The sequence below is a fragment of the Meriones unguiculatus genome, chromosome 15, assembly GCF_030254825.1.
Source record: "Meriones unguiculatus strain TT.TT164.6M chromosome 15, Bangor_MerUng_6.1, whole genome shotgun sequence".
Taxonomy (NCBI): domain Eukaryota; kingdom Metazoa; phylum Chordata; class Mammalia; order Rodentia; family Muridae; genus Meriones; species Meriones unguiculatus.
In genome coordinates, this window is record NC_083362.1 from 75,332,689 (window position 1) to 75,403,763 (window position 71,075).

Here is a 71,075-nt window from a genome sequence, read left to right on the forward strand (position 1 = left end):
TTTTAAAGCTGAATTACTTTTCCCGTTTTGAAGCTAAAATCTATATATTGTAGATTTAAGGGTTTGAAAGCACAAGGCTTTAGAATATTGTCCAAGTTGGGAAAATGAGCCTCAGGTCTGACCCAAGGCACTCAGGACCTCATTAGTTTTCCCAAGCTTTGATACATTCTCATGGCAGAAGTTTCCCAGTCTCCTTGAAATCAGAAGACATTCTTTTGTGTCAAACTTCACAAGGAAGTGGAATCAGGGAAAAGGATGCTTCACTCCAAACTTTTAAGAACCCCCCCACCATCTGCTTAAAAACAGCCAAGAATGAAACACTCCAAACATAAGAATCAGTAAATGCTGAGAAATAAATGGTGTGTGTGCACCTGTGCACCTCTGCAAATGTCCAAATGTCCTCTTCCATCGCTGTCTTCCTCATTCTCTTAAGAAAGGGTCTTTCAATGAACTTGAGCTTGCCACGTTTTAGTTTTAGTTTTGGTTTTGGTTTGTTTTTAAATCAACCTTCCCTCTCCCCCCCCCCCCCCCCCGGGGCTGGCTGGTCTCTGAGTTTCTGGGATTAGCTCTTGTACACACACACCACCATCACTATCATCACCCCATGCCTAGGCACTAGGGTTAAAAGCTCAGGTGGCATCATTGGCTTTTCCGAGGTTACCAGAAATGCAAGCTCAAGTCCTCATATTTTACACAAGTGCTCTTAGCCACAAGCTGTCTTCCTCGCTCAAGTGAAACTTATTTTTAATTGACACCTGAAACACAAAAATGAGAGTCAGGGCAGTGACATGTGGCATTTTGATGCATGAACACTCTGTATTATCTTAGGTCTAGCTTCTAGCCTTGTTTGTCATTTCATAGTGAGACTCTTCAAATTCTCTTCTTCTAAAGGTGTGAATGCACAGCTCCTGTTGCTTCCTGCTGCTCACCACTGGTCAGTCTCCTCTCATCCCAGCTGACTCCCCCAGTACCTTGTAACCTCTGCTCTGCTCTCATCATTCTATGTGTGAGCGGATGTGTCTTAGTTCAGGTTTCCATTGCTGTGAAGAGACACCAGACACCATGACCAAGGCAACTCTTATAAAGGACAACATTGAATTGAGGCTGGCTTACACTTTCAGAGGTTTAGTCTATTACCATCATGGTGGGACACATGGCAGCTTGGAACTGAGAGTTCTACATCTTGATCCCCAGGGAGAAGAAGGGGAGTGTGTGCCACACTGCCTTGAGCATGTAAGGCCTCAAAAGTCCTCCCCACAGTGACACACCCCAATAAGCCCACACCTCCTACTAGTGCTACTCCCTGTGAGGCCAACATTCAAATACATGAGTCTATAGGGGATGTACTGTTCAAACTACCACAGGATGTGTGTGCATACATATATACATGTATAGTATACTATATATATTAATACTCTATGTAATATATTTACCTTTATAGTGAACTGTGTTTTGTTCATTTTGCTACAGATGACATGATTCCATGCTTTTATGGCTAAATAGTACTTTTGCTGCCTATTTTATGACCAACTGAACACAAGCTGGAGTCATTTTGGAAGAGGGAATCTCGATTAATAAATGCTGCCACCAGATCGGCCTGTAGGCAATGGTACATTTTTCTTGATTGGTGATCAATGTGGGAGGTCTCAGCCCACCTCGTGGTGCTGCCTCTAGGCAGGTGGGCATGGAGTATGTAAGAAAATAAGGTGAGCAAGCCATTGAGGGGAAGCTCAAAAGCAGCACTCCTCCATGGCCTCTGAATCAGCTCTCGTCCCCAGGTTTTGGCCCTGTTTGGGTGGCTGCCCTAACTCCCCTATGTGTTGGACTGTGTGTTGCTTTCGGTCATGGTGTTACATCACAGTGCTAGAAACCCTATGATAAGCCAGCACTCCATTTGCGTTTGTCACTCATTCATCAGTTGGTGGACACTTAGGCCATACCTGTGGCTCTATTATTGGGGGAGGGGTAGTATTTCAGTGAATACAGTCCCCCCTAGTGGTGGGACTTCTGGATATTTTTTAAAATGTTGAGCTCTGCTCCCATCCTGCTTTCTAGAGGGCTGTACCGGTTTTTAGGTCAGGTCCCATTATCACTTCACTGTCACCTCTGTTGAGTGAGGCAGCATCTCATTTCACACTGGTCTTGCATTGTCATGCTGAACACTTTTTCCTGTGCCTACAAGTCAGCTCTGGAGAAATGTGTGCTTAGGTCCACTGTCTGTTAGTTACTGGGCTATTTGCCGTTTCCCCAGGGCGAGTTTAGAGTTCTCTACATAGTCTGGGTATTGAATCTTCACCAGGTGTGTTGCTGCATGTGTTTTGCTGCACCGTAGCTTGCTCTTAGGTTGGGTTCTGCCGACCTGTTTCTTTGCTGTGTGAGTGCTTTGGAGGTTTATAGAATCTTGTTCATCTATTTTTGCTTCTGTTTCCTGTGCTTTGAGGACTGTGCCCCCAAATCCCTTATCGGTTCAGGGATAACCCTGAGCTGTTTCTTCTACATTCCCTGCTACTAGTTTCATAGTGTCAAGTCTTACGTTGAATTTTGTTACTGGAGAGAGATTGCTGAGGATGAATGCAACTGTCCTTAACTTCATTAATTACTGTGTGTTTCTGTTAACTGTCACTTCTGTGCACTTGGTTGTTGTTAATTATGGCGATGATGTCACACTAGGCAAGTATAATTACAGAGCTTCACGCCCAGCTCTCTCTAATATATCAGTGAGGGTCCGTTCACTACCACAAAGCCAGGTCAATTACATAGCTTCATGGTAAGTTGGGAACTGTGAACTGTGAGTGCCCAGCATCCTTTACCCTTTCATGAAGTTTAGTGTTTAGCATGCTAATTTTAGAAGAAACACTGGGGGTTTTAATCAGCACTACACTGAACCTATAGACAGATCTGGGGAGAGCTTATACCTTAACAATGGTGATTTTGAAATCTGAGTAAATACTCCAAAGTGAGATGACCAGGATGCACAGTACCTGTGGATTTACGTTTTGCAGACTGCATCCTATTTTCCACGTAGTTCAACCCCTTTCCATTCTTGCTGTGTGTAAATATTCTATTTCACATCCTCATTATTGATCTTTTAAGCTTCACTTCTTATTTTTCCTTCCATTCCCTCCTCTCCCCTTCCTTCCCCCTTTCTGCTCTCCTCTTTCACAAGGCCCTCTAGATAGAGAGCAGATGAAAGGTGCCATTTCACTGTGATGGTGGCTCCTGACATTGAAGCCTTATGTAGTGTTGACACACACACACACACACACACACTGTCTACTTGTTCATCTTCCATGAAGAAATGCTTGTTCAATTAATTCTTGAGTCTGTGTTGATACTAGGCTATTAGTTCTTTTGGTATTGTGGTTGTAGGAGTTTCTTTTACATTTTACAGGTTATCAGGCCTCTAGTCTGCAAATCTTTTGACTTCTGCTGGCTGCTGGTGGCTGGCTGCTCTGTAGCTGGAGCCTTTGCTGTGCAGAGCTTTATAGTCTGGCTCAGTCCCATCTGTCTATGTTAGCTTTTGTTGCCTGTGTATCTGGTGTTCTACTCCCCATAAGACCTTTGCCTTCCTACCCTCCACTACATTTCCACTTTAGATTTTTACAGCATCAGGTTTGGGTTCTTACTCAAAGGGAATTGTGGTGAGGACCTTGACACAATGCCCCCTCTATCAAGTTCGGCAGAACACTGCCATTGCTCAGTCGCCAATGTGTGGCGGTCATGTGACTGTCTTTTGGCAGATGAATAGGTGAAGAAAGAGTATGTGTTCATTTAGTGGAATATATGCAGCTTTAAAGATGAACTTTCTAGTGGGTGGGCCATTGGATGATCCTGTGACTTCATAACCAAGGAAGCTGCACACCTCCCCACATGTGTAAGATCTCCTGCTTGCCCGGAAGTCCATTGTAAGGATTGCCCACTATCGTAGCTTGGGCTTTATTGTTGTGAAGAGACATCATGATCATGACAACTCTTACAAAGGACAATGTTTAATTGGGCCTGGCTTATGCTTTCAGAGGTTGAGTACATTATCATCACGGTGGGAAGCATGGTGGCATGCAGGCAGACATGGTGCTGGAGACAGAGCTGAGGGGTCTACAGTGTAATCCAGAGGTAGCAGAAGGGGACTGTGTGTGATACTGGGTGTAGCCCCCAAATCCTGCCCCCACAGTAGAACACGTCCTCCAATAAGGCCACACCTACTCCAACAAGGCTACATCCCCTGAAAGTGCCACTCCCTACAGTCTATGGGGGCACACCTATTCAAACCACCACACCTGTGGAGCCTTTACTTGTTTTCAAGATGGAAGTGTTAGGTCTTCCAAAACCTTTAGCTCTACCCTTTCTTACCAGCTCCCTGTCTCCAACCTAGTTCATGATTCAGCCGGTGGTGAAACAGAGAGAGGGGAGGAAGACAGCTGATTCCTGACCAAGCTTTGTTGGTGTGATTCATATACATAGCATTGGTGAGCAGCCAGCACAGTTTCTATGTGTGTGCGTGTGTGTGTGTCTATGTGTGCATGTGTGTAAGAGATACACGGATGGATGGAGAGGCAGCATGGGAGGGACAGTGAGAAATTTCTCTGCAGAAAGAAGACAGCTAACTGGTGACACTGGACACGATACACATTTCATGAGGGAAGCAGAGCTGGGAGAGAGCCAGGCATGGGATGCTTTGACAATAGCCTTGATAGTATTTTCATATGAAACATTCCACACAGACTCTCATGCTTGAACACTTGGTCTCTGTCTGCTGGCCCTGTTTCAGAGGTTATGGGACATTTAGAAAGCAGGACCTGTATGGAAGAACCGGGTCACAGCCCAACCCCAGTTCCAGCTGGAGTTCCCTGCTGTTAGTTCTCTTAGGATGTGAGCATAGCACACCACACTCTCCTGTCGTGTCTAGCATGGCAGACTAATCCTGTCATGAGCCCAAACCAACCCTTCATCCCTTAAGTTGCTTTTGTTTGGTAATTTGTCATGGCAGTGATGGACATGAGCAAAACAAATGTCAAAGAGCCCCCACCCCACCTCCTGCAAGACATTGTGTTTAAGGTACCTCCGAATAATGAGGTGGAAGCCATGTAGTAGCAGTCTCTGGGAGAGGGTCAGGTACAAAGGCCTTGGGGCAGACACAGGTTAGTCTGAGGATTACAGGACAGTCCTATTCTGGGCAAAACTTATACCATCGATGCCATAGAAGTCCATGGTGCTCTCTGGTCACCATACCTCTCTTAGTTTCTCTGTAAGTTTTAATGTAGGCTTGCTGCCCAGGCAGGGAAAGACACTGACTACTGAGAATCTAATGGCAGGTAGCTACAGCCATCTTGGCTGCTACACAGTGGCTGGAGGATGTGGTACTAGGCATTGCTCCCTTGCCTGGGCTGCAGAAGGCCACATGGAGCAGGTGCTGTGCTTGGACTCATATGCCTGGGCATCTTTCCCTCTCTGCTTACTAGTTCCTTCTGGGAACCTTTCTTAATTAAGGAGTTGGTCCTCAGTTCTTAGCTTGCTGCTGTAGAGTGCCAGCCTAAGAAACTCACTACTTTACAATTATGGACTTGTTTTAATATGCATATTTTATTATTATTTATTTATTTTCAGTGCTGGGGATGGACCCCAGTCCTTGGCATGCTAACTGTTAGGCACTACCACTGAGCCACCTCCCAGCCCCCAATGCATGTTTCACACTTGTTTTCTTATCTTGTTTTGAAGATTTGCTTTTCTGTGGGTGTTGAGCAGAAAGATGCACCATGGAGTCACACAAAAACGGTTTAGCATGGCTCCTCTCTTCATTCGCAGCTCCCTGCTCTCTGGCCCTCAATCTCTTCATTACAGGAGTGAGATGAGACCTGCTGTGAAGATGCCATGGAAGAATGTGGGGTAGGGCCCTCAGAGGAATGAAAGCAGTGGGCGGGCTCACACCTAGCTTATGGCTGGGGTCATTTCTAAGTTTTTAAGTGTCAGTAGCATTGACTAATGAAGTATTCCTTAAAGAGTTCCATATCACAAGGTTTGGGCTGTTACAGAGGTGGGAGGAGGAGGGGAGCTTGTCTGGGTCTCTCTTGGGTATCCTGGACAGGCATCCTTGAATCTTGACTGGTACCCAGCAAAAATAGAAGGTCCGTTTACAAGAGGCAACCTGGCGCTCAGAGACTGAGTCATTCAACTGAGGAGAGTTGCCCCAAGAGTCAGTTCCAGGATGGAGCTGTCTGGACCATTTAGCTGGGATATCCTCTAGGGGTTAGGAACTGGCTGATCTTACCTCTAAGAAAGGGATCTGTAGTGCAGTAAATCGGAGGTTGTGGGAGCATGTCCTGTGCAGCAGGAAGCATCCCTGTCCCTTCTGGCCACGGGAGGTGATGGCAAGGCAAGGACACTGAAATGCTTTGTCCCTGGGCAGCTGCCTGAAGACCTCCGGATACATTCACAGCAACTCAACAGTTTGATCCTTCTGTGCAGGCTGAGAGTGTGGTCCAGCCTGCTACAGCCCTGGCCCTTCCAGGGGTGATCTGTTGCATTCAGGCAGGAGGAGTTGATGCTCGCAGAAGGGGTGCCTAAGGCCACAGCTGCTGTATGGGCTTCAGAGCCTAGGTGTGTGTGTGGGGAGGAAGCTGGGCGCAGCTCAGTGGGAACACTCCACACTTCCCACTCAGCACTCCAGGCCTGTCCATCAGAGAGGAGGGCTCTGGGCAGTTGGGACCGTGGCCTGAACCTGTCTTGTCCTGTTCTGAGTCACCAGATGGGCCCCTGACCAAAGGAGGGAGACGTTAAATAGGACCATATGTTTCACCTCGGCCCAGTATACCTACCTTTTCCAAGACAATCTTTTCTGGGGCTGGGGAACATCAATGCTTTCAAAGACATGGCCTATGTGCCATGTTCACCCTTTTTTTCTTACACACACACACACACACACACACACACACACACACACACACACACGTGTGAACACATGGAGGTCCAAGGACACTTTGGGAATTATTTCTCATCTTCCGTCATTTGGGTCCTGGGTATTCAACTCAGATCATCACTTATGGTTTTCAGCGACTCTACCGCTTGAGCCATCTTGTCTACCCTCACTGTCGTTTCTGAGAAAAGACAAGCTACCGGAGTTCAGAGTCAGGACCCTCCAGCAAGGGCCGGAGCCATCTGTAGTGGTTGGGCCGGGTCCATACGTTTTGCCTTTTTCAAGAATTACTTTCCTCCTTAGCAAGTGCATGGACTGATCAATACGGCTCAGCTGTAGCCAGGGCACTTCCTGCAGGGCGAATACAGTCCTCTGTGGTTGGCTCCTGGTCCCGTGCCTTGCGGTGAGAAGCTGAGAAGCGGAGCGGATCCCGGTTGTGGATATCCTGGGATGGCCGCACGAGGGCAGGTCTCTGCCTCGCTCCAAGGAAGCGCTGGGCTCTGGACAAAGGCAGCCAGGAACCTTCCCTGCGGAGGGTTTGGCCCCGGGCCTGGGCGTGCTTCGACGCGCAGGCGCTTTGGCGTCTCAAACTAGGGCGGTTTGCTATCCAGCAAGTCGCGCCCGGTCTTTAGTGAATGGAAGCTAGAAGACCTGGGGCAGGATGACTCGGCTGGTTCCCGAGGCCCCAAACCGTTTTCTGACCCTGAGGCCTCAGAGGTCCCCTGCCTTAAGCTGTAGGACTCTCCAACCCTCCCTATTGACTCAGACCTCTTTCCCCTTGGGGCCTCAGACCAGTCAGACAGAACTGAGCCCTCCCTAGCCAGACCCGGATCCACCCTTGAGACCACAGACCCCACCTCCGGCCCACAGACCCCGCCCACAGGCCTCAGGGCCACCCCCCTGCAACGAGGCCACAGCCACCCCAGGAGGCCGCAGGGCCCCCCCCCCCCCCCCATCTCACTCTCCTCGGCCAGACACAGACCCCACCCACAGCCCGGAAAGCAGGTGTGCTCTTCAGGAGCCCACTGAGCAGGATCTGCCCGCCAGGAGTAAAGTGCAAGGCTGTTTAAACAAACCATCTCTTTTGTTAGGGTTTTTCGCCAGATCGAAGCTCTCTAACCTAAGTGCGACCCTGACCCCAGAGGCCTCGCCTCGGGTTCTGCGTTCAGCACTCACTCCCGGGAGTCTTAGAAGAATAGACTCGGCAAGTCTTAGGGCAGGAGAAAGTGCGCACAGCCCACGCCTCCACTGCGTTCCCCAAGTCCAGGAGAACCGCAGAGCAGAGTGGCCGCCAGCACTCGGAGGAGGGTGGGGGCTCCGGGGCAGGCGTCTCAATTTTTTACTTTAAAAGTAAAAACAAAGTCATTTTATGCTTGCTTTTACTAAATGAAGCATTGCAAGGGACACATTTTCATTCGGAATCGTCACAATGAGCGTCTAGATAAAAATGTAGATTTTGATAACGACTAGGACGTTGGCGACAGAAGTTTGCTATCCTCACCATGGCGATCAAGGGTTGCTACCTCAATTGCAACAAGACCTTATCAGTGACTGGTACTGCTGTGCTCCAGAGAACGAGGTCTTGACAGAGTCTCAAGGACTTTGTTCCAGTGGAATCCAGCCTAAGGCACTTTCCCCTCACTTAAGGCTGATGGCGGTACGGGCGACTAATTGTTCCCTTCCCAAAGTGTGATTTCTGTTCCAGAGCCATCGACAAAGAAAGAGCAAGCTTGACAAATCAACAGCGAAGTTCAGAAGTTCAGAGTAATTTGTCTTGGGAACAAAGTCTTCCCTGAAGCTACAGGCATTCAAAGGAACTCCGGGTGCTCATGAGATTATTAAAGATCCACCTGAGACAGGATCAATATTTGATAATTTTGCAGAGCACTAGGACTTCTGGTTTTTCTTCTGCTGCCATCTCCCCCCATGGGGTCTAGACTTTGCAGAGGAAGGGCTCACAGGAGTGTGTTTGCGCAGGAAACAATAACCTGGAGAGGGTTAGGGGAGGGCGTGTGCGTGTGTACAAGTCTGCACGGCCGCGCTGCTGTGAGCGGGAGGAGGGGAGAGAGAGGGTTGCAAAACTGCCACCTAGAGGCGCTTTCCTGCAGCGTATATAAAAGGCAAGTCCGGAGCCTGGGAGATCTCAGTTGCTACTAACTGCTCAGCACCGGAGGACTGCGCAGCGCTCTCGCCAGGAAGGCACACCACAGTCCCCGCCGTCCTGAGGTGAGAAAGCGGTGCTTCGGGCACAGCTCTGCTGAGCCACGGCAGAAAAGGGCAGGGCTCCTGTTCTTACCGGAAATGTTTTTTTTTTTCTTTTCTTTTTCTCGGAGAACTCTTGGATCTCTGAGCTTTAGAACCTGCAGGTCTGTTTTGGAAAGCTCAGGCTGACTGCATGCTTAATGCCAGCATTGCAAACTACTGACTGCTCCTGATTTGGAGGAATTGAGTTTAGTCATTTGTGGAGGGAAATCTCGGTGTGTGTGTGTTTGCTACTGGACTCTGATTTGATGCTGGGAGTACTTAAGTTCCAGGAAGCAGAGGAACTTTTCAGAGAACGTGGAATGCCCCCTTGAGCTTGCCCAAAGCTGGCTTAGGGGTGAGTTTGGTACCACTGTTAACCCTCTCTACTTCTGGTCATCAGAAAGGAGTAGATAGAATTGGCTGTAAAACATGAAGCATGCTTCAAGAAGGGCATGTGATTATTCAAAGGTGTCCTCCAGTGGACTGCATCCAGACGGAGCGTTTCAGAGTCCAGGATGGGTTTAAACTCAGTGCTCTGGCTGTGTGTGTGGGTGGTAATTCTCGGTGCCTGAATTCTGGAAGTTGTAAATGTGAATGTTAGCAACTGCTTATCTTAATCTCTTCGTTGCATCTCTGCTAAGCTAATTTTGAGTATTGTTCTAGAAAAGTAGTGTCTAACTTTAATTGGGGGGGTGTCTAGTATTTTGTAGTTTAACTCTACTCTCCAAGTAAACTGTGAGTGTTGCCCAGTACTGCTAGGGTGCATAAAGGTTCACCGGGTCGCTGGGAGCGAGGACTGCAGTGAGGTCAGGGGTGGGTGGGCAGCCAAGCCTCCTGGCTGCTAGCTGCTAGCTGCTAGGAGAACGAGGCACTGTGAAAGGCAGACTGGCTGTCTCTTCTCTTTCTCTCTTTCTCTCTCTGTCTCTCCCCATTCATTTGCTCACAAACAAGATTAATTAATGTTTTCAAAGTGGAGTGGGAGCGAGCATCTTTTAAAGGTGTCTGGGGGCAGTAGCATCCCCGAGACCTCAGTCTGTGGTGTGCCAGTGCGGAAACTTTGCTTTTCTTCGAAAGAGCAGATGCTGGCTTTGTGTGTCTTTATTTACTTCAGGAGAATGTGAAGCTCAAATGGGTAGGACCCCAGAAAAGGGGGGGGCTGCTTTTTGTGCTTGGCTCGCTGTAGATTTTAAATGGGTAAAGCCCTGATCTTTCTCCCATCTGAATAGGAGCTCCCCCCCAAACACACACACACACACACACACACACACACACACACACACACACGGAAAACTCTGCTCCTCCCGGGAGGGAGTTGCGCACAAGCTCCAGCTTGGAAACATTTTGCTCTAATTTCCCCTAGTCTGAGCTGTAAACCCTGAATGTTACTATCCTCTGAGCTCCTCGCTGCCTCCTGGAGGCAGCAGGGGCAGGAGGGAGCTGTCTGCAAGGAGAGGTGTAAAAGTTGGGGGAGCAGAGTGCCTGCTCGCTGCCTGTTGCGCTCCTCCAGTTTGTTTTTTAAAGGGGTATGCACAGTGCAGTCACACACATATTTTTAAAGCTCCAGAAAGTTACATGGCAGCGTGCTTGGGCTTAACTGAGTCAAGACTTTGGAGGTGAGCTTATCCAGTATTAATAGGAAGTCCTTAGGGAGCTAAGAAGGTATTATGATTTCTAATCAGGCCCAGAGCGGGCCAAGGGTAGGCTTTCTAGATTTAAAAGAAAAGAAAAGAAAAGAAAGGAAAGGAAGAAAGAAAGAAAGAAAGAAAGAGAAAGAGAGAAAGGAAGAAAGAAAGAAAGAGAAAGGAAGAAAAAAACCACAAAACACCCTGGTTAATCAGAACAGTGGCTTTTTGTGTGAGGATTTGAATCAGAGAGCTCTTATTTTCAAATCTGCACAGGGAAGTTGGTTGAAGTTTCACAGAGCAGAGGCTGAAGGGCTGCTCCTTTATAAACTTAAGAGTCACTGAGGGAGGAGGGAAGGGCCTCAATGATTTTAGAACTTTTATTGGGCCTCAATGATTTCAGAATTTTTATTTTTTTTTCTCAGCGATTTTGTAGCAAACAGAATGGAATTTAGGCCCAAAGGCTTTTGTAGTTTTAACTTAAGCAACCAGGGATTCTTACAGACTGACAGCGCATTAAAATGTTTCTTGTTGCTTGTTAGGTTGTTTGGTGCCTGTGATTCCAGAACTCCAGAGGCTGAGGCAGGAGGATTGCTGTGAGTTTGAGGCCAGCAATTTGGGTTATGTTGCATACATACCATGTCTCAAAATAACTATATAATAAACAAATAAAAAGTCTTGTAGCTGAGATCTAATGTGTTTAGATAAACTTTATAATCAAGAATTATGAGTGTTCTCAGAATCCCCAGGCACCGGGACACCTATCTTCTAGTACAATGGAAACAGCCTGAAGAAAGAAACAGATGGGACCTGGTGGCAGGCAAGGGCATTTTCTGCAGGGGCTAGCTGATGCCTTCCTTGTTAAAAATCTACTCATGTAGAATTGTTTTAAAAAGGGATGGGTTGCCTGCGTTCCTCCAAACTCCACTTTAAAAAAAAAAAAAAGTTGTTTCTTATAAACACACACCAGGGATTGTGGGAGTTTTGTGGTGACAGTTTTGCAAAGGACACATAGGTTGGAAGTGGATGGTTTCTTGTACTCTAGCCCACAGATGGGCCAGATGGAGAAGACTATGTCAGGTGGCCTTGAAGTGCTGTGGGTAGATCCCTGGGCAGCATGGGATGCTGATTTGAGGGCTGTGTCCGCTACATAGCTGGCATCTTCCAGATTTCCTCTTGTCTCTGATACCCGGGGAGGGTGGTATACAGGAAGAGCCTAAGCTTCCGTAGCATGGACTTGGGAACCCTGGACCTTTCATTGTCTTGCCCAGGTCCTAAGCTGGTGGGAGTGCAGGCCCTGGCTATATCCTGCCAGCTGGCAGCCTTTGTGTGGCACAGGGACGTCTAGATCTCAACACTAGATGCAGCTCTGCTCCCTTGGGTTACTGAACACAATGGCTCTGATCCGGTTTCTGGATGGGACATTCATTATGTCAGTGAGTGCTCACAGTACAAGAGGCTTATGTGTTGGTGGGAAGTTCAGCCAAGAGCCCTGGGGATAGGTAGCCTGTATCGGAATCAGGGTGTGGGGGTTTCTCTCTCTGTATTTATTATTTTTTGAGTTCTCAAATAATTCAAAGCAGTTCCTTACTTATATGAAGTAAGGTCACTCAGGGCCACAGTGAATGTGTGGTCAAGACAGCATTGTTTCCCATTGACTGAGGGGAAACAAGGGGATAGACTGAGCCCCTTTCTGCGCTCAGAACTAGCGTTTGGCCATGGAGAGCTGCCTGGGTGGATGTCACCTAGTTTAGGTGTGGCTTTAAAGTAGACTAAATAGGGGAGATGATTAATCAGCAATATTGTAGCCATCATTTCTGCCATGGACAGTTGCCTCACAGCTGTGGGTTGTGTAGTGGCCAGACTCCCGCTGCAGTGGCACTCTGTGCCAAATGAAACCACCGTGCCTGCAGCACAGGACCCAAGTGGAAGCTGCTGAGCCTGGATCTTTTTAGCCAGAGTGTGGACAAGCTTTGTAGATACTTCTGTTTTCATCCCTCTTGTCTCATCACCTGCCCTGACCTGTTTCCAGAGGTGAAGATAGTGAACAGGCTGGACAAATGTCACCCCTGACTTGAGTCCACACTTAATCTCTCCAGAAGTGCCTGGGGCTGGGGCCACATTCCCCTACTTGACTTCTGTGGGCCAGGCCTTCCCAACAATGTGACAACTTTTGTCTTTAAACCCTCTCTGTTCCAAAGTCTTGACCTTTCTCCAAACCTGCACTTTCATAGATGGGCTAAGGCCAAATCTCCTTGCTCAAGGCCCACTTCTGGTCTCTATTCCCCTTCATAGAAACCGTCTCTCACCTCTCAGCAACACCTCTGTGACATCGCTGACTTGCCGCCATTCTCAAGACACCCCACCTTACCACTGAAGGATGTACCCATGCCTGGGAGGCTGCCAAGACTTTGTGCCTTCCTGATGGCCTTGTTTATGATGGTGGGTGCTTGGGGGAGGTGGTCCTGGTTTGACATGCTCACCTGCCCCAGCACAGTGCTTTCGAGAAGAGACGGACTGAAACCAGTTGGGAAAGGGTTGCAGCTGAGTGTCTCTGGATGTGCAGGGCTGCTCAGGCTGTCGGCCTCCCTGGAGCATGCCTGACTGCGTTAGCAAGTCACGGTGCTCCATTGCTTGAACAAAGGTGAACGAAGGTTGGACGGAGGTGGGGAGGAGGTTTAGAGGGTAGCAGTGTAGACAGCTTTGTGGTGCAGTGGAATATGCAGGCTGTGGAAGGAGGGGTGAGACAGGCAGGCTGGGGAGGGTCTGCAGGTCTCCGATGGGATGTGGCGAACATGTTGAGGCAGTTTGCTGAACCTTAGCCAGACACCTGAACACACTTGGCAGTCTCTCGAAGGGTCTATCTGTGGATAAGGACATATGGATTGCAGCCCAAACCACCACCCCATGGAGACTCTAAATGTGGAGACTCTAATTCTGGTGCTGTCCCAGCATGCTAGGGAGCTTAGGCGCGCCATTGGGAAAGAGCTGGATGCCACAGGCTGCTCCCAGCTGCTGGCTGTTATTATCCAGGACATTTCATGGAGAGTAGTCAACCTTAGAAGCGAGACAAACTTCTGAGGAAAGTCTTCCTCTTCACAAAGAGGAATCTTGGGCCATTGGCACTGAGAGGCATGCCTGAACCACTTGCTAGGCTGTGGACCTGTGGGAGAGCTGGACAGATGTGGGTGCTGTTTGTGTGCAGGTGATGGGTAAAGTTACTGACAGACAAGAGTGACGGAGCTAAGAGTCAGCCTCTGCAGAAGGAGCCCAATCAGACACTCGTGCTCTCGGTTTTAGTGGTGTCTGCTGTCCAGAAAAGCTGAACACAAACCTTTGATGTCAGTGGCCCATTGCCTCCTCTGTTAAAATTCACGTAATTTTGATGTAAACTTCTGAATTTGGGGGGGGGGTTCTGGAATAAAAATAACAAGGCTGTCTCTGCAGTTGCCCTCTATTTACTTTCCCCGCCCAAAGTCTTATTCTCATTGCACATCTTTGTCTGGGTCTCAATATGCATGCATTTGCATATAAAAGATGCATGATTTTGCCTTTTCTCCAGCATCAGTGGGATTGGCCTACAGCAGCAGAGCATCTGCTTTTTGCCTTTTGCGTCATAGTTTGCCATTCACTGCCCTTCCCTCTCATCACGGCTGTGCTGCAGTCATAGATTAGATGTACCACGTGTTACTGAACTAGCACTGTTGTTGCCAGCAGGTTTTTGCTGGCAAACGAATGTCACGTTACTAGATACCTATGCTTGAGAACATGAGGGTATATCAGGGGGAGGTTCTCAGACGTGTAAAATCACATCCTGAGGCTCTGCTCATCCCGCCCCCAGCATCCTTTACCCAGATGCAGTACACTGGAAGTGTCTGCAGTGGGTTTCATTCTGGCCTTCCCAGGGGTGGACTTTGAATGCTCAAAAGTGAGACCGCATGCTGGGGCACCCCACAAATCGCTCTTCACCTCTGGCCTGAAGACAACAGGGAAGGAACCAGGGCTGATTGCAGCAGTGGGCAGGGTGAAGAAACCTCTTTGTGGTCTCCTTGGTTGTCAGCCCTCCTCGTTGCCAACACAGACCGCCCTGTCATGATGGCCAAGAGACTTTAATTCTGGACTCCAAGAGCAGGGGCCTGCCCATCCAGATTTGTATGGAATGTAACTGGTTCCTCATGAACTGCCCGGGAATCCCCTATGTCTACTGGAGGGCGTCCAGGTTCCCATGCGGGAGGTCCCTGGAGTCTCCTTTCCCTCCACTGGCCTTCACATTCAGGTGTCTCTGGGAGCTTTGTTCAGGATGATTGGAGCCCAAGGAACATGGGTGGATTTCCTTTGGTTAACTGGGTCATGATTCTGTTTCCATCAGAAAAAAAAGGTTGCAGGTCATTTGCTGAGGGATAAGCAAGAAATGGCGTCGGTGATGGGCAGGTGTTACTAGCGTTAGGAGGGCACATACCTGATGTCTTGCATGGGCTCTGTGACTGCAGACCACACCCAGGTGACATGCAGCTTCTGTTGTCCCCAAGAAGATGGATTGTCCTGCCATTGGCTCTTTTTCTGGAATCTGTCTATTTGTTTCTAAAACCTAATGCATGAAAGATGTCCAAATGACAAAGGTCAGGCGGCGGGTGGCCCTTTGACATCTTTGCTTTTGTTTTCTTTTAGTCGCCTGTTTGAAGCAGAGAATGTCTGGTTGCTGCCTTCTTCCTGGTCTCCAGCAGCTTTCTACAGTAGGGAGGGGACATCCGATCAGGGGGAAGGTGGGTGGTCAGGGTGAGTTTGTCACCTGGCTGAGGTGTGTGATGCCCACTGTAGGTGACTGGTAGTCACAGTGCCCGGTGGAGTCGCCAGCTTTAGCTCTGTCCTTCAGAATAGGACCATAACAGCTTCTCCCCTGCCTGAGACTTTCCACAGTGCCAAGGAGCCTCAGAAGTGGGGACAGATGTGGGGCTGGGGCTCTGTGCCTACCCCTGAAACACTGCTGTGATTCTGGGACCCAGTGATCACAAAACCAAGGTTCCTTTCCCAAAGATAAAAGCCAGAAGCCAAAGGGCTGGATGGGGGTCCCCAAGCCCCTGCTACCATCCACTGCTGCTCTAGAACCCAAGAAAAGCCAAGACTGGCAGGTGAACATGAGAATCAGAGAGTTGATTCTGCAGGAACAGTGGAGGGATGCACTTCTGTCCCCTGCACTGCATGGTACCTTCCTGGATCGTTGCCAGCACTACGCATGCCTGGGCACTGAAGGCAAGGGAGGTGGGAGCAAGGAGCTGCCTCCTGACGTGCGGAGAGCAAGAGAACAGGTTCAGGACCCAAGGTCAAGCAGTCTAGGCTTGGAGCCAGTTCTTTCTTTTCACTCCCCACGACTGTGGCTACTGAAGCCATAGGCTGGACCAGTAGGTCAAGGAAGGGCTCAAACAAGTGCCAGTCAAGCACTCTCTGGTCCCCATTGCCATCCCTCCTTTTACGTGGTTGTGGGCCTTGGATTGTCTTTTAGCCAATCTCTGATCCTCTCAAGAGACTCTGGGTCAGAGGAGACTGACACAGACTCTAAACCAAGTCTCTTGTAATCCATGCAGGATGACCTGTCCATACTGGATGAGGATGATCTTGAACTCTTGACCTTTTTGCTTCCACCTCCTGAGTGCTGGGGTTTATAGGTTTGTGCCACCATGTGCCTTTTTGTTTGTTTGTTTGTTTTGAGACAGGTTTCTCTGTGTAACAGTCCTGGCTGTCCTGGAACTCTGTAGAATAAAAGAGAATCTTTGCCCCGGAGTTATACAGGACAGAATTCTTACTTCGTTCCTTCCAAGTCATGAGTTCAGAGTGGAGAGTTAGTGCCTCTCTCTCTCTCTCTCTCTCTCTCTCTCTCTCTCTGTGTGTGTGTGTGTGTGTGTAGCAGTTCTAGGTAACCTGGGGTTGGCACTCTTCCCAGAGGCCAGTCTGTAAGTCACTGAGGCCCCATCTTTTGGAAGGCCCTCTCTGTAGTCCTGACAGCGTGTTTTGTAGTTCTCAGGGCTACAAAACCAGCACCTTCTAACCTGCACAGGCTTGGATCCACCTGCCAGTACATCTCTGAGAGCCATCGTCCTCTCCGACCATGGGAGACCCTCTGAATGGGGCCTCTCAGAGCCGGGAGCAGTTTGCTTTAACTGGGTTATCTGCTCTGGGTTGGGGGAGGGGCATAGGTGGCCTCAGAAGTCATCTCTTTTCAAGATCTCAGTGCTGTTGTCTTAAAGAAGAAAGCCCTCTGAGTAACTGTCATCTCCCAGCTCCTGACTCCCCCGCGGCTGGGTACTTAACACTACTAAGAGCACATTGCCGGCATTCAGGTTAGTGAGGTTGGGCTTTGCTAAGGGAGGGGGGTAATTGGCCACTTTTAGCTGGAGAGTCCTGTGACCCTCCACTTCTGGCAGGTGTCCTGGAGGTGAAGTTTTGAGGAGTTGTGTCCTTCTACCTTGGGGCAGCAGACACAGTGGTTAAATCTTAGCTTAGATGTGACTGAGAAGCTATAATTCTAACCCAGAAAGGTCCAATCCTGGATTCTGTGGCTTTTCATACCTTGGGGGTCGGCCACCTGGGCACTGACCCACTGACTGCTGTCCCCGTGAGAGTTCTCATGCGTAACCTGGGGTCCATTGTCAGTGAACCTGAAAGACAAGCTTGGCTCTATTTCAGCCATCACCGGTGATAGGTGCCATCATGTGACCGGATGCCTGTCCACTCTAGTCATTCAGTGTGGTTTGGCTGGGATGACATGGATGATTGTCCCAGAACCATGGACAGATGGGTGATTGAAGACAGCTCCCTGCAGTTCCCACAGTGTCTGTGGAGAAATCACCCCAGGCACAGTGCTACACTGGGGCCAAACTCCCACTAGGTGTGACACGATGACAGCTAAGAGTGTTGGCCTCAGGTCAGGCAGGTCAGCAGGGACATCAATCAACAGGGCTCATCAGCCCTGCAGAGATGCAGCAGGTGGCTGGTGGCTTATGTGCCTTGAGTCTTGGCACACAGTGCTCCTGAGTCAATTGAGCGAGAAAGACATAGAAACCCAGGCGGAGGCTGAAAGCTTGAGGCAGCTGGCTGGCTGCCCTCAGTTGAAAATTCCCAGCAAGCTCAGAGTCTGTGAGTTCGGGGTACAATCCTGTGGCAGAGCATTCCACACAAGCTAGCACTTGAGGGCAACAGAGAGGACCCAGGGAGGATCCAGGTTAGCAGACGGGTATTGCAGAAAGGCTAAAAACAGAGTCCTGTTTTAAATGCACATCAGAAGAGGACTTGAAGCACTTTCATTAAGACACCGAAGCAGCACACTTGCGATTCTCATGCCAGGGGCAAATCAACCCTGCCGCTCTTGGGGATGCCAGTAAAATGGCTCTGTGGGCTCCTGCTGCGCGCAGGCAGGCCATCAGCATTGCTGTGGCCAGGGCTCTACTGTCTGACACTTCTTTGGCCCCTGTATAATGTTGATTTCACACCCAGGACACAGCCAAGCTGATGCCTCGATAACAGCCTCCCTCCAGCCCCGTGTAGCGTCAGCTGGGTGTGCTTGATTTTTCTTCCTTGCAGTCTGCGATGGTTGTTTTCTTTTCTCCTTCCTTTGTGAAGACATTACAGAGCAAAAGCCAAACAGATGAGTGTTCTCAGTGCCCTGGGAGAGTGTTTCGCCTGAGACCTGAGAACAGTGAATGATCTTGCCTGTCTTACCCCTCCTGTTTGCCTTGGCTGTAGGTCGCGTGCTCGCTCTCTCCGGACCATGGATGTGCATGTGTTTGACTATGCAGAGCCCGGGAACTACTCTGACATCAGCTGGCCCTGCAACAGCAGCGACTGCATCGTGGTGGACACTGTGCAGTGCGCCAGCATGCCCAACAAGAGTGTGCTGCTCTACACGCTCGCGTTCGTCTACATCTTCATCTTCGTCATCGGCATGATTGCCAACTCTGTGGTGGTCTGGGTGAATATCCAGGCCAAGACCACAGGCTACGACACGCACTGCTACATCTTGAACCTGGCCATCGCCGACCTGTGGGTCGTCATCACCATCCCCGTCTGGGTGGTCAGCCTCGTGCAGCATAACCAGTGGCCCATGGGTGAGCTCACCTGCAAGATCACACACCTCATTTTCTCCATCAACCTCTTCGGGAGCATCTTCTTCCTCGCGTGCATGAGCGTGGACCGCTATCTCTCCATCACCTACTTCCCCAGCACCTCCAGCTATAAGAAGAAGATGGCGCGCCGCATTGTCTGCATCTTGGTGTGGCTGCTGGCTTTCTTTGTGTCCCTGCCTGATACCTACTACCTGAAGACGGTCACTTCTGCTTCCAACAACGAGACCTACTGCCGGTCCTTCTACCCCGAGCACAGCATCAAGGAGTGGCTGATAGGCATGGAGCTGGTCTCTGTCATCTTGGGTTTTGCCGTTCCCTTCACCATCATTGCCATCTTCTACTTCCTGCTCGCCAGAGCCATGTCAGCCTCAGGTGACCAGGAGAAGCACAGCAGCCGGAAGATCATCTTCTCCTACGTGGTGGTCTTCCTGGTGTGCTGGCTGCCATACCACGCGGTGGTCCTGCTGGACATCTTCTCCATCCTGCACTACATCCCGTTCACCTGCCAGCTGGAGAATGCGCTCTTCACAGCTCTGCATGTCACGCAGTGCCTGTCCCTGGTGCACTGCTGTGTCAACCCTGTGCTCTACAGCTTCATCAACCGCAACTACAGGTATGAGCTGATGAAGGCCTTCATTTTCAAGTACTCAGCCAAGACGGGCCTCACCAAGCTCATTGATGCCTCCAGAGTGTCGGAGACAGAGTACTCCGCCCTGGAACAGAACACCAAGTGACCGCTCCGCAGGGGTGTGGGGGCGTGTGTGTTGCAAGTAGGGCGCCGGGCCCTGTGGCTTCTTGAAGAAAGCAGTGTAGCGTTGGGTCTGGTTGCTTGAGTGCTATGAAGAAGTAGAGGCGTGTGACATGCTTCCTGTCTCTCATTCTCCGGCCAGGGTGGCCGTCACCTGGGTGCTCATCCCAACGGCTGGCGGCAGGCAGAGCTGTGTATTAAAGCCAGCATCAGGACAGGCTCATGTCAACTTCTGTACAGTAGAACCTTCTGTGTTTCCTCAAGTTTTTACTTGGTGACTTTTGTATTTAAGTTTTAAGACTTTATTTTCTCACTATGGATTACCTTATAAATGCATTTGAAAGTTAAATATATTTTAAATATTGTCTGGGAGGCGTGGTGCTGTTGTATTTCAGACCTTGTAGGCCTCAGAGTAGCTGGACTCGAGTTTTGACTAAGGATGACAATTGTTAGCTGATTTGAAATTACATATATAAATATATATATATATATATAAAATGTGTGCCGGTCTTGGCTGAGAGGTTTTATTTACAGAGGTTTTATATCTGTGCAGTGTCCTCACGCCAGCACAGGGTATGGAACAAAAACTGCCCAGCAGTGCAGTTTGTGACATGGACCGTATTGTAGAGTTGTTTCCGCCTGAAAACCCATGAACAAAGGGAACGGAGCGTTCTCTCCATTTGTAAGTTATTTTTTTAATAAAGATTTTTTGTTTCCTAAAGCTGCATGTGTGCTTCACTTTTGAAAGCAGGCTTGGACTTTGGGTGGCATGCGTGGCACCAACAAATGGAAGTATGTGACACACACATGCTAGAAGAGTAATAAGTTCAACGAGAGGACCATCGTGAAGCCCAACCATGGCTCAGGCGGGAGGGCTTCCGGGGCCCGGGAGGATGGATGTGGGCAACAGCAGCATCTGAAGGACCCTCTTCAGGAATTGGTGAGCTTAGGGGAGGATGGACAGGGCGGGGTGGGTGCATCTCAGTGGCTGTCGAGTCGAACGGGCTGTAAAGAATGGTGTTGCTCACTGTCCGCCCAGAAACTGTGCTCGGGTTAACACCACCCTCTCCCACAGCCCCATGTGCCTTAGAGCTTCCTGCTGAGGGCGTGGGGTTGGGCTGCTTTCCCGTCCTTCCCATTGGCTGTGTCGGTGAGCTGTGTATGCTTCGTGACTCCCCGGGCACAAAGTACCTTCGATCCCAGCACTCTGGAGGCAGAGGCAGGAAGGTCACGGCTAGGGCCAACCTGATCTACACAGTGGGTTCCAGGCTAGCCAGGACTACGTGGTAAGTCTCCATTTAAAAAAAAAATAGTTTTGAATGCCTCCTAAGTGATGCAGGGAGTGAGTTTCTGGCCTGTGCATTAATTTACACTGTGCTGAGTTTGAAGTGTCTTTGACATGGGGGATTCCTACCCTCATTCTCCATGGAGCTAAGGGAATGCCAGGCAAGTGTTTGAGGCAGGAGCTCAGAGATAGGCTGGCTCCCGAAGCCGACTTTCCTGCTCCGGCTCTGGGGCTGATCTGCGTGGGGGCTGCTAGCCCATGCACAGATAGTTCAAAGCCGAAGCGCTGATCTGGAGAGCCTGTGGCTGCCCTGCTGTAGGAAGGCCCCTGGGTCCTGGGCTTTCCCCCATTCACAGCCAGCAGCCTTACAGTTTCCCAGGGGCACATGGACCATGTCAGCTGCAGGGCACCTATGTCCTGTGAAGAGCTCCATGCCTGAAATTTTACTCTAGGGCCTTAACTTGTATGAATGCCTGCCGCGTGCACACCTTCGTCCTTTGGTGTTCGAACAATTGGCCTTGATCCAGAGAACATTATGCTTAGATAGCAATGATACAGACCGTGAGATAATAGTCTAACAACAGGCAAAATTACTGACGAGGGAGAATAAGAAAAATGGCCATTTGAAGTCAGGGAAAATTATAGCCCAGTGTGTGTCCCTGACAATGAACAGGGACCTTATGTCTGCTCCGAGGTTGTGAGTGGTTCAAATGAGCAGAAACACTCTGAAAGCAGTAAACTGGAGAGGCAGGTGGGGGGGGGGTGTCTGTTGCTCAGCCCTGCATTCAGTGGAAATAGTCAACATACCTCACCTCTAGCTTTGAGCCCCTGAGGACTCAGTTGGCCAGTGAGGACCTCCTGTCTTTCTCTAGAACACTGCTGAGGTCATAGATGGCTGTACCTTGCTGGGGTGGGCAGGGGCCTTTAATGGTCATTGGTCTGTGATGATGCCTGATACGCCCTTTCTGCCTGGTCCTCAGGCAGGTCTCCTGTGCTAGCCTTAGTCCAGTGGCTCCTGATGCCAAGTCCTTGCCATGTGGGATCCTGGGGGTGTTAGTTGGACTTCTTGGCCCTTTCTTCTTTTTTATCGCTCTGTGCTAGAGGGCAGCCATCTAGCTGACTTCCCACTGAGATGAGAAGACTGAGAGAGAAGGTTTGTCAGCCTGTGCCTTTTCACCAAAGAGATTTCCTGTTATATGAACCCTACCCACCCCACTCCCTCCACCCCACCCCACCCTCTCACCTCCATCCCGTCTACCCCCCTACCAACCCCTGGCAAAAGGTTCCTGACACGTGTCAAGTCTGCTATCTCCAGGGTGTAATAAACACCATCTCTGTTTCAGGGATGGCCAAGGGTTTGAGCTCTCTTTGTATTTCTACAGATCCTTCTTTGTCCTCCTAGGACAGATAGCAGGGCTCCAAGACCTGCTAAAGAGCCCTGCTAGCTATACTCCAAGTCCTGCCTTCGGTTTCTGCAGCACATTTTCTGGGCACTATGGGAGAATGGACAATCAAAGAGTAGGGAATGTGCTCAAAGGAACGGGACATCCCTTAACACGGAAAGAATATTCTGCCCCACTCTATGTATGTGAACATGGAGGAGGCAGAGGCAAGAGTGTGTGAGGGGTAGATAGGGTGCAGGACCTGGCAGGAAGAGGGAAGCCAAGAGACCCTGATTTTCCCTAAATCTAGACACTAGAGCCCCAGGAATTCTGTCATTTGGTGTGCTTGCTAGTTTTAAGTCAACTTGACACAAGCTAGAAGCAATTTTTGGAAGAAGGAACCTCAGCTGAGAAAATGCCCCCTTCAGATTATGGTGTGTTTTCTTGATTGGTGATTGATATGGGAAAGGCCAGTTAATTGTGGTTGCTTCCATCTTTAGAATGGTGGTCCTGGGTGCTATAAGAAAGCAGATTGAGCAAGCCGTGGAGAGCAGTCTGATAGGAGACTTTCCTCCATGGCTTCTGCCTCCGGATTCCTGCCTTGAGTTTTTCTCCTGACTTTCCTCAGCCTTGGGCTGTTGCCTGGAATTAGAGGCTGAAATAAACCCTTTCCTCACTGCAGTAGGAATCCTACCATGACACTTTGGATCCAGTCTTTTGGCTCCCTTTGTGAAGGTGAGATCTTTCAAGTCACCACCTTCCAGCCACCCAGAGAATGAAAGCCTTACAGGCCGGAGCCACGCCTCTCAGAACTCTGTCCCCCTCTCCTCTCCCCCCCCCCCCCAGGGCCGGGCAGGTGTCCCAGGCATATCAAGAGTACTTGCTAGTGCTGCTCACTGCTCCATCTGGCCTGATGCATAAACTGTTTACTTTGAAAGTGGCCTGGGTTTTCTGGAAACGACGAATGATGGCTGTCAAAGCTCTTGGCATCAAGGAACAAAACCTAACCACTACTCAGGGGCCTGTGCTCTTCTGAGGAGTCTCATGAAAGCACCCATCCCTGCAACCAGCAGGGTGTGGGTACCCCGACACACACACATTTATGTCCACAACTGTCAGAGAGTCAAGAAGTTTGAAGTCATTGTACCTGAGGCTTATTGGGGCCTCCCCTGGAAGCATCTGTAGGAGTCTGGTTTATTTACTAGGACAAGGGAATTCTGCCTTCTGGGCTTCTCCCTGGGGACACTCTGTAGCTGATGGTCCCAGACAGTCCCATCTACACCAAACACAATGCCTCAGACCTTGGGAGAAATACAAAGATCTATGGACCTTCATGGGGTGGAATGGGATGGTATGGGTGGCATAGAATGGAGGGGGTGGGCACATCCGTAGAGAGGTCAGCAAGGCAGCACCAAGGTTCCTGGCTTGGAGAGCAGGGTCTCACCTCTGAACTCTATATTGCTTCCCTGTGGATTTTGGTCCTTTAAGAGTGATGGGTTCAGGTGGGCCAAATACTTCAAAAGATCAGCCTTCTACCTCCAAAACTCTCTTACTCCTCTATGCCTACACCTTCAAGAAAAGTTTCTGCTCAGCCTTGGTGGGGTGCCTTCCTGCAACCAACCCCCTCAAAGTCCCTCCCCCAGGGCTTGATTCCTGGGATACCATGATGGGGTATTGACTTGCCTGCACAGGTTGGCTTTGCAGTGCTTTAGTGTGTTTGACATAGCTGGGTCAGCTGTGGGTCACCCCTCCTAGCAACATTTTCTTCCTCTATTCTGACTCCCACACCCGCACACGCCTGCTTGCATATGTCCACAGACTGGGCTTGCCATTGCTCCTGTAGCCAACACACTTGCAGACATGGTTTCCAACGTCATGTTTGAGATGAATCGAGTGAGCATTCTGGCTATCATTTGAGGTTCTTCTCTCTAGAAGGCTTGGTACCTCTCATGGTGGGGGCAGCTTCAGGAGTAGCCCAAGGAGCTGTCACTGTTTACCATGAAGGGAACTGAGGAAGGCTTTAACTTTGCTGCGCCCCAGTTGCTCTTCTGCAACATTGGACGCAATATGCCTTGTCCCAAATGGTTATGGTGGTGACCAAGTCACAAGGTCCTTGCAAAGCGCTTGCAGAACGTGCAGAAGACAGCAGCTGGTCTATCGTCAGTCTCTCGGCCACTTCACTCTTACTTTGTTTTACTTTGTAATAAAACATTCCAGAGTGAGGTGACAGAGCATTTTCTTTATGGCTCACCTGCCTTCACTGTGGTTTTCTCCTGAGGCAGCTGTCCCATGACACACTTTCTTGGGAGGGGGTGCTGACAGGAAACCTGCGTGTAAGGAGCAGAGGCCAAGAGACCTGCAAGAGGTCCTCACTGGCCAACTGAGTCCTCAGGGGCTCAAAGCTAGAGGTGAGGTATGTTGACTATTTCCACTGAATGCAGGGCTGAACAGCGCACCGTGCTGCCCACTAACAATGAAGCAGCAGCTCCAGACAGCAATAGGGTGGTGATGAGGAGGACCTGGCCACTAGGAGCTGAGACTTCAGGATGCCAATCCTGCTCTTAAAGCAGGGCCTCTAGCACGCCCGGGGCTGAGGCAAGCATCTGAAGGAAGCTCACGGCGTCACAGACTGTCCACCGCCTCTCTCCCACAGACAAATAAGCTCAGTGAGATGCACATATTTTTTCTGTGGACCTCATACTACTGCTCCCGTTCCTGAGAGGATTATTGATGAGCCTGAAACCCAGCACACCTGTGAGTCAGTGTAGCTGAATGAATAGAGAGAGCGGGGAGCGTTTGGAAATCTGCTCAGGGCCGCATGAATGTTCTTAGAAATTTGCTGAGCTCCCACCCCTAGCCCCTGTGATTCATCATCCTGTCACTGAATACAGAGATGCTCTATGGTTCTGTCACCAACAGGGAAATGCATGGCCCCTTGGTGTAACCCAGGCTTTTGAGCCTGCCTCATGTCTGCTACCAGTGTCTGCTCACCTTGCTGGCTGTAAGATGCCCCCCCACCCCAGTCCTTGTTTGTGCTCCATTTCTGAGGGCCTGCTTCTCAGCCTCTGAGATTCATGGACCCAGGGCAGGGTCCTGTATAAAGGTGGCCATGGTTGTCTGTAGGGTAGAGTGAGGTGCAGGCTCTGGCGTTTCACCTCTGTCACCAGCTTCATGTCTGTGGGCTTTCATATGCTGATGCCCTCAGACACTTCATGCAGGATTCTGAACGCCTGCCACTCAAGGGCAGTCCTGCTCACAGGCTGAGGGGTGTGGAGCGAGGCACTTCACAGCCGTTTGTCACAACATAACGTCCAGAAGCATCTGCATTTCCATAGTTATTTCCGGAACAAAACTGATTAAAACCATTTCCTAGGTAGGTCAGCGTCTTCCCTTGAACAATTTTCACAAGAAAAGGCAGAGAGAAAGTCGTTGGGGCGATGGCATTAAATCTGCTTGGGTGACTCAGAATGTAAGTTGGCACGGCAACGCGCCATGTGGCGGGCAGCAGACGTGGCTTGTTGGTGGCGGTGGCGTGTCTGAAGAGGCCTGCCTTCAGCAAGCCGTGCACAATTTGCTTCCTTTTAGCCTTTCACATGAAAGTGTTTGAAGCTATCTTTTCATTCCTTTCCATGGGCCTGTAATCAATAGGAAGAACGCATTAAAGGTCCCCCCACCGTCACATTTCTCAGGGTCCTTGTTGAAAGTGCAGCCTGCGTTCTGCGCTGTGCTGTAATGAGAATTTGAATTTTGTGCGGTGCATGAAGTGTAAATGAAAAATCGCCAGTTGCCCAGCTGTGCAGCCCGAGAAATGTCTTTGCTGACAATTTATTCTACACTGGTTCGTGTTCATTCATTCATCCGTCCGTACATTCGCTCATTCAATCACGGGTTGGGCAGGCTTTATGGAACGCCAGCTGTGGGCTGCACTTTAAAGTGCAAAGATGGCTGGGCTACCTGTGTTTCCCTTGGAGGTGCCCCCAGCCCGCATCGGTGATGGACAATGAGACTCAGAGAGTGTATCAAGGCGAGGGGTGTCTGGGAGTCTTAGCTTAGAGGAAGGCGTGGTCCTTAGATCAGAGAAACAGGGAAGGCTTAGAGGAGGACCCTGCTGATGGCCAGAACTGCAGGGCAGGGCCAGGGACAAAGCTTGGACCTTACGCCTCCGCTCCCATGATGCCATTGCTTTTTGAGTGTTCTTTGTGGGGAAAGTGAAGGGGTCTGTCTGAGCTGAGCTAGTGGATACGAAGACTGTCAGTCACTGTGTGCTGGCTTATCCTTACATGGCATTCAAAGGTCGTAATGTTCTCTTTCTTGGGACAGAAAATGAAGCCCAGGACAGGGAAGTAAGAAAAGAACATAGAGAAGCCGGGGCTTTCCAGGTGGAGGACTTCAGCTTGCCCATGCTTTCCCCGCACATGCTGGGACTTTGTCCTCCCAGCTCCTCACGAAGAAGGGCACGTCCAAAGTTCATGACTTCATGGGAACCCAAACTTGGCTTACCCAGGGTGGTATCTTTTGGCTTGACTTTTGCTTAGAGGTTCAAGACAGCTATGACTTTTCATTCAATCCCCTCCGGCGAGGTCAGTGTTCGGTGTAGGTTGATTCGTGAGTCTGTTACGTTTGTGCTGGCCCCTGAAGTGTGGCGGCATTGTTCATGATGCCGTCCTTAAACACTGGGGAAGCAGAGAAGGGCAAAAGAAGGTGGCTCCTTAGTAACTTCCGCAGGATGATGACAGGGTCAGTGCTGGCCTAAGAGGGACATGTGCCTGTGTGTATGTGTGTGGTATCATACGTATGTCGTGTGTATGCTATATACAGGGTGTGAGTGTGTTGCGTGTATGGCATGTGGGGTGCGAGTGTGCGTGGAACTAGTGTTGCGTAGTCTGTTAAGTCTACGTATCATGTATGGTGTATATGGGGCTGCTGTATGTGGGCTGTGTGTAACGGGGAGTGTGGCCATGTATGGCTCTATGGTGTGTTGCATGGGAATAGTCTCTGTACTGTGTAGTAGTATCTGCTTGGTGGCCTATATTGCATGATGGCGTGTGCTGTGTGTATTGTGTCTTGGGTGGTGCGCTGGTGCGTGTGGTTCGTGTGTCCTGGTTTGTCCAGATGCCGTGGCTCTGGGACCGAGAGGCAGTGCAGGCCTGCCCAGCCCCGGCTTTGCGCTTCTTCCTTGTCTAGTCTGCTACCTCCTTGCAGGGGTCAGTGTGAGGCTAGTGCCGGCACAGTTGAGCTCTATCCCCGTTCCCTTCTCTGCTCTCCCGTTCCTTCTGCACCTTGTGAAACAGCCGGAAACATCGCTTCCCTAGACACACAGGAGTAAGCAGTCTGCTTCACTGGCCACTGGAAATGAGCTGCCTCTGAACCCGCCGTGAGACAGAGGGCCCAGCTACCGCTGCACTGCATGCCCCGCTGGCAGGAAGGGCCCTTCTCACTCCGCTGCCTACTAACTTGCGCACAAAACTCCTTCATATGAGCTCACTCAGAACTCACTGGAGGCAGAAGACCTGTGTCATTTCCACCTGCCATGGGTCAGCGCAGTGGTTCTCAACAGGGATGTTTTTGCCTCCAGGGACCACGTGGCAAGGTCTGGAGATAGCTCTGGGTGTCCTAATTGGGTGTGGCTGTTAATATCCAGCACCCAGAGGCCAGGGAAGTACCTGGATATCCTCCAGTTCCAAATGTTCACAGTGCTGAGGCAAAGAGACCCTGGCTTGGAGGTGGCACCTTGTTTTCTGAGGATGTTTGCTGCAGGCCTGAGTAGGCTGCCCGGTCCCTGGGCTGGGTGTGACTGCAGCTCCCGAAGCCCTTGCTATCTGTTTCTGTTGAGAGAGTGTCCATCTGAGGTCCACCTGTTGCCCTCAGACACTTTCTTGTCCTCCCCGGCTACGGCCGGGTAGAAGGAGTGGCTTCTGCCGCTGCCCTTTGTATGCCCTTTGTATGCCCTTTGTAGGTCTCCTTCACTGCCTGTGAGGTCTTCCTCCCTCTCTACTGTGGTCAGTGCCTCTGGCAGGGTCATCTCATCTCTGCAGCCATAGTCCCCACAGTGTCTGCCTGCATGCCCTCCTGGCTGCTTAGCCTCTGCTCCTTCCCTCACTGAGATTTGCAGCACGGGAGATAGCCGTCCCTCCCCTGAAGCTGGCTTCTGGGCTTTCTTCTTGTGCTGACTTCCCCAGACCCGTGATACCCTAGCAAGGTCCCGCACCACATCCTCTCTCCTGAGTGACTAGCAGGAACTCTGCTCTTGCCTGGACCTTGAGTCAGCCAACCCCTTCTCAGGACCTCACACAACCCCTCCCACCAGACAGGCAGTCAGGGAACACTTTTCATCCCTTCTCTCTGGAGTCTAACCTTTCTCTTGTGCCTCTTGTCTTGTGGTCAGTCCCAACACTTGTCACAAGAAGAGGCCAAACCGTATGCCATTCCCTGCATTCTCCCAAGAACAGTCTCAGGTCCCCAAATACTTCTTCTCTAGCCGTCAGGGCTGGCATCCTGCCTAGGTGATGCCCAAGGGCTATGGTGCTAGCCAGAGGCCAGAGCTCCTCAGGCTCACCCAAAGTGCCCAAGGAGAAGGAAACGTGTCCGGCGGCCTGTCAAGGGAAGAGCAGTGAGTCACTGATGTGGAATTCCCGGTCAGGCCCTGAGTGCTGGGTGAGTAATTAGGTGTGGTTGCTGGTGGCCTGCCTTTAGACCGACTTAATCAATTCATCACTTTTGCTTCGCTCCAGCAAGGCTTACTGTGTGGACCCTAGACATTTATCTTCCTGGTGAGAGTCTGTGTGGGGAAAGATAAATCACGTTTGAGAATCAGCTAAGTCATCGCCTGCCTTTGTGGCCGAACCTGAAAGCCAGGCCCCTGTTCTAATTTCCCAGCCATCAGACAGTGAGATACCGTAGACACAAACTAACCAGCAGTGAGTGACGTCATTCAGTCAGACCAGCAAGAGTGTCGGATGGTTCCTGAGGCGAGGCATTTCAGCAGAGTTTGGCTCTAGGCAGCCCTCCTTGAAAAAGTACACTTGGAAGTCAGATATGTTTGAGAAATGCTTTGCTGCATTGTGGGAAGTTCCCAATGCTTCCCAGGCTCTGAGAAGTCCTGAAGAGTCCTTCCAACCTGCAGTGCTAACTCTGAATTCATGTATCCCAGTAAGGAGACATAACTGGAAAACTTCAAAACACCAGAGGTTTCTGGAACTGTTTGCATGGTTCTTTGATTTGGGTCCACAGTTCACATTCTCTCCAACTTCTCCAGGGACTGAATACCACTCAGGTTAGGGGGCAAAGGGAGGGAGCTCAGTTGGTAAGGTGCTGGCTACTCAAATGCAAAGACCTGAGTTTCAATGTCCAGTGCCTACATTAACAACAATATCAAACAGAATGAGGAGGAAGAAGAGGAGGAGGAGGAGGAGGACAAGGATGAGGAGAGGAGGAAGAAAAAAACAAAAGGTGCAGCAGCAGCAGCAGCAGCCGGGTGTTGTGGCATGTGTCTGTAATTCCAGCCCTGAGGAAACAGCCGTATCAGACAAACTGTGAGTTCCATGTTCAGTGAGAGAGACTGCTTTATAAAAAAAAAAAGTGAAAAAGGATTGAAGAAGACTCCTAAGAATCCTGACATTGATCTCTGGTCTACACACACATGTGCGAGCATTCACACACACACACACTCACACATAATACACACACAGACACACACATACATACACATGCACAAACACAGACAAACACACACATATGCATGTGCACACACATACAAGCACACACATATGCATGCACACACATGCACACATGCATGTACACACACATACACAGTTGCACACACACACACACACACACACTCAACCTTGGATACCACAGAGCCCAAGCTCAACTTGAGCTTTCCAAAGGCAAACAGAGTAGAGAAGTCAGGGTGAGGCCAAAGCCCTCGTAGATCCAGCCATGGCAGAACATCTTGGGAAACAGCCTTGAGAGAGAGACCTTTAAGAGACTGGGAAAGAGGCTGTGGGAAAATAAGCCTCACGGAAGTGGATATTTTGAGGCAAATGTTTGCTCCCTTGGGGTCCTACCTGCACTGTTCTGTAAGTGGACCATCCTTGGGGCACATGGGCGGAAATGGTTTCCTGCAGGAACGTTTCTTTATCCCAGGTTTGGGCTGTATCCAGGCAAATGCTTTTAGTGCCTTTCCACACAGCCAGAGAAATGCCTGTCAACCTAACATGGAAAGTCAAGCCGTCAGAGACTTCCCCGGGCTGTGGGGATCCGTTTCAAACATTTGGGGAGAGGCCCCAGGCCAGAGGTTAGCACTCCGCCAGGTGCCTATTAGTGTTGGGACAGAATTAGTCCTATTAACCAAGGCCCACTGAGGCAGAGTAGGACACGCAGCAGGAGGCAGCGCTGGATGTAGCTGCCCTAGTCTGATGTAGTGAAGCCCCAGTGTAAGAAAGCTGGCACGTGCAGCCTTGTCATGAGTGGCCATTATGGTTAGTACCCAGTGTCCTGTGTCCATGTCAACAGGCCATGCTGGCCTTGTGCCAAGCCCTCCAAATACTCATTGCTGAACTGCTGCCTGCACTAGTGCACAGATGCGCAAAGCAGACGTTTAGCATTCAGCCCTGCTCTATGCATCCTGTTTGATTGGTTGTCTTTAGAGAGAACGTCGCGTCCTAACGGACAGCACAGAAGCAGAATGGGCCGAGTTACACTGATGAAACAATGTGTTGTGGCCAGATAGATGCACCAAGAAATTATCACTAGTGTTGTCTTATCAGGGCACATCCATGTCACTGTTTCCTGCATACACAGAGTTGGAGACTTCAATGTTGCAGTGTGTGTGTGTGTGTGTGTGTGTGTGTGTGTGTGTGTGTGCGCACACGCTGACAGAAGAGAAGCATTGCTCTGTAAGGTGGAATTGGGCACACAGAGTGAAAAGAAGAAATGAAACAGCTCCCATGCTCTTGGTAGACCAAGCTGGAGCTCCAGGCAGTTTTGGCTTTCACATTGGAGTTTTGGCAGCTTCAGTAACATCAAGCAAATAGCCTGTGAACTCAGTCGATTGTTAGCCCCCAATTTAAACCCAAGACCATCTGGTTCTGAAGCCACTCCCCTAGGCTCCTCTGCCCAGACCAGTGGATTGCTCTCAGAAACCACAGCAAACTTACAGAGGCGTGGTCTTTCTTCTCTCTTTCTAGCTGTGAGTTTGGGCCTCAGTGGTCGAACAGATACACCTGATGAATTGCACATTTGTTTCACAGATTTCTTTAAAGCCAGAAGTCATCCAAAGGCCAAACAAGATCACAAGCCAGGGATGTTATCTGAAAATAGAAGCTTGGCTGTTCTGCTTATCATGCAGGGAAGAGGAAAGCACGGCTTTGAGATAGAGCAAACACAGACTTTGGTGGGTCAAAATCACCCCTTAAGGGGCTTTTCTTTCTGATGATTTGGTTTACTTTAATGCATCTTATGAGGCTCCATTGAGTTTGTCAAGCTGACAGTCTGTTGTCTTTCTTGATAGGAAAGAAAAATAGGAATCATTTTAGAGCTGAAAAAAAGTCTTGTTCTTTTCTGCCCAGTTAAAGACAGACAACACAAAGGGCATGACTGAGTTAGAGCCTTAATTTTATAATGTCTGAGGTTGTCTGTTGTTTCAGTGGAGGTTAAGGGAGGCCAAATGGAGGCTGCACAGAGCTGCCAGGCTGCTCCATGGAGGAGGTCAAGCCTGGCCCCGTTTCAGGTCTCAACCTGTCTTTGTATGTTAAAGACGGTCGTTTCTGTGGTGACCTGATCTCTGGCCAGTGAGCCCTTTTCGTTACTTAGTCTAGACAACATTTAACAATGAGAAAACTTGGCAAAGGGCTCGCATGCGTGCTTCTCTTAGGTCCATCTCTCAGTCACGCTCCTGAGAAGGCTTTCTTAGGAAGTGCCTTCTGTAGCTGGGGTCCAGTGCAGTGCCTGGCAGTCCATAACAGGCTCGTTAAGCTAATGAGCAAGCGACTGAGTGCAGAAGATGACTGCTCTTTTTGGCTGTACTTCGCTGCAGATGGAGCAGGAACCATTTGGTTTTTAATTCAGTTCCAAGAAATTGTCCAAGTCTGAGAAGGTGAGGATGTAAGGATCTGTCTTGGCTTCAGGCTCTGACTGAAGTGACCTTCACCTCCACTCTGGGAACTGTTTCTCTCAGTGTCCCTGGCCTCCTGGTTGAGCCAGAGACCACCAAGAGAGAGGTCTCTGATGGATCCTGCCAGCTCACAGGGCCCAGACATCCATTCCAGACTCCCCTGGGTTGGACTTTCAAGTTCACAGCCTGGTGCTGGAAGGCAAGGGCTCCCGGCTTCAGAGAGCTGTGGCTTCCTTCCCAGCACACGCAGTGGCACCTCTGTAACGTGGAAGTCAGATTTTATCTAGATCAAAAATTCTTGCTCTGCTCAAAGAAACCAACCTCTCTGAGATGTGCTTCTCTCTACAGGAAAGCTTGGTTTCAGAGTCTCACTTCAAGGATGCGAGAGAAAGCATCTACACAGCTTCATGGCCGCCATTTTCTAATAGCTGCACCTCCTCAGCTCCACAGCTCTTCCCTAGCTCCCCAGAACTTGCCTTTCTTCTTCCTTACTCTGTCGTGGCACAGGATGATTGAGGTGACTGAAGATGTCTTTGGTTTGTACACAGGCCATTGCCCCATGCTACACCGCTTTGCCCATAGAATGATGGTTTCAAACAAATCTGTTTCATCTAAGTCATCTTAAATAATGTTTTCTGTCAGTCTCTTTGTTCATATGAATTCACCCAATGAATTTATTTTATTTTTATTTCGTTTTGCCTGCTTGTATGTCTGTAAAGGGTTCCCCCAGAATCTAGTGGAGAGCGTCAGATTTCCTAGAACTAGAGCTGTAGACAGTTGTGAATCACTATGTGGGTGTTGGAAATGGAACCTGGGTTCTCTGGAAGAGCAGCCAATGTTCTTAACCACTGAGCTATCCCTCCAGGCTCCACCTAATAGATTTTTTTTTTTAAATTCTGGCATTTCAAAGGTTGTATTTCATTCTATTTCAGTAGCTGTGGGTTGAGCTTCTAAAACCTCAACCTGTAGCTGTATGCATACCATTAGAGGTTTCTAAACGTGAACAATAGTAGAGAAAAATAAATAAGCTGCTGGCTCCCACTACAGTGACTCAGCTCCAGGGACCCTGTACCTCCTCCAGGGCAGAGCGAATACGGATCAGGCAACATTCCCCGAGGCCGATTCACTCAGCTTCACTGGAACAGCCAATGGCAAAGAGATGGCCCAGCATGCCTTGCAGGCCTCCAAGGGCTTCCTGGAAGGGATGGAATTCCCTCGGGATCAGAGTCAGAAGTCAGGCCACATGCTCAATCCAGGTGGTCGTCTGAGCTGGCTGTCCCTGAGCCCCAGGCCGTCTGGATGCTGTGTTGCCTGTTCTGAGACCCTAGGGAAGGCTGAGAAAGTCAGAAGCTGTGTCTATCTCTAAGTACCTGGCGCCTAGGAGAACAGCCCAAGTTCAGCTCTGCCCGTGCACTCTCTGGTCTCTGCCATGCAGATGGCCCCTGATTTGGGATGGTTGAATTTGGCGGGCTTTCACCTCTACAACAGTGAAAGCTTCACCCAGAGGAAGCCATCCCTCATGATAGAATGGCGATCTTCATCATGTGCCATCGGTGGCCCCACCCTCTGTTAGTGGCCCGTGAGGAGCAATGGGCAGTGCAGTTCCTGGCCAGCTCTGGAACCAAGGGGACGGATGAACAGTGCCCTGCAGTGTCCTGTGGCAGCTGTGATGGGACACCTGGAAAGTCGGGGATCCTAACTACCTTTCTGCTCGTGCTGGGCTTCCCAGGTGTAGGGGCTGCAGACTCGGGGAGTGAGTGCACTTTTACGCAAGAGCTGGTGAGGGTGAGACGTTAGGACCCAAGGAAGGATACCTTCTACAAATGTGTGTTTGGTCCTTGTGCAGTGCTCAGAACACAGCAGGACCAAGGTACTGTTGCCGAATGAATGAATGGATGAATGAATGAATGAATGAATGAATGAATGATGCACCTGCCCTTCCTGGTAACAAAGAGACATCACTCAGGCCCAGCTGATCAATTCATGAGCTTTCACGAAACTCCCATTAATGTGGCCAAGGCTTACCACATCTATCCCGAGGACAGGCTGGGTTTTGAAAGAAGAATCTGCGGGTTCCTTTAATGAAAACCAAACACCATAAATCGTGCCAAGACTCACATGCGACAGCCCCCGGGGAAGAGTGGCTCCTCTCTAATTACCTGCAGTGAGTAAGCTAGCAAGCGTGGCTGTGGGTCCAAGCTCAGACAGATGTGTAAGTGGTATCAGTCAACAAAGCCCATGCCGCCATAGCGTGTCTTCCTGTGTCCTGTGAGACCTGGGGAAGCACGGAAACCTCCGGACCAACTAGCCGGCTTTCCCCATCCCACCTGTGCCCCTAGGGTCTGGCATCCAACTTTTAGAAGACCCAAATATCAAATATTTCTTTGAGTGATTTTTTTTTTCTCCCGTTGAGAAGAAAACTCACAAGCCCAAATTACTTTTGTTTGTGTGGCTCAGTGAGGACTTTCATCTTGCTCCTGACACCGCTGGGAGGGATGCCTGCCGATAGCATTATGTCTGTGTTTCTGGCTGGTGCCGTTATTAACTCTTGCCAGCAGGAGCTATAGCAGGCTCAGGGTGTTGCATTAGGAAGTGAAACCTCAGGTGACGTTTGGTTATTAAGAATGACTGCTGTGTGGGTCACCTGTGTTAGCCTTGGCTACTTCTTCCTTCTGAAGACGTCACTGCAGAGTACACATTCTATTTTGATGACCCTTGGACATCATCGAGATGGCCCAGTTCTTTGATTGCTTCTTCTTTTTTTTAAGTTATTTTTCAAAAAAAATTCCCAGGTGGTGTCATAAGCACCACGCTGAAAACAAAAACACTACGGAAAGGCTTGCCCTCAATAAGGTCTCTCCACGTGACATTTTTGCCAACTAGGCTTGAATAAATGGGAAGGGAAAAAACCTGAGAACACTAAGGGATTGTGTGTGAAAACTCCACAGAGAAGTAGTTGTCGTCCAGAGGTGGGGGAGGCAGCTTCCCTCAGGCCACAGCTGGTTGAGCCAGAATAGCCCCACGAACCCTGCCACAGGCAGCTGGAGTTGGCACGGGCGGGCATCCAGGCAGCACAAACCAAAAATTAACATGTATTTTTTTTTGTCAATCCAAGGAAAATATTATACAAGATAGGTTTTATTAATTCTGCTAATATCATTATTCTGCCTGGGCTCCTTGAAGCTGGGCTTTGTGCCGATAAAGTCTCCTGAATTCAGGGAGCAGGGTGAATCTCCATCGTGGGTGAGAGCCACAGTTCTCAGTTCCGGGGCTGGGGATCCCGTTTATCGGCCTGCCATTCTCATATGTGCCTGTGTGTGGTGTCCAGGATGGAGTCCTTTTAGAGTCTCCTCGTGCAGTGCTTTCCAAGACAATACTGCACACCCCAGGGCACCTAAATGAAGACCTCTGGTAGGGATTTCACAAAATGTGGAGGAGACTTTTTAGACCAGCAGTTCTCAAACTGTGAGTCATGACCCTTTTGAGGTTGAGCGACCTTTCACAGGGGTTGCCTAAGACCATCAGAAAAACACAGATGTTCACAGTATGACTCCTAGCAGTGGCAAGATTGCAGTTATGAAGTAGCAATGGAATAATTTGATGGCTAGGGGGTCGCCGCAACATGAGGAACTGTATTAAAGGGCCGCAGTATTAGGAAGGTTGAGAACCAATGTTCTAGACCAAAGACGTCTGAGAGATGATGTCAGACGTTGGGAGAGACCTGAGGCCCTGAGTTAAGCACTGTTGCTTGGGTCATATTCCAATTTGGTTTCTTGAACATGCGTGGGAACGTGGGCTCCCTTCACCAAGAGGCCCAAAAACTGATAAAGAGTGATGTGAGCTTGGAAGAAAATAACCAAGATTTTTAGAAATAGCATTTGTCCTCATGGAAATGAGTGAGGGATGTAGTGGATGCTGTGGTTAAATAATTCTTTTCTGACATGTGGTGCATCAGGGGAGTCCTCTGTGGGGTAGTTGGGGCTTCCTAAGCCCCAGGAGAGGACAAATGGCTTGTTACTGACTTTAATTAGCCAACAGACATCCTATCCTCCCCGAGGGCTTTCTTTAAAACATTAGAGGAGGGATCTCATGATATAGAACCCCATGAAAATGTAGCGCCTGCAAGATCTCCAGGAGGGATCTCTGTAGCTCATCTGGGAAGCTCTTAAAACGTCCAGAAATGTAGCCACTCCTAATAGGAACGTGGAAGAGTTGAAGGGTAGAGTGACCTCTACTAAGAGATGAAATCTGCTAGAAAACAACCAGAGCTTGAAGGATTTAGCTTGCACACCTAAAATATGCCCAGAGCATGACACCCAACTTCTATGCAAGTGGTCAGCTTTCATTTTGAGTTACTACGTGCAGTGAAGAAAGACTGATGATCTGAAACCCCTCCTTTGCAGCTGCAGCTGTCATCAATTCCAGCCTCCGCCAAAGCACAGATCTTCAAACTGGCCCCAGTTTCCCTCCAGTCACAATGTGCACCCAGTCCAACATGGCAGCCAGAAGCTACCTGTGCTAACTGAAATTTAAACTGATTTTCAAAACTAGCTTCTATTTTCACAAAGCCGTTGTCTTCCAAAAGTGACAGTCATATGGGATTAGTGGCCACCCCACAAATGTGATTATTTTTCTAAATGAAGTCATAGTCTGAGGTATTAGGTATCAGGGATTAGGACTTTAATGTATTTTTTTTTTTTGGTGCTTTGAGGGGTGGGGAGACACAAGTCTACCCATAAATGCCCCTCAAACGATCCACTCTGCTATGTACACTGAAGCATAATGTCTGACCCCTTCATTGTATTCATTTACCTTGTGCTCAGGATTTGTTTGGGTTATGGAAATATCCAGGGGAAATGGGAGGTGTACAAACACAAGCAAATTGGAGATTGGAGGGCAGCATGTGAATTTTGGGGAACATTATTCAATCTGCAGTGGAAGCACTTGGACATTCAGAGACTGTGGAAGAAGGAACTCAGGAACAGGGCACTCTGTCGTGTCTCAGCTGTGTGATTCTGGGCACGTCCTTGGTTTGCTGAAAGGTGCTTCCATTGACATCATGGGCTAAGGAAGGAGAAGGGAGACATAGTATTGTGATTTGTAAGGTACCCCGCCCATGGAAAAAAATTGCCACATGCCTTGCATCATTTTTGAATGTGAACTTAGATGATAGTAATGTGGAAATGGGGTGAAATCACCAGAAAAACAGATTTGTTGCTGCAATAACATTTCTCTCAAGAAAACCTGGTCCCTAGAGGTGGGCCTCATTGCTGACATCTGAATACCTCCACATTTCCAACGAACAGAGTTCTTTCTCCCTGCGTGACTAGAAGCTTAAAACATCGCTTGCTAATGAACACCAGATGGTAGATCTGGAATGCCTGGCCCGTGAGCCTGGCCTGGCTGCCCCTAAGGTTGCTTCACTTGTACAGTACCTGGGCCAACAACCCTGAAAACTGCTCAGGAGAGAGAAAGCCGGGGTTCAACCATCCAATCACGAAGTCCTTGTGACTGCTGGGAGATGCCATTGGCATTCCCAGTCTTTGAGGTTATGGACAAATCTAGAAGAAATGATTGATAGGCTGTTAAGAAACCAATACCTCTGTGAATGCACTACATCGATTCCCTTATTTGTTCTATATCTTGCTTTCTAGAAATACCTAAGGATGTAATATTCCCATTCCTTATTCCTCCCTTCGAGAAAAAAAAAATCATGTTTGAAATGCTCAATTCTCTTAGGTTACGATATAATTTTATGAATTGCGCATAGTAAGAACATCTAGCCTCCTGGATATATGGCAGAGTCTGTGCATAATGTAGAAATCTATAGTGTCAACATGATGATTGACGAGGATCCCAAACAAAGGCATAGGCTTGAGGTCTTGGGCCAGGGTCAGAGCTTCAGGCAGGTCCCAGGGGGAGAGCCTCAGTTTCCTCCTCTGTAGACAGGGCTGACTGTATTCTCTTAATGGGGATATCTGTTATACTTCTGTTGGTGTGATAAACCAGGAGCAACTGGAGTTCACAGGAGGAAGGGTTTATTGTTCTGACGGTTCCAGAGGGAGAGTCCATCATGAAAAGCTTGGCAGTACTCAGCTAGAGCAAGAAGCTGAGAGACAATGTTTTCATCCACAGGCAGATCATGGAAAGAACAAACAAAAAGTGGGGAGAGGTTATAAACGCCTAAACTCCTGCCCCCAGTGACATACTTCCTCTAGCAAAGCTGGATCTTCCCATAAGCTCTCCAAATATCACCACTAGCTGGGGACCAAATGTCCAAGTACAGGAGCCCATGGGGGACATTTCTCATTTAAATCAGCGCCACTGTTTAAAGAAACTGCTTTCTGTGGATGGGATTAAATGCAAATCAAAGTTGAAGCACTGAAGCCGGCCCCATTTAAAGTGGAAGCTGGGGAAATGAGGGTACCCTGTTGACTCTACCTCTACCCAGGACATCCTGAGCCATTGCTGTGAAGATAATGTTGAGCCAGTTCATCTTGAAGATCTTGTTACCTAGGCACCAACAGTTGTGCTTTTTAACTCTCACTCATCAACAGATCTCTCTTCTAATTACATTTCTGCATGAAAAAATCACCTGGTTAATATTCTTCTGAAACACAGAGGAATAATAAAGTTACATTATCCATTCACAAAAATAATGGTACAATTTATATTTTATATATCATGGTACGATAGTGTGTCATGCTGGGGGAATGGCACTTTCTAAAGCCTTCTGACCCACATGCTATCTTTTGCCACTCTCTAGTTTCAAGTAGAGTACGCATGCCACTGCAGCCTACCTCCAGGAACCTTCGTTATTCACTTCCAGTAGCGACACCAGCAGTATTTTGTGACACAGCTACAGACTCTCCCTCCCATTTGGGGAAGGTAGCTCAACGGGGGAGGTGCAAGACTAGGCGTAGTGACAGCTGATCACGAAAGCCATGCTATCATTTGCTTGGATCACTTACCTGACTCCTTAAGAGAGTCACATCATCACGCACAGATTCGTAATGATCTCCTACCTGTGTTGTGACAGAGATGGGGGAATGCAGTAATAGATAACTAAGTCAGCATCGCCCTGTAACTATGTGTGTAAGGTTTCATTTGCAAACAGCAAGGAGTCTAAAGGGGGCTGTCCCTGAGTGAGAGGCTAGCCTGGGACAAGCGGGGAAGGAGCATGGTGTGGGAGGGGGAGGATACAGAGATACTAATGTAGACGTGAATATTGCATTCTGGTGACCAGGCCCCATGGACCAGGGATCCTCATGGCGACGCTCTTAATTTTCTGGTTTCTACTGCATGAAGTGCTTCCCCTCCTCTGTTCTCTTCAAATTAGCATATGCTAATTGCACAAAACAGTGGGAATCACTGTGGTGTTTTCATCCACGTATATAATATATTTTGGTCACTATCCCTCATGGTCACTGTCTCATTTACTTTTCTATTTCTGTGATAAGACACCATGGCCAAGGAGGCTTATAAGACAGAGCATTTCTTTGGGGCTCAGAGTTTAAGAGTCCATGACCATCATGGTGGGGGGCATGGTGGCAGACAAACAGGCCTGGGTCTGGAGTAGCAGCTGAGAGCTTACATCTTGGTTCACAAGCGTTAGGTCCAGAGAGAGACTGGAAATGGTGTGAGCTTTTAAACCAAAACCTGTTCCAGGGACCCACCTCCTCCATCAAGGCCACTCCTCCTAATCCTTCCCAACCAGTATCACCAACTGGGGACCAAGTATTCATACTTATGAGCCAATGGGGGCCATTCTCATTCAAAGTCCCACAGTCACTTTGTAAGATGGTGTCCCTGTGGCCTTTTCTACCAATAGGGGAGGGTGCTGTGCACTTGGAACACAGGGCTGCCCAACACCAAAGTGCTTTCCTGGAAGTACAGCAGGATAGGCTTATTTGCTGGTACAATCTGAGATGAGTTAGAAAGAGTTAGCGTCTACATGGCCAGTGAAGATGAGCCATAGAGTTTCTAGAGTCTGACCCGCCATGAACTTAGAGGGATGGGTTGCACGCTTCTTCTTAGATCGACAGCAGCTGCAGCAGCATTCAGAAACTGAAGCTCCGTGAGAGTAAAGAATGGAGGGGGAAGCAACACCCAGCGCGTACTGAGCAGCAGGAGCAGCTGCTGCCAGCATGCCTCACTGGGGTAGGTGGGAAAAGCAGCCAGCATAAAATACGCCACCCAGAAGCGGGTGCTGTAGAGTTCTGGAGCAGGCACTGGGGTTGCCAAGAAAGAAACGGCTATGGCACTGGTTCCATAAAAGCCTTGTTAAAACAATGTCAAGTTGATAGCAAGCCTGTGGCCCTGGACTGAGTTCAAACGCAAGTGCGAGAGCACACGGCTATGTTGTCATACCTACCAGCTATTGGAAAGCGAGCCTTGCTAACGCTTCAGGCCTGTGATGTCAGCTCACTGGAATTAGAGTTACCCTGCTCAGAATTATAGAACTAATTACAGCCAGCTTCAGTAACAATTATTAATCAGTCCAAACACAGCCTGCTCCTTGGTGGTGGATGGTTTATGTGGACTAATCAGGTCCAAATTAGTTTTGCTAATGATCTTGGATGGTCCATGCCCCAAGGCCAGGCAAACTTCATGGGCCTGAGCGCATACCCAGTGTTAGTCTCAAGGGACAGAGGCTGTGCTGACAAGCTGTGAGGTCAATGTGCTATGCTCAGCATCCATCACGTTTAGTGTTCAGAGAGCTACTGCCAATCATCCAGTGTTACCCAATACAGAGAACTCAGCAGCCACCTTGGTTCTTGGGGATTAGCACTTGGAAAGCTTGAAACTGTGAGGTCTTCCATTGGGTCAAATATGGAGTGATCTTGGGAGAAAGACAGCTTGTCCATAGTCTGTTAGAGTTTTTGGAAGGATGTGAAGTGGACAGGCATTGCTACTTAACTGCATCTAACTGCAGTGTTCTTTCTGTGCTCCTTCTGCATTAGAGGGCCAGTTCCCTGAGGTCAGGGATGGAGCTTGTGTCACCTCTCCATGTAATTCAAGGACAGCTTACATATGATACCACAGGGTTCCCATGAGTAACTGCCATTTGACTGTCCTGGAGCACAGTTAGATACCAGATGTGTGAGACCAGGTGTGCTAACCAATTTGTAGGCCGTGGCTGGACCAGATGAGTTGGTATGGAGAGCCTGTTTGTAGCCCTTTACTGGCCAATCCCTGCTGATGCTTGTTAATTTAGGCCTTCTTTGTCTGGCCTCCCTGTGGACAAATGTAGAGGCTTGGAAGACTCAAGGCTGGCCTATACGGTGGACAGAAGGCCAGCTTGGAGGTCTGCTGAAAATACTTTCTTCTTGCTCGGGGCTTCTCTTCACCCTCCCCACTGTTTTTGATCTAGAGCAGAGGCCACTGTTAGGTGACAGTCTCTGGTCTCTGACTAGCTTCTCATCCATCGCCCTGTGCTAGACTCCAAGACTTAGAGTCCACCCCACCATCTGCCACACTGAGTATTTCCCCATCAAAGTCTCCCTAATGTTCACATTTTTCCAAGGCCAGCAAATGAGCAGCCGTCTGCCAAAGGCCAGTTTCCCACAGTGGCAAAGTAATCATGTCTGACACACAGACTTTTTTCTAACTGAGGACAAAAAGACCAGCTTGTAAAACAAAATGAAACAAAACAAAATCAAAAAAGAAAGAGATTATTATTTAAATAACACTAATCCTTTGTTTCACTTCAGAAGTTTTATCTTTTCACAGAGCTAGTGTGTCCAGAAGTACATCTTGGGTCAGTACTGTCCAGCATGAAGTCCTTGTGAGAGTCCTCAACCCATGGGATGAGGAGGCCAGCACTAAGCCTTCACAGAATGTCCCTGAACCATTCGGGCCTCTCTTCTTGGGCTCTGGTTACTGCTACATACTGCAGCACCTCAGGTGTAGCCCCTGAGTCACCCTATGAAATGAGCAAAACAAGAGTCAACCTGCCACAGGAAGTTCTCAAAATCCACCAGGTAGTGATGGAAGGCTGCGCGTTCTTTCTGTAGCTCTGCTTTAGGAAACACTTCACCACAGCATGCTTCCTCAGGGCCCAAGGACTATGTGGTACTTGACCCTTGAGCTGTCTCAGCTTCCAGGAAGCCTGGGGCTGAGTTTTTCGCAGCCAATGAAGCTGTTTATCAGAGCCTTGATTTCCTGGGGAAAATATTATCCTTCCTCTGAATCCTTCATTTCATGTCCTTTTAATGAGACTTGGATTAAACATATCCTTCTTGGTGTGAGTTTCCCCAAAGCTCAGAGAATGGCCACTTTCTTCCCTGTCTGTGGTGAGGGCTACTGATGGCTGTACTTGGTAGTCACAGGGCAGCTAGCATGGAAAGCAAGATAATGTGAGACTTTGAAGCAAGATTTGATCTCAGTTTACCTCACCTGTGCCGGCCTCCCACCCCCACCCCTGAGTTCTCAGCTAAAGAGAAGGTTAACCATGCTCGCCCTTTGTTGGCCTGGTGCAGAGAGGAGATAAGGTCTGCAGAGCCCTACACCATGGCAAACAAGAGACTCAATGCGTGTTTACACTTTCTTTGGAGCAGTCTTGGGTTGGTCTTATCTGGGTTGTCGTCACAGATGTGTGACTGACCCAGACCTAGCATTCCACACTTGGGGCTTAAGGTTTCAAAGTTGTTATGTTGAATCTCTTGATATCTCTCTCTTATCTGTGTCTTGAGAGTGATGTCTGCTGGAATCAGGGGCTGATGTGCTGAAGGCTGGGGTCCCTGCTCCCTATGGCAGCTATCTCCTTCCCTCCCCGTCTCAGTATCACTCTTATCCTTAGCAAGTGCAGGGCATCAGATGTGCTGGGGGTTGAAGGAAGGAGTTATAAAAGGTCAGTAACTGTCCTGCAAATTTTCCCTGTCCCCAAAGCAAGTGATATCAATAGGAAATATAACCTATCGAAACACTTTGTAATCTTTATTTATTGATTGTGTATGTTTGCGTGCATTTGTGTATATGCATTAATGACAAGGTACGCATATGGAAGTCAGAGAACAACTTGCAGGAGTCAGCTTTCTTGTCCCGTGTGGGCCTGCTCGAGGGGGAGCCTCAGGTTGTCAGCCTTGGCCACAAGCACTTTTATTCACTGAGACGTTGCCCAGTCGTGAGAGAGAAGCTGCAGAAGGGAATAGGCATGCTGAACACAAGAATCTAGTTTTCAGCTTGACAAGCTGTGAAGGTCTCATCCGAACCTGTGGGAGCATGCGTCTTTCCGGGGAAAGGTTCGTGTAGTCAGATTCTACTACCTAACAAAGGGAGGGAGGGAGGACGTCAAGGTGCGTGTTTTCTGGCTGAGCAGAGGCTGGCGGAGTCTCAAGAAGTGCAAACGTGTCTTTCTCAAGGACCTGCCAGTGGAATGGTGCATATGGGACAGAGACTTCAGGAGGGACCAACACTTGCCAGTATATTCCACTTTTCTAGATGCCGGATGCAAAAGAAATCTGACACAGTAAGACACATCAGATTTTATGGCAGGAGCAGTAGGCTGTTTCTTGGAGTTACAGGCTCTTCTCAGAGCCTCCAGAGACATGAAGGGCACCGGCAGCAGCTTGATGGAGCCCATCAGAGAGGCTGCAAAGAGCGCCTTCCAGAGTACATTGCACAAACCACATCAAGGAAAGGCGAACACTGGCACCCTGAAGAGCCGGGTTGTAGGCAGACGATGGGAGAAGAGCCGGAGAGAGCCGGGGATGCTTACAAACGATCTCACGAGCAACCTGTCACAAAAGGCTCCAGAGAAGCCCCACTAGTCACTGAAGACAGTTGGGGAACAACCAGAAGGCTGCTTATGAAGAGCACTGACCGATGGAGAGTCCCCGTAACAAACGCTCTGCTGTGTGAGAACATGGGGTGTCAGTTCATCTGCACAGAAGGAAAGGAGGCTGCAGTACAATACGGCAGGGAGAACAGTCATTGCTCATCTTTTACATGGAGACTGGAGGCGTCTCTCTATTGCTCAAACTGTGGGAAAGTACAGTGTGATCCAGAGAGGGAGATTGCTTCCCTAGGGGTGCTTTTCTCTGAGAGGAGAGCGCCTTGTAAGCATTCACATGGGGCATATGACTAGCAGGCCTCCCTGGATCACCTCCTCCAACTACATACTGTTTTCTCCAACCTCCCCAGCTTATCTTCCTGCCCATGTTGTTCTTTGTCTCTTATAAATGGTATGCCTCTAATCAGTGATATCTGTCTTCTGTTGGAAGGATTAGGGTGTGCTTGGGGTGGCTGGCTGCAGTTCCCTTCAGCCAATGGGGAAGGCCTCACCAATCTCTATCAGAGGCTGGTGTCCTGATTCACAGGCCCTCGGCATCTCTATGGAATCCCTCTGGGAAGGCTTTGCCTGGTACCCTAATGCCAGTGGAATGTACTCACAGAGGGCCTGTCAGGATCTCAGACAGATGAGGTAAAAGTAGACACTGCCTTGAGGAAGAAGGCAACGTGAGTCTCCTGGACCTATGATCATAGAATCTCCTAGTGTGTGTCCAGTGGCCTGAAGAAAGGGTAGGCCTGGAAGTCGGGAGACAAATTGTCTGCATAGAGGTTATGTTTGGAGCTTTCGTTTGACCAGATAGTAGAAGCTAGGAGTTTCCAGTGGTAGAAGGCTGAGAACATGTGAATGATGTAGGCAAGTTCCAGTCTAGTTCTAGGCGAGGTCTAGTTCAGAGCATTGGCAAGTCAAAACCAGATTTTATCTGGCTCAAGTAAATGCATTTAAACAGACACAAGGATAGTGTGTCCAAGTGACAGTAAAGAGGTAAGGCAAGCAGGGATGTAAGAAGTTCCTATAGTGTCAGTGAGATGAGTGGGTAGCTGGTAGCATCCACAGAAACACAGCATGTGAAATGAGAAAGGGGCCCTGGACCACACTGCCCTGAGCGGGACTGTTCACTCTCAGAACTGGCTGGAAGAGGTGATTTCCAGGGAGTCCTAGTCGAGTCAACGAGGGAACATTCTAGCAGCCAGCACTGTCTGAGGATCAATTGGATTCCTGTGTGTGTGTGTGTGTGTGTGTGTGTGTGTGTGTGTGTGTGTGTGTGCGTGCGTGTGCATGTGCGTGGTAGCCTCCGTGTCACATGCTGTGAGTGCACCAATGCAAGTCTTCAGCATCTGGCCTGTTGATGTTACCCCTGTTCCCAGCAGCAGCTCAAGTAAGACTGAGGAGTTACTTACCATACACACCTGACCCATGAGCTCAGTGTTAGAAACCTAAGAGATACCTGATGGCCCAGAATGTCCCTTCCCAGTCTGGGAATGTTCTAGGACATTCTAGCTGAAGGCACAGGCTCCTTGGAATCTTAGGTGTTGATGAAAGATACCTCACCTCAGCAGGTGCAAGCAAAACACAATCCTGTCCTTCAAGGTTGATCTTAGGCACTGCTGAAGTTGGATTGCTTGGAACACTGGGTTTTTGGTGGGCGGCTTTGCACAGAGACAAGCTTCCTCATCATTTTGACATCTACATGTTTTCCCTAGTTCTTAGTCCCTCCCTTCAGCACGAACTCCTTTGCTGTCACCAGCTCGCCACTTTTCTCTCTTCTGTGGTTATGTCCCTGCCTCTTCCCTTTGAGGACATGGGGTTATGTGCTGACTATGAGAAGTCTCCCACAGTGTCATGCCTTGAAGGCTTACTCCCTAGCTTGTGTCTCTGCTTTGAAGTCTGTTGGGCTTATAGGAGGTAATGCTTGGCTGGCAAAGGCAGGCACCAGGGTCTTGCTTTTGAAGGTGACTCCTGGCACTGGGTCTGCTGGACCATTCTGTGTTCTGCCCACTGACATGTGGGCAGCCAGTGCCTCCTGCTCCTGCCCCCAAAGGTGTACCCCGCTCACCACGCCTTCCCCACTGTGAGGGACTGAGCCCCTTTGAAACTGTGAGTCAAACCAGGCGCTTTGGTCCATGCCTTTGATCCTAGCACTCAGGGAGGCAGAGACAGGCAGATCTCTGTGAGTCTGAGGCCAGCCTGGTCTACAAAGTGAGCCCAGGACAGCCAAGGCTTCACAGAGAAACCCTGTCTCAAGAAAGGAAAAGAGAGAAAGAAACTGTGAGCCAAATACATCCCCTCCTCCCGTGACCATCTTAAGTTGTTTCCATCAGGGATCACAGTCACAATAACACAAAAGTAACTGATACTTTTGGTGGTCATATTTAAGGCATAACTTGATAACCCAGGCCTGTCTTTCCTTAAGATTCTTACCTTAGGGTAGGGAAGATGGCTCAGTCAATAAAGTCCTTGCCTTGCAAGCATGAGGACCTAAGTTTGAGTCCAAGAACCCAAGTAAAAAAATGTCTCCTGTGGTGGTATGCACTTTTAAGTCAGTCATGGGGGCAGTGAGAGCAGGGATGGGAGGATTTTTGAGACATGCTGTCCTCCTAGCCTTGCCTAATCAGCATCATCAAAGTGAATGAGAAGAACAAAGTCAGGGCTGGGCATGGAGGTACATACCTTTAATCCTAGAACCTGGGGGCAGGAACTAGTGAATCTTTAAGTTTGTGGCCAGCCTGGTGTGTATGTGGAGTTCCAGTACAGCCAGAGCTATGTGGAAAAACAAACAAACAAACACACAAAACCAAATAAAAACCAAAACAAAGCACACACACAAACAAGCAAACAAAGAATTCAAAATAACACCAAAACAAAGTAGACAGTGCTTGAAGAATGACAGCTGAGAATGTCTTTTGGCCATCTCTCTCTCTCTCTCTCTCTCTCTCTCTCTCTCTCTCTCTCTCTCACACACACACACACACACACACACACACGTGCACACACACCACAGAGTCCCTTATGCCAGGAAAAGAAGCATTCCACACATGCTCTGGGGATCAGACGTGGACATCTTTTTCTTGTAGAATGGGGAAGCACTTAGCTCAGAATGGGAGAGAGTAAGACTGGAGATGGTACTTGACAGCTCATCTATGCTGATGGAAGAGGAGAAGATGGATCTGCGAAGGCAAAGAAAGCAGAATTCAGGGTTCCATGCTCTCAGGGTAACCTGCAACCAAGGAAGAGAGAGGCCAAGGTGGAGAAAGAAGGGTCCAGGGGTGGCCTGTCCTGTGTCTAAAACTGCCTGGCATTCAGTATGTGCTCCGTAAGTACTAGTTGTGTGAGCAAGTGAGTGCATATACAAGGGTATTGGGAAGGGGTGAGGGTGGGGTGGGGTGGGGTGTGCTATTGCCTGCTGTGAGCTGTTGGCAGCCTCCCAGCCTGGTCCTTTCAAGCCTCTTTGGAGAGCTGACCCAGGAGAGCTGGATCAGGCAGGATGACTGGCTCATCTTAGAGGCACAGCGCCACCTTCAGAGAGGACATTCTGTGTAGGTTGCACTGACCTTGTGTGTGTGGGGGAGACAAAGGTGCCTGGGCCTCAGCACACAGAGGTGAGCTCTGCCAGGTGCCTGGGCCTCAGCACACAGAGGTGAGCTCTGCCAGGCTTCAGGCTTTCGGTTCTGTCCCACTCTCATTCATCTCTACAGTCTGGGAAAACAGACTCCAGACCCACAAGCCAACTCGTTATGGTTCGGGATCTGGCTTCCTCTCTAGGCTTTCCAGCAGTGCTCGGGACTGAATCAAAATGTCCCTGCTTTCCAGCTGTCACCCCATCCTGCTGGTTAGAGGGCCGACGGGAAACTCGCATGCTGAGCTATTTTCTAAACTGTCTTCCCTGCTTACTCTGTCCAGGAGATAGCCTGACTTTTGTGGACTGTGTGTGTACCAGGGTTAAGGGAGCCCTTCATAGTCAATTATGTTTGCTTGCAAAATAGATGCGTACTGAGATATACAGCATTCCTGGAGTTGTTGCTCGGGCAAGCTGGATGAATGACGACACTGTCTCCCTTCAGAAACCTCCAGGACTGTAATCTTGCACAGACTGGTGAATGATGCTGAGCCAGAGGGCTTTGGATTCCTTGGCCTGGTTGAACACATGTCAGTCTTAGGAGCTTTGGTCGTTGAACTCTTAGAAAGTTATTTGTTTTTCAGAGTTTGCAAGTTAGTACAAAGTGAACTGTCTACTAAGAAGAGGAGACCCTAGGCTGCAGGCTGTTTCCATCAATCATTCATTCATTTATCCATCACGGGGGCGGGGGAGGGGTTCTGCTTTAAGCCAGACACCGAGGATTTAAAGATGAAAGCGCCTGGCCTCTGTCAGCTCCCAAGGAATGCCCAGGCTGACCAGTTAGTGGGTGACAGGTATGCAAACAGCCTCCTGTGGCCCTTGGGCTCTGTGCGGGAGACGGGCTGAATAAGACAGGAGGACCGGACAGTAGGCGAGTACAGGATGCCTGGCCAAGGACGATAATTCAATGCTGGTTGAATGATGATCTGTTCATGAAGTGTTGAGCCTGGTGGGAGGGGCCAGAGCTGAATATACCTCTGGCCTATGAAGCTGTCCAGATATCATGCAGGGCAGAGAAATGAGGCAGGAGATGATGGGGTGGGGATGAAGACTCACTGCATCTTTTTTCTTTATGTTGAAAGAAACAGGATGATGGTAAAAATATGTAAGCAGAAGAACAGCTTGGTCATCTGGTGAAAGGGACAGGTGCCTTTGGAAGATGAGAAACTGCAGCCAAGGAGATAGGGGGAGGATATCTCAATGGCTGGACAAGATAACATGAAGCAGAGCCCTGCCATGGCTCAGCAGGAGGGGGCAGAGAGAGAGGCTTGCCCCACACTTGCTTGAGAACCAAGAAGAGTAGAAAGCCATTACTACCCAACACAGTGGGGCTACCTCTTGACCTCTTTCAGACAAGGGACCGCCACTGTCCCAGGAATGCTGATGGAGGGGCAGAGTCAGAGGGAAACTGAAGGGTACAAACCTCACTTGCAGAGAACTGGTACTCTGTGAAGAGCATGGAAGGACTATGAGGAAAACCAAGACCTCAAGCCTGTGCCCTCTCTCCAGGACACACAGCCTAATAGGGCTCCTGGTCAGCCCATGGCAGGAGCTCAAACAAGACTAAGAGAGGCAGTGAGTGGTGGGCCACACCTGGCTGGGTGAGCTGCCAGCAATGAACAGAGAGCTCTTAAAGGAGGGCAGGTGGGACTACAAGGTATGTCAGCTGCTCAGTGAGTGCACTGGCTGAGGCCAGGTTTGAACTTGCAACCTCCTCAGACACTGAGATGGAGGGAATCAGCACTGGTACTTTCTGGGTGGGAGCGAGTGAGGAGCTGGTGGTACTGGGCCTCAAGGGCTATCTGGAAGGAGGAAGCAAACTGAACATTAGGCATGAAAGAAAACTAAAACAGCACAGCCTCCATGTTTTACGATGCCCTGGGACCAGTCCATGTGTCCTTCCATGCACACAATGGGCAGGGGGATGGGAAGTTGACCACAGGCTGAATGCCAGGATACTATTCTATTCCTAGTGGTTTGGGAGCTGCAAACACTGAGTATGGCGGAATGGCTGCCCTGAGATCCTGGCTCTTATACTAAAGAGACAGATCCCATCAAGATGCAAGAATATACAGAACCCCTCCTTCTGGCTCTTCAGACCACCGTGGAGCAGGACCCACAGGCCCAGCATGGATGGGAAGAAGTTAGGAATATGCCAGGTGTGGTCAAGAAGATGGGCCATGGGGTTCAGGAATGAGACTGGATGGGACTGGGTGGGGCTGGATGGGACTGGATGGAGGTGATCATGCAAACACAGATAACTCTATCTGCTGCTTAGTTCAACCTGAAGGAGGCTGGCTCACTATAGACTCCCTAATGACACCCACCTAGTATGAATTATTGAGGATAAGGTTCTTGGATCGAGAGTCTAGGAGGTCATTTTATTGATTCTGCTAGGATCACATTGAGGGGTTTGTGCAGTTAAGTTTTAAACTATAAGCACTGACCATGCCCTAAGGTCAGTCAGGCACGGGATACCCTCTTGGTAGGTCAGTGTAAACTCTCAGAGGAGGCCACCAAGAAGATCCTAGTGTCTGAGTAACCAGCCTTCTTATCTCTGTTTTCTTGGAGCCACACAACTCTGCAGCCTGGTGTTTATCTGCTGGGTAAGTGCCACAGGCTTGAGGAGTTAGAAGCTCTATGCAGAAAGTCTTGGGGACGGTGGGGTTGTGTGCTGGGGCCTCACTTCCGAAGCTGAGCCCTGACAGTGGTGATGTCTGCAGGAGACATGACTGTGGAGTGGCATGTTTTGGCCCTCCATCCAGAAAGCATTCCACTTCCAGAATGCTTTGGCCCATCCTGGTTTTGGGGTGAGGAAGGGATGTGGGGTGCAGAGGTTGACTTCAGTGCTAGGTAGCCTGATCTTGAGCTGCATTTCCAACGTCTTGTGGGTGTCAACAGTTTCATTTCAATGCACTGACGGAATTTCCAGGATCCAGATTTGAGAAAGCCCCAGGCCTGGGCTTTAAGCAGCCATGAGGCCACAGAGGCAGCTCCTGGCTTGAAGGCAGTAATCTACCAGAAGAGGAGGTCCATACTGGAAATGTTTGGGAAAGGGTACACAGTCAAAGACAAGGTTGTAAGTACTCCTTATGCAGAGGCTCACATAGGTAGTATGTTGCAAAAATGATCATGCTTCCATTTTTATGCTCAGAAAATTGAGGTGCGTGTGTGTGTGTGGGGGAGCTGAGAAGTCCTGTAAGTGTGATGAAGTGTGATCAGCACAAAGCCCCCCCCCTGCCCCGGGCACCACAGAAGCCTCCAGGCTGTGCCATGTCAAAGCTCTGTGTTTGGTGAACTGGAGCAATGTGGCACAGAGAATGAGGGTACAGCCATAAGGGGCAGAGTGCTGGCTTGGCCACCAAGAGAGGACAACACACTCTTCTATCAGCAAGGTCCAGGCTGCCTACTTGCTGTCTACTTGCTGTTGCCTTGCTAACTGGGTCCTGTTGGCAGCTCTAGAATAGAGACCCATCCATCACCATGGGTTGGGCATCCCGATGTTCATTTTCTTCTTCAATATTTTCCAGCTTTTTAATATGCTAATAAGCTAAACTGGAATGAAGGGTTAATGAAATCCAAGAAAGGAGCTGGCAGTGGCAAGAAAGTTACAGGGAAGAGTAAGGACAAGGAGACAGGAAGAAGCTAGATATCCAGGGCCTGAGATAGACAGAGGTGGACCTCAGCAGACTGGTAGAGGCTCACGCTGTGGCCACTGGACCTGAGCCTTTGGCCAGTGAATGTATTTGTGGGAAGGAAAGGGTGGGTTCCTCGGGATTCTAGCCTGGCTCAATCCACCCTTACCTTCTGAAGCAGTGGCCTCATTTTCTATTCTACCCCACCAGTTGAAGGCCTCTGTAGAATCAAAGCCCTCTCTTGAGTGCTGAGAGAATAAAGCCTCTCCTGCATGGAAGCTAATTCACCTACCCATTGGCTGGGCCATGAGCCGTGTGGAAAGGACCTCGACGGTGAATGGAGGCTTAGGGAAGGAGCCCAAAGGGCCCCTTTCTCAGGACCCTGCTAACGTGGCGTGGCCTGGGTGCTCACCGCTGTAACTATATGTGCTAGTTAGACAAGGGGCCATTTGTCACCATCATCAGTTCCCAGGAGAGCACCCTCAAGGCGGCTCTCTTCCTGCATTCAGGAGCCAAGTTCCCAGCGTGCCACTCTGGGGGTGTGGAAGGCCAGTCCCCACAGTGTTACTTTGAGAATCTGGCCAGCTCTCAAAGGCACATCATCCTGTGTGGTAGGTCTCTGTCACTGCTGGTTCCCAGCTTAGCTTGGCCAGGCTCAGGGAGGGGTAGCCCCAGGCCTCTGAGAAGCAGAACTATATTTGGGGCATGGGAGACTGGGCAGAATAAAGCAGCTAACCCAAAGGAAAACGGATACTTGGAGGAAAAGCATCCTTCTTTACCAGCACATCAGTTCCTTTTGGGGTCCATAGACCCAGCATTTCACAGAAAGCCTAGAGGTCTAGGGTAATAGCTGTTGGGAGGGCGTTTCCAGTACCATACAGAAGTGCCTCTGGGTCAGCCTTTCCATGTTACGATTCCATGTAGGATTGATGGATAAGGAAAGATTTCCTTAGGAATGATTTGACAGAGCCTATGGAGTACACTGAAGGTGAAGCCCCCCCACCCCCGTCTTCCACCTGCTGGTTATCACCTCGTCACTGTCTGGTAGCTACTGCGATGCATCTTGCTGGCTTGCCCAATCACTGTCTCCTCCCTCCCCCACGTTCCCCAGAATCTCTGAATGCCAAGGGCAGGTGTTTCTCTTCATTTGGCTTACTGTTACATTCCACACACCTAAGGCTGTACCTGGCTCCTGCTGATGTTCGTAAATATTGTTCATTGGTGGAGTGAAGGCAGAGAGTGGGAGCTGGCAGGATAGAAGTGAGATTTAGCACCCAGCCTCACTGTGGTTTTAATAAAATGATTTCGGGGGTTCCAACAATGATTTCTTACTTGCAAAATGGCATCAGGTCAGTGGGGCCAGCACTTGCCTTTGTAGGACACAGGCTCCCTATGCTGCTCCAGGAGTCCACCAAAGGGCACAGGAATGGCTTATCTTTCCAAAATTCAGGCTTGTGATGGAACAGCAAATTGTTTAACCAGTTAAGTATCACAAGAGACACACCACCAGGGGCCATCAAGCAGACTCCTTGTGGTGATCGGGAGCAACCTTAGAAGCCAGGAAATCTCTGAAAGTTTCACTGCCCAGCAAGTGATACCCTTGTGACATCAGATCACTTGGGTACAGCAGCTCACACTGACAGAGACAGGGGTCTCCTCTTCAGCATGGTGGGCTCCTTCCTGTAGATCAGACAACAGTCACAAGTTGTGGATGTGGACAAACCTTTTAAGGGTCACCATTCAACTCACACAGCCCAGGTTGCCATGGTTGCAGCTGGGGGCTGTAGCTAGGTCTGCTGAGCAGTGCCTGTGTTGGTGAGCATCTCAGCTGTCCCCTCTTAGATTCTGCACACATCGTCATCCCCTTAAGGGCTGCTCTGGTTGGAGGCTCAGAACCTCACATGGGAAGGTCGTCAGGTTGAGCCAAGTGCAGGCTCTCCGGGGACACTGCTCTAGATGTGATTCACCAATTTTCCTGAGCAAAATTATTGGACAGTCTGTGAGTTCAGGAGATGGACAGTACAAAGTCTCAAGAAGGCAATCATTTGACCTTGAACTCCCATCCTTCCTCACAGCCTTCAAAGCCAGCACCCTCGCCCCTGCCTCCAGTTTCTCGTGGTTGCTCTAACATCTCAAAGCTCATAGCTCAATTTTGACTGTTAGGTGGGCCTGACAGGGCACACGAGCTGGTAGTCCTTAGTGGCGTTTAGTGACAGGAATCCCTCTACACATAGCCAATCATGACAGCTGTATAGAGGGGAGTGAATGGCCAGGAATTTTTTACTCTGTACAAAGCTCTCCTTTCGACAATCCACCAGGAAACCAGGCTCACCCCGGTATAAAGTCTGGGGCCATCTTTGTGACAGGGCTAAGTCCTCTCTGCCTTTAAGTGTCCCATTTCAGGGACTAACACTAGGATTCCATTTTTTTTCTCCTAGATGGTTCTGACAGGCCCACATCCCTATTTAAGCTCTTATCACAGCACCCAGTTTTTGTTTTTATCCCTGAATGTGTGTGTGTGTTTGTGTGTGTTGCTGAGGATCGAACCTGCTGCCATGAGCAAGCGAGGCAAGCACTGTACCTCTGAGCCACACCCCAAGCCCAGGATCATTTTTCACTTTTCCAAGAGGGAATTTAAAACAGAAGCAAAGGTGAAGCTGAGATTCATCGTCTCCTTTCACACCCAACCCTTTATTATTCTTTTCAGAGTGATCTCCTCTCCCAAGTCTCCATCTGTCCAGCACATACACACATACACACACACACACACACACACACACACACACACACACACACACACACTGGAGTTGTCCTTCACATCAGAACAGAGCTTAGAAATTCACCTTTTGTTTTCTATCAGCACAAATATGAATGTTTGCTGTAAAATGCATCTCTTTACCCTTCTTGGCACTCGGAATCCGTGGGAAAGGCCTGGGTGAGGTTTTTTTTTTTTCTTTTCTTTTCTTTTTTTTTTTTTTTTTGTGGTGGGCTCTTTCTCTGTGACTTATGAGAAAGATAAAACACGAGGCCCCTCTGTGTGTGGAAGAAAGATAGTGATGGGCTCGGTTTTTTGGAAAGGGTTGAAAACAACAGACACTGTCAGCTTAATCATCTCTGTAGAAAAGCAGGGCATAATGAACACCCACTGGGCATTCGACACCGCACTTGGCTTGTCAGGCCCATTATCTTATTTAATCCTAGCAACCTGTGAGTTGGATCCTGCATGTGCTGTTTCACAGGAAGGGGGCTCTGCAGCAGATCGCCTTCTGGAAGTCACACAACGGACCCCATCTGCCTGGCACAAGTCTACAAGTCTCCCTGTGATGTTCAGCCCTGTCCCTGCCTTCTACCCTCATCCGTCGAGGGAGTTAAGAATGCCTGCTTGGATGTGGACATGGCAGAAGGTGCTGGTGAAGGCTCTGGAAATAGTACCCTGGGTACACACACCAGGGTACTATTTCCAGAGCCAATGAGGATCTGGATCCCAGGATGCAGTGATGGAGGGACAGTTCACGCCATCTACACAAGCGTGGTCACATCAGCCACACCCATGGCTTTAAATATGAAGCTGACATCTGTCATACAGGAACGGTGTTTGGATCTGAGTGGACACAGGCACTGACATGCTCGTGGCTTTGGAAGGAAGCGAGGTTCTCAGAGAGAATGGAAGTCGGGAGGAGCATGGCTGCTCTCTTAAAGATCTTCTTTAAGAAGATCTTTCCTGGGTCAGTGGGCAGCTGGCGTCCCAGAACCCATTTTGATAACCGCCTGATTGGCGAGCAGGAGACTGGCAAATAGGACACCTTCCACGAGGCCTTGTCACTTCTCTGCAGTATCGTGTCCTCTCCCCATGCTGGCGATGGGAGAGAGGGTTTCTGAGTCTTCTCTACACTCCAGGATTCATCTCTTTCTTTGTTTCTCTGTCATCATCTTTCTGCTCTGAAGTGTGGGTGAATGATTAAAAATTTGGCAGGTTAATTAACTTTCCGTATTTTCTTTTCTCTTCCACTTTCCTCTCGCTCTAAGTAGATGACAGGCAGGCTATGATTTATCTGCCCTGCTCTTGTCACAGTTTCTACTGTAATTCCTTCAGTCTTGGGCCAGTGATCTGGAGACCTCCATGTCTTCCTAAGTTTCTGTAGTATTTCTGGAGGCTGGTGCACATACCTTCTCTCCAGCCTGACTTCCCAGGGGCAGTGAGGCGAAGCCCCTGGCGCCCGTGACAGCTGACATATTCTGCAGGAGCTGTGGGGTGATTTTCACTAAATGAGATTTATGATCGGTCCGCATGCATCAGGGCTGCCTCGGATCCCAAGGGAGCCCACAGCAACACGTCTTCCTTAATTAGGGGGAGAAACATCCTCACTCTTTAGAGAAAGTCAGTGATCCTGGGTTTGAAAGTTGCATCTTCTGTCCCAGTGCTGATGCCACAGACCCCAGTGGGTGACTGGGCAGCAGTATGGATGGGTGGTCTGTGCTCTGAGCATTGACACAAGCTATTTAAACACTCTGATTCTAGCAGGGTCAAAGCTGAGAATGGAATTTTACTTTCTGCTAAGGCTGTGTTAAGAATCTGTGGCTTCTGTCTGTCTGTCTGCTATTCTCTGTCACTGTCATATTTCTGCTTTTCTTTCTTTTTGTGCATATTTCCCTGACTCTGTCTGCCTGCCTGTCTCTTTCTGTGTGTATTTCTGTCATCTGTCTTTTTGTCTTTATCTCTATGTCTCTCATGCTCACTTCATTCCATGTTACAGCTTTGAGCTGCATCCTTTGCTAGCTTTGCCCTCAATCATTATTTGAACTTTCTTCCTATGTCTACATTCATAAGATAGGCAGAACAGTAACAGCCCCAGAATGGGTTAAGTGCTGTTCTTCCCTGGAAGGAATCTAGACTGTATTCCAACACCTGGCAACTGGTAAATGTGACCTAGTTGTAAATTGTGTCTTCATAGATTTAACATATTTGGGGCTTATTCTAGATGAAGGTGGGCCCTAAATCCAATGTCTGGTGTCCTTACGAGAAGAGGAGAGGAGAGGAGAGGACAGGAGAGGAGAGGAGAGGACAGGAGAGGAGAGGAGAGGAGAGGAGAGGAGAGGAGAGGAGAGGAGAGGAGAGGAGAGGAGAGGAGATGTATAGAGACCAATGGGACGGAGGCAGGGATCATAATAACACAGCTTCAAGTCAACGTTGAGGGTGTTACAAAGGGGTCTTCCCTCTGCACTGGGGATGCGGCCCCGCTGCCAGCTGGCGACAGACTCCTCTTTTCTTCACTGGGAGAACACATACTGCTTTCAGTTCACCTGCCTTTGGTGCGTTGTGGCAACCCTAGGATGGGCTTCCCCTGTCACGCATACACCGTGCCATGTGGTCACCAGTGGCCATGTTGTCAATCATTATTCCTCAACCTTCCTCTCCAGGATCGATCTTTGTCTCTGCCCTCTTCCCAGGATTTTTGGGGGAAGAGGTGCAGGACGCTGAACTGGACCTCCTTCTGGCATTTTCTCTGAGTACCTTACTGTCGCAGATTCTGTGATCAGTCCACACAGGCAGCAGACCCTCTAGGTGAGAAAGATCCGTGTTACTTTCAACTCCTGATGATCTAGCCATTTTATAAAGTTTTGGGCAATGTGATTAGCCCTTCAGACCCTTCTATAGGACAAGCTGCGTGTGAGTGAATTCATAGGCTATTTACCTTACTAAGAGCCAGGGATACCATTAAGGCAAACACTGTGGCCCTTGCTGACTCCAGCCTCTTTGTGAAAGAAAGTATACTGGGGTGCCATCACTGTAGAGGTATTCTGAAGGTTGGCAGAGTGAGTCATGGTGGGACCAAAACAACTTGCCCAGGGCCCCTATTATCACAGCAGGGCCTTGGAGTTCCCACTACTGGAACGCTAACACTGAATTTTCAAGTCTTTCCAGACTAGCTGAATTAGAATCTTCCCTGAAGCTCATTTCTAATGACCTTTATAGATCTTGGAGCTACTGGTGTGTTCTTGTTGGCCTCCCCTCCCCTTTGCAAACTAGACCCAGCTCTAATTATTTGGGAAGAGGGAACCCCAACTGGGATAATGCTTGCCTATAGGCAAGTCTGTGTGGGAGGGATTTTCTTGAGTAATGATTGGTATCGGAGGCCCAGCCTCAGCCCATTGTTGGGCTAGTAGTACTGGGCTCTATAAGAAAGCAGGCCGAGAAAGCAATGGAGAGCAAGCCAGTAAGAAGCACTTCTCCTTGGTCTCTGCTTCAATCCCTGCCTTTGGGTCCTCTCTGTGAGTTCCTGCCCTGACTTCCCTTGGTAATGGAATAAACCTTTTCCTCCCAAAGTAGCTTTTGGATAGCACTGGAAAGAAGACAAGGACACTTTGTAACCAGGAGAGGTTGACCTTGGCCCAAGTAACTGGAAGCTTCTAGAGTTGCCTTGTTACAAGGAAAGGGGTCTGATGCTTCACAGGAAGGCTGAGGTCCTAGATTCTGCTCTATAGGGGCCCACGTACAACTGGTTCCACATGAAAGGAGCTCTTACTCAGTAGGGTGAAGTCTGTGCTGGTGGAATCTTGGCATAGATCCCACAGAGTTGCTGGTCATGGCTGAGCCCCAAGGCACCTAGGGGATGACCTTTGACAGATTGGAAGTTTGTAGAAACCCAGAGCTAAAGAGAAGACTGAAATGGCAGCTCAGTTCCTCCTTCCCAGTCCCCACCTTGTGTGTCTCGTCCTGAACACCCAACATGTTCCTGAGCTCAGCCCAGCAGCTCCTCTGCAACAGCCCCATTTGGCTCCTTGGTGGACTTCTAATCATCCCTCAAGACCCTATTCTAGTGCACCCCATGCAAAGACCTGTTCTTGATCTCCTGCTAGCCCTGGTCCTGTCCTAACCTCTCATCCCAGTTCTAAGCAAGACATTCAGCCCCAGAATAGGTAGCCACATGGGAATGCTACCCAATTAGGGCCATGGGTAAACTTCACTCAGGATGTTCCTGTAATACCACTGAAGGTCTTGTCTCTGTCTTTAATGGTTCCATCTCTTCCTCCTCTGTCCGTGTCCAGCAAAGGGGACAAACCACAGACAGGACTGGAGGGTAGAATAGTCTAACCAAAGCAAGAGAAGAAAAGAGAAATTTTGCTTTCCTGAACCTAAAAAAAAAAAACAAAAAAAAAACAAAACCCAGCAACAACAACCAAAAAACCAAAACCAAAACAAACAAACAAACAAACAAAACACTATTCACATATCATAAAGTTTGCCTATTCAATGTTATGCGAGTGCCATCACTCTAATTCCAGAACATTCTTACTACCTAACAAAGAAACCCTTTTGGAGCTATTTCTCACCCCTCTCCAGTCCAGTTACCTTCTAATTTTAGCATTACGAGACATTGAGACATCGTGCCTTGGCAGAAGACAGTGTGCAATTTAAAACACATTTTACTTTGTGTAGATTTTGAGTTATATAATTCAGTCCAATGTCACAGACTTCTCTAGCACAGCTGGGCTCCTGTATACAGCGGTGTCTAGTGCAAACAGCATCCTGGAGTGAATATTGATGGTGCTCAGTGTACCGTCTGGCACACAGAAAACACCATAAACTTGCTAATGAGTTCAGTGGCAGCATTGCTGGGAGAGGCAGAATTTGGGGAGTGAGGACAGATCCTCAGCATCCAAGTTTTCTCCAGAAGTCTCCAGTTGAAAATCCCTTCTGTTCTGTGGAGGCCAAGTCCCCAGTTTGAGACCCAGGGCGCCCTTGACAAGAACGTCTCCTCGTTAGGATTGGAGCATGTTCCCAGCCTCTCCAGAGAGGGGCTGTGGCTGAACCCAGGCCTGGAAGACGTCCTCCAGAGAAGAGAGGGAGCTGCAGTGCGGGGCTGTAGTCATTTCCAGTGGGCTGTTTCCATTAGTTTCTACTTCTGTTCTCACAGGGCACGATTACTGACCAGACCAGCATCGGCATTCAGGAAGGGCTCCGGCCTGCTGGGCTCTGGCCTGCTGGGTTGCCTTGCCATGGTGAAGCTGTCCCTCCATGCTCTACAGACTGTAAGGTCAATGTGGGACCTCAGAGAGAGTTTACAGGGAACACTTGAAATCTCAAACCTGGTTTTGGAATCCACAGTTTGGTGAAGAGGCTAACACATTTTTGTAGGAAGAGCTCACACAGAGACCACTGCAGCAGGGACTCATCTGCAAGGCAGTTGGACCCATTGGCATGGCCGGAAGCTCTGAGGAAGAAGCCAGGCACCATCCAGGGCAGGGCGGTCTGATTTCTGGTGGTCAGCTGGAGAGTGAGCAGTGCGGACTGCAGGGCTCTGGCTCCAGTGGGAATCATCTGGGTGGCGTAGCTGAAGGCAGGGGAGCAGAAGTGAGCAACGTGAAAAGCTTGTGAGGATCACACTAGCTCACATCCAAAAGGATTTCAGCGTTTTCAAGAGTTCTCCTCGAACATCACGCAGCTCCCACACTGCTGAAAGTCTTGCATCCTGCAGAGCAGAGACAACCTCACAGCCATGGGAGAGTTTCTTTCCGGAGAGGCTGGAAACCAGCTCTCCCCTGGGCCATGTGAGGGGATCCACTTAGGGCCCTCTGGCAGGATGGAGTTGGACATGGGTTCCAGCTGCAGGTGTGGGGAGTCAAACTTGCTGGGTGTAGACAGTCTGCTGCACCCCAGCAGCTGTTCTGCTTGTGTGTTCCCAAGCCGTCTTCACATACAGCACCCAGACCTGGAGGGTTGCTTCAGTGGTCGATGCTCGCCTCCAGCAGCCAGCCAATCAGCATGAGGATGCAAGACTAACCACACGGGAGCCGTGTGACATTTACAGGGAACACTTGCAAATGCAAAATCTCGCTTGCCTTTGGGTGTGAGCCAGTGTCTTCTGCTGGCTAGTCATGCTGCTCCCTTCTGCTAAGGATGGCCTCTGGGACACGGCTGGCATGGATTTGCTGCCCACCTTGCCCACCGTGGCTGCAGTGGCTGCAGAGTTTTACTGATTCTTTGAGAAAAGGCTGACGATGAACATTGGCTTTGAGATTCATGGAACAGCCGTGTGTAGAGGAACCCTTGGGGATTCGAAGAGCACATAGGAGCTGGGTGGGATGAATTCTCAGGTTTGGGGCACACTGTTCCACCAGAGAATAACTAGAAGCTTTACATGGTGTCTCCCCAAAAATACGAGTAGAGAGGAAGCACCCTGGCACACCCAGCATGTGGCCCTTTGACTAGACAGCATGCCTGGATTCTGTTCAATGCCGTGCAAACCAAAAGCAAATAAAAGGGTTCTGTTCTACAGCAAATGGGATTTTTTTTAAAAATTAGATTCATGTAGGAACAAAAGCTTACTTGGTATCTGACCTTGCAGGGCCTTGACTGTCAGTAAAAGTGAGTCACCACATCACATGGAAACAGAACAACAAACTCAGGGCCCTGGCAGTGGCTCTGGCTCAATAGGCTGGGGTGGGCCTGGATGCCGTAGCTTTTAGAACTCCAGATGATGCTGGTGTACACATCTGTTGGAAAACCATGTCTCCAGTGACATCACACAGGCTCCTCCCAAAGGAGAGGCTCTTCAGTGGCTTCCACACCATCCCAGATGTTCAGGAAAACAACCCTGAAGTGGCTGACTCAGGGCTGGGGTCATGTACTTTCTCTGAGTCACTGTAGTGTCCTGTACCCTCTCTATCAGCACAACCCAGAAGAGAGGCTTCCAATTTCATCCCCGGGAGGGCAGTGAGGCTGAAGTGGCTGCAGAGAGGCAGAAATAGCCAGAGGCAGGGGTGGGGTGTGACAAGTGGGTTGCGTTCCAACCTTGGGCTGCTCCGGTCTCTGAGTGCTGAGTCAGGAGGAGGCTCCACCGGTTTTATAACCTGACTCTGGATTTGTTCAAATCACATGGTTTCCAGGAAGCCTCAGCTTGGCCCAGGGATGCATTCTTGTCTATTCAACATGAGCCTCATCTTGTTTACAAACAAGATGAATTGAATTAAATTAAATTGAATTAAAGTCCTGAGCTACTTACACATTGTTTCTTTTGAGGTTTGGTTGCATTATTTGGATAAAGGCTCTTTGCAGGAACAGGTCAGTTCAGGATCTCCAATGCCTGCTGTCCTTAGAAGAGAAACAGGAGACACAGATGGCATGAAGGGTAGAGGCTGGCATGTGAACCCATGAGTATGAGAAAATCCTGCATTCTTTCTTTCCTCATGTGGGGGCCGTCCCCTGTATACATCTTTCTGAAGACTTGTGTCCTCCCAAAGCACGAGGTTTTCTGACCTAAGATGGTATCCAAGCTGTGTTGCAAATACACCCCTAATGAGGGAGCTATGAACACAAAGGCTGGGATCTTAGAGGAGGGTGGAAGGTGGAGGGCATATGGGGGATGCTTAGACTGAAACAGAGACCACTCATCATCTGTCCACCCCACCCTACCCCGTCTCCTTCCTCACTCACATCACTTCCATCCAGACCCTGGAGTTCAGCCAGGGTTCTGCCCTGTTAGACCCATGTTGCAGGAGGATCGTCAGTTGGCATGCCCCACTCCAATCCCCACCCCCATCACCATCTTCATAAATATCTTAGCTCTGTCTTTCTAAATTAATAGGGCCCCTCGTTTGTCTTCTGTACCAGTTCCCACTTTAGGATACCCATCCTTCCATCACTTGCTTTGTCAGTCTCTCTGTCCAGACCTCTCAAACCCAGGCAGCTCCGACCCGTCCATCCTCAGGCGTTTCCTCTACTTGATCATAGGTCTGGACTGCGCATCTCCATTATCTCCTACCTCAAGCTTCCATGTTTCCCTCCTGGGATCCCTTCTGTGAAGGTTGGATTTATCAAGATGATGTGAGCCACCTGTGAGGTCTGGCAGAGCATCTTGTGGCTTTCCCATGCTCTGGGCTCATGTGTGCAGAAGTGAACTCTGGGACATGACTGATGCCAGTGGCTCTTTTCTCACAAAGCAGATGTCAGCACTCTGATACTGCTGGCAACATACTATTAGCATTTCTGAGAGTAATGATTCTAAATTGATTTTTTGAGTGAATTTTTTGAGGTTATTTTTATTTTTTATTTTTTTATTTAGTACAATTTATTCACTTTGTATCCCAACTGTAGCACCCCACCCTTATCCCCTCCCAATCCCACCTTCCCTTACTCTTCTCCTCCCATGGCCCTCCCTCCATCCACTGATAAGGGAGGTCCTCCTCCCCTTCCATCTGACCCTAGCCTATCAGGTCTCATCAGGACTGGCTGCATTGTCTTCCTCTGTGGCCTGGTAAAGCTGATCTCCCCTCAGCAGGAGGTGATCAAAGAGCCAGCCACTGGGTTCATGTCAGAGACAGCCCCTGTTCCCCTTACTAAGCACCCACTTGGAGAGTGAGCTGCCATGGGCTACATCTGTACAGGGGTTCTAGGGTATCTCCATGCATGGTCCTTGTTTGGAGTATCAATCTCAGAAAAGACCCCTGGGCCAGATTTTTTGGTTCTGTTCCTTTCCTTGTGGAACTCCTGTCCACTCCAGGTCTTTCATCTACTCCTTCTCTCAGAAGATTCTCCGCACTCTGCCCAAAGTTTGGCTATGAGTCTTAGCATCTGCTTCAATATCCTACTGGGTAGAGTCTTTCAGAGCCCCCCCCCCCCCGCCATGGTAGGGTCCTATCCTGTTCCCTGTTTTTTCCCTCTTTCAATGTCTATTCTGTTTGCCTTTCTGAATGAGGATTTAGCATCTTACCCAGGGTCCTCCTTCTTGCTTAGCTTCTTTAGGCACATAAATTTTAGTATGATTATCCCATATTATATGACTAATATCTACTTATGAGTGAGTATATACCGTGTGTGTCTTTCTGCTTCTGGGATGCCTCACTCAGGATGATCTTTTCTAGTTTCCATTTGTGAGAGGACACTGTGTCGGATGAGCAGGACAGCAGTGACTGCACAGTGACCAACAGACTGAACTGTGGGCCCTAAAACACCAGCAATTGTCTTTCTCAGGTGAGAGGAAACCCCACGATGTGGGAAGCAATTGGGTTCCTTCTCAGGTCACCCAGTTGAACCCTGGAAGAGATCCCTGGTCCAGGCAGGGCCTTGGTCGCCAGCCCAGAGCCACATGCCTGTGAGCTCTGATCACCTTCCCTGACTGAACTAAATGAATTTCCACAGTGGCTGTGAATGTGTCTACAACAGACTCCTAATTTCCAGAGATGTTCGGATTATGCATTTGCCAGGGTTTATTTCCTAAAAGCAAGTTTATTTCCTACAAAGTAAACCTTCCTGGTAAAGGTATCTTCTTTTGGCTTAACTTTTGTTTTTTTGTTTTTTTTTTAAAAGTAGCCCCATGTAACACAAATATTTGTAAAGAGGCAAGACTTGAAGGCTGGCAGACCCACAGCTTCCTTATTTTAAAAACTCTTGCTCAGTTTCATCATGGAAGGAATCTTGGAGATTTTGCTGCTTCTGGTGATGTCTCAAGGAGAGTTGTTTCCGGCAAGTGAATCCACACTGGCCTCCCTGTCCCCTCCCATCCATGCGGCATCTTTACCTCCTTTACACACACTCTCTTTACACACACCCTCTTTACCTCCTTTCCCACCCATCACTGTGGGATGCTCCAGCCATGGGCCCTGATGTCAGAGGTTGGATGGGACACCTGCTGGACACATGGCTCTCGCCAAATAGCAACCACAGAGAAAAATAAAGAAGACAGACAGCAACCTGGTCTGTTATCGAGAAAGGCCTTCTTGGCTTTAGACTCAGAGTTCAAGTCACGTGTAACTGGAAGCTAAGCAAGAATGCGTGCTTGTGTGTCAGCTATGGAACCTCCATTTGGGGACTTCAGAGCTATGAACCATCAGGGGGACACTGCAGGACCCAAAATAATAATTTCGCTGTGAATCATGGGAAGTTTCACTCTCAAAATAAAATCTCCCCAGCCATGATGTCATGTAATTACTAATTAAAGCAATTATGGCCTCATCCTGTAATGTTCTAAAAATGTTATTGTTACAGCTCTAAAGCTGATGGAATTCACTGGATCACGCTGGGCTGACAGCAGGGGTCTGAGATCAACAGTCAGAATTGGCACTCAGGCACAGTGTGGTCAGCGCATGCTGGATTCCCTTGGGGTGGTGGAGGTGGGACAGGCTGACACACACTTCCTCTCCCCTTCCCATCCCTGCCTGAGTTCTGTCCCTCACTCTCTTTTCAGGCCCAGAACATTTGATTCACATTCATATTTTGCAGTTTGTTTATTGAGTTTTTCCTCTATCTTTGAGAAAAAATCTCATCCATATTTGATGTCTGTGGGTCATGTTATTTACTGTGAGCTTCTCTGGCTGTGCTAAGATGGTCTGTCTTTGGACTTTGGCTCCAATTCTTCCCTCTCCCCCCTCCCCCCCCGTGTAGGGCAACCTGAGGTAACATTCTTCAAAGGCTATCCACCTACTTGGTTTTTGAGATATGGTCTCTCTCACTGGTCTGACAATTGCCAAGTAAACTAGCCCTATCTCAGGTGTGTACCAACGCACTTGACTTTTGTTTACAAGGGTTCTGGGCTTCGAATTTGGGTTAAGGCAATCCCAAGACTGAGCCATCTCTCGGATCTCTACTTTGATTTTGAATGGAGGCCCTGGGCCTCCCAAGCTTAGCTAGAGCCTGGCCTTTATGCTCTTAAGAAGACTGGGACAGAACAAATTGGAACGGAAGGGTTAGGAAAGTGGAAGGTTTAGGCATAGACTGGCATGGCAGAGGAAGATCTAGAAGAAAAAAATAGTTGTGCAGTAAATGAAATTGATGAGTGTTTCCCTGTGCCTTCCCCCTCCACCCACCCATCGGGATGACAAATGAGTCAACCACCCTCTTCCTGCAGAGGGGCAGGCTCCACACCAGTGAACCCTGGCTGGGCTGGGCTGAGACTGAGCTCCAAAATAACGGTGCATTTTTATTACCGACTTCTAGGAAAGTGTTATATGTACTCATAATGGCAGACAATGTGAGCACTGCAACCTGTGCTCATAATTTTTCGGAGGTATCTGTTCTCCAAATATTGTTTTATCCAGGGGGTGCCGCCTTCAAATACTTGGAGCAAAAACTAAAAGGGCCGGGTCGTCAGATCATAGTACAAAGCATGAATTGTGGCTTGATGGGGCAAACAGAACCCTCCACTGCTTTCTTTGCTTCATTCCATATTTCTTGCTCGGCTGTTTCTGAGCCCGGCCAGATATCTGCTTATCCTAAAGCACGCAGACTTCTGGCTGCCGCATCCGCACCCACTTGCTTGGAAATTTCTATCAAGTAAGAGCTTTAATAGGCTCTACAAAGATGTTGGGGCAGAACAAAACTTTGCCTGTTAGGGATGGCAAAGGTTTGCTGCACAAGGCCAGCTAGTAAATACTGTAGGTGCGGGAAGCACAGGGCACAGTTACAGCTTTCAAACTTTGCCACCGGTGATACATGGAGGACTGTATCTGTGGCCCGGTAAAGCTCCATGTATAGACAGTTGGTGGGTGCATTTGGTCCAGGCTGCAGTTTGCCAGGTCCTGCACTGGCTGTTGAGTTTAGCGATGGAGGCTGGCACAAAGTCCAGCAAAGCCCACAGCGCGTAACTGCTACTTGGTAACCGCAGAATGTCCCAGAATAAAACACAGCTTACTCATTGGGTTCTTGGGGAGACATACAAATTCACAAGCTTAGAGTGGGAGGTCAGGTCAATGCACTGTCCCTTGACCAGCATGCCTCTGAGCCCCCTGTGCTTCCAAAGTTGCTCCATCCAGAGGGTGCTGCTCCAGGGGATGAGGTCAGAGCCAGACTGCCTCATGTGTACAAAGGTCACTACTTTGCTGTGAGCACTTCACCAAGTGAACCATCTCCCAAGCTGATACCACCCCGTCTTGATGACAGTCGCCTTAGAGCGACTCTTGGAAGCACTTGGTGTGAATCCTCTAACTTCCTTCTTTTTCTAGTCATTTTGCTAATATTCTTATCTATTGATTTTTACATATGATTTTAGAACAATTTTGTCACTATCTAAAGAGAAGCCCCCAATGTTTTGGCAGCATAAAACTTATTATCAGAGGGCTGGAGAGGTGGCCCAGCAGTTAACGGTGTGTGCTTCTCCTGAGGACCTGAGTTCAGTTCCCGGCATGCACATCATTCAACTCAAAACCGCCCGTAACTAGGCATCCAGGGACCTGGCACCTTCCTTTGCCCTGAGTGGCACCTCCACATGTGTGTATACACACATACGCATAATTAAAAAATAAAAGAAGTTTTTTAAAAATTATAATTTACTATCAAGTGGAAAGAATTAAAAACTTGCCATATTGAGTCTTTAAGTTCATGGACACAGAATGTCCCCGCAATCACTTAGGTCATTTATTTATTTATTTACTTACTTACTTATTTATTATTTATTTAGTTTTTTAGCTAGCATGCTGTGGCTTTCTGTACTTAGATCTTGCAAGTATGTTGTTATATTTATGCCTAAGTAGTCAAGTCTGGAAGAGGCTTATGCTGTGGATGGCTACATGGCACTGTTCTTTGGTCTCCAGTTCGAACTCTTCACTGTGACAGTGTCTGTCACTTCTGTTGTCACTGGCATAAATGCAGGTGACTGCTACGGCCTACTATGTCCTACCACAGAGATGCTGGCTTGTCCATATTGCTGCCCTTTTGTAAGCGGGGAAATGGCATCAGCCTGGACGTCCAGCAACAGACAAATGAATAATGGAAATGTGGTCTGCATTCTCAATGGAATTTTACTCAGTTATAAAGAAAAATGAAATTATTCAATTTGCGGGAAAATGGGTGGATCTGGAAAGTATCATCAATATTATATTAAGCGAGGTAACCCAAGCTCAGAAAGACGAAAACCACGTGTCCTCTCTCACGCGTGGCTCTCAGCTTCTAATTTTTAAGTATGCGTATCTGCCTGCAAATGTAAGTGTGCAGACACCAGGACACTAGAAAGGGGCCAGTGAGAGGGGCGTAAAGGAGGCTTTAAGGGGTGTCAGGGGGAAAGAAACTAGGAATGTAAGCCTGGGAGGAAAAGCAAGACACTGGAGGTTGGAAGGGCCTAGGTGGGGAGGGAGGCAGGGGGATGGGGATGGATGGGGAGGAGGAGGGCCAACTAAAACCTGAAGGTATGGAAGTGCTATACTGTGCATGAAAAAACAGAAAGGAAGAAAGGAAGGAAGGAAGGAAGGAAGGAAGGAAGGAAGGAAGGAAGAAACCCTGCCTTCAGACTATGCTTCATCATTAGAATAAATAAGACGTAGTTGCATTACTTAAAAACAATATAAAACCAAATCTATTATCTATGAATAACTTTTGTAACTCTTCAACAGGTCATAAAACATTATCTAGGGATATTAGAATCCTGTCCTAGTTAGCAGCTGGGCACTCCTTGGTGGGAGATGAAACGAAAGCCTCACCCCCTCACCCTACCCCAAGATTCCAAATGAAAGCCTCCTGGGGTGAGTGGGTCAGCCTTCTGTGTGTGTCTGTCCCAGCCTTTCTTTCAGAGTTTCAGGGAATCGCCACATCTGTTCCCTCTCCTGAGAAGAGATCCACGCCCTGCCTCTCAGCCTCCTGAAAGCTTCATCTCCTCTCCTTGACAGCAGAAGGTTCTTCTGTCTGAAATCACCCAGCGCACCCCTGCTGTTCTCGTAGCCCTTCCCTTTGTGGCATTTCTGACCCTGCCTTGCCAGGTTCCTCTGTAGACATCCCAGGCCACCTCTGCTGGTGTTAAGTCCTAGGCTGCCATCATGGTGAGAGGAGCAGGCGGCAGGAAGAACCTCTCAGCCTGGCTCCCAGCAACACCCTGTCTTCCAAACTAGAGAACCCTGGGCCAGGATCCCGAGGAGCATTCTTTCCAGGATGCCGCAGCCTCGGCCACCTTACCGAGTGGCCACGTGGCACTTAACCAAGGGCATCAGCTGGCTGAGCATCTGTTTCTGTAAGATTCTGTCTTCGGTTTCACTCCGAGAGCTTTCCTAACCTAATTATGTGTGTCAAGTCTGTGGCTGTAATCACTGCTCCTCCGTTAACCTTCCCAAGCAGTCACATCTAGATGGCTTTACGGGCTGTCTCCTTGTTACCCTAGACGTGACTGATTACAGAGCGACGGAGCTGAGCTGCGCAGCTTGCTGACCTGCCGTCAGAGCACTGGCGGTGATTGGACCTTGGCACAACCTCCCTGTTTGGGTTCTGGCTCTGCCTTTGTGTATTAAGCTGGAGATAATAGCCAGTGTGTCTAGCAAATTGCAGAGTGACCTGAACAGGCTGCGAGTTATGAGGGGTGAGGTGAGCAAGCTCGAGAGGAAGTCCACCAATTAGCTTCGAAGTCAGTCTCCTCCTCTACTCTTTGGCCCTCACGGCCAACCCCGGAGCCCCGGGTTAAATGAACAGATTCAGAGTTAGCCCGGTTCACTTAGCCGGCAAGATAAAATCAAGCACATCGTTTCCCTGGCAATCCCAGAGAGAGAATGAACATTCCCTCCCCCCCCCTTTTTTTTTTCTTTTGGCTTTCTCTTTGCAGCTGTTTCTCATCTGGAATCAGCATGGGAGTGTGACATGAGCTGGGGATGGCTTTTAGGTCGATTTGGGTGCTGATGCTCAGTTACCTGAGGCATCCTATTAAAGGTCATTTCAGCAACGAAGTCGTTGCTGAGTTTCTTTAAGGTTTTATTGAGCTGTTTCTCTCTCCGATGATCTGTCCTGGGTTTCCCATTTGCTCTGTTTTCTCTTTGTTCTGAGGGATTCTGGCAGAGAGTATGCTTGCAGCCTGTGGCCCTAACTTCATCAAGGTGTGCATTCTTTGAATGGTAGGAAGGCTGCAATCCCAGGGCTTCCAGCCAGGCTATAAAGCTACTTTCTTTCTGTTCTTAAAGATAAAGCTAAACATCTCAAAATTATCTGGCAAGACAGGTGTGTAGGATGGCTCATCTTCATCATCATCTGGACTGTCCCTCAGAGTGTTTCCAGGAGAGTTGAACTGGGGAGGAAGATGAATGCTGAATGTGGGTGACTCATACCCTGGGCTAGGGTCCCAGACCTAAGAAAAGAGGGGGAGTGGACTGAGAACTAGCATTCGTTTTTCTCTTTTTGGATATAAAGCAGTTAGTGGCCTCAACCTCCTGCCATCATGCTTGCTCTCGCCACCATGATAGACCCTGGAATTTCGGGCCAAAAACCAAACCAAAACAACAAACAAAACCTTTCCTTCATCAGGTTGCTTTTGTTAGACATTTTGTCGCAGCAATGAAGAAAGTAACTCACACAGCAAAAGAAATTGAAAAGGTTGTATTTTCTTAAAGACCATCAGTATTCCGCTGTAATAAAACATTACTGGGCAAAAGCAACCCTGATCTGTAATAAAGATTAGTCTGACTTTATGAGGTGGGCCATTTTCTGGTCAAGAAAAGTTTAAGAAAAATAAATCACTGTTCCCTCTTCAGGAGATAACCATCTGGTGGCATTTGGTGCTGCCCACGGTATGTATGGGGGTTCACGGTGGAGAGCTGTCAGGTTCTCTATGTTACCCTGTCGTTAGCCTCTCTCTTAATGAGAAAAAGAAACTTACTTCTCGGTCTCCCTTTGCCTTTTCAGAGCCAGCCTGTCTAGGTCTCTTGCCAAAAATGTTTTTAACTCTTCAGTGTTTATGAGACAAGAGTAAATAAGGTTTGATGGAAAAGGGCCAGTGTGGTAGACACAGCCATGTGCCCGTGGTGCCTGTGCATGCTGAGCCCTGATCCCTAAATACACAGGTGTTAGGAGAGCTTGTTGGACTCATACTCAGAGCCTGATGCTGGCCCCCGTGGAAGCATTCACACCACAGGAGCTAGCAGATGGCTTAGAACAGATCTCCAAACCCAGCCACCCATGAGATGGCTAAAAAGGTTGGACAGAGCTGAGTGTAAGCTAGACTCTGGGCTCACTGTGCCCCTAGTAGCTAGGACAAAGTAGGGCATTGCTGAAGAGATGCTTTGCTGGACAGATGGGTGGGGCTACAGGCACTGGTGACTTTCCCAGTTGCCTTCCCATCTGAGACCCTCCCATGCCTACTCAGGTTTTGAGTTGAGTTCTGAACAAGAGAACTTTTCTTTGCTCAGAGTCAATTTCTGTTTCTACCACCTGGATCTGAGCTTGAGAGGCACATTCCTTGGATGGCTCAAAGATCCTAAGATACTTGGGTGTTGAAGCTGGTTGACACTCTGTCCTGCTGATCCAAATCCTACATCGTCTGTGGTGAGATTCAGAGGAAAGCCTGAGGAGTGAATTCAGGCACAGTGTGTTGAAAGGCTTCCATTTCAATCCTCATCAGTGACCTCATCCGTCTAGAAGAAGGCTGATGTACAGGAGAAGACATAGTGAAGGCAATAGTCTCATTGGGCCCCAAGAACAAAATGTCATGGGGGACTGGGTGTGGAAGGCATGACGTTTCTTTCTTCAGCTTACCAAGTCTCACCATGTCCACTGGGACCAGAATCAGATGTTTTGTAGACTCAGACCAGACTTTGCCACACCCTTAGCCAGCTCACAACTCTGGCTGTGTTGCAGCCTGGGTGGACATCCCCAAGGTTGGTTCTTACAGTTCTTTTGGGTTTTTTTTTTTTTTCAAATGAGACAGGATTTCT

The 71,075-nt window shown here is 49.1% G+C and overlaps 1 protein-coding gene across 3 annotated transcripts; it reads left to right on the plus strand.

Moving 5' to 3' along the window:
* The first annotated feature begins 9,003 nt into the window (after positions 1-9,003).
* On the plus strand, positions 9,004-20,362 carry Ackr3 (atypical chemokine receptor 3). Of its 3 annotated transcripts, none has more exons than XM_021643991.2 (2): positions 9,004-9,136; positions 18,514-20,362. In XM_021643991.2, the coding sequence occupies exon 2, from the start codon at positions 18,539-18,541 to the stop codon at positions 19,625-19,627; it is 1,089 nt and encodes a 362-aa protein (XP_021499666.1). In that variant the 5' UTR covers positions 9,004-9,136; positions 18,514-18,538; the 3' UTR covers positions 19,628-20,362. The 3 variants fall into 3 exon arrangements, with proteins under 3 accessions (XP_021499666.1, XP_060224807.1, XP_021499674.1); XM_060368824.1 differs by lacking the exon at positions 9,004-9,136 and adding an exon at positions 15,556-16,439; XM_021643999.2 differs by lacking the exon at positions 9,004-9,136 and adding an exon at positions 16,462-17,111.
* Positions 20,363-71,075: the final 50,713 nt, after the last annotated feature.

Excerpts from the sequence above, each read along its gene's own strand:
- Ackr3 (XM_021643991.2), top strand. The coding sequence starts at position 18,539 with ATGGATGTGCATGTGTTTGACTATGCAGAGCCCGGGAACTACTCTGAC.